The sequence below is a fragment of the Dendrobates tinctorius genome, unplaced genomic scaffold, assembly GCF_039654945.1.
Source record: "Dendrobates tinctorius isolate UK_male_01 unplaced genomic scaffold, ASM3965494v1 ptg000003l, whole genome shotgun sequence".
In the NCBI taxonomy this organism is placed as follows: Eukaryota; Metazoa; Chordata; class Amphibia; order Anura; family Dendrobatidae; genus Dendrobates; species Dendrobates tinctorius.
Window position 1 is genome coordinate 67,113,196 of NW_027361671.1, and position 72,089 is coordinate 67,185,284.

Sequence of the window (72,089 nt, forward strand, 5' to 3'; positions counted from 1 at the left end):
GCACGCGTGTGGATTAATACTGTATGCAGCTTTTTCTGCAGAGAATCCATATCTCTTGGCAGAAACTGCAGGGTAAAACACATGCATTTTTCCTGCGCATTCCTAGCATGTGTGCAGCGGATTTGATGCAGGTTCTAGTGCTGTTTGGCAGTGCAGATGAGAGAGAGATTGATTGATTTGTATGTCCCGGAACGTACACTGCAGCTGCGGTTCTGCAAAAAAGAAGTAACATGCTGCGGAAAATAAACTGCAGCACATCTGCACGGAATTTTCTGCAGCATACACGGCGGATTTGGTTTTCCATAGGTTTACATGGTATCGTAAACCGCATGGAAACTGCTGCGGATCCGCAGCAAAAACCGCAACGTGTACACGCACCCTTAGTGATCCATTAGTGATTGTTCTGTCCCCATCATTCTTTCTCAGATGGTGGAAAGAGGCCGGGAAACAAGTGTTGAACGACTTCTTCAATTTTGTCCATCTCACTCATTTAGAGTGAGTAACATAAAAAAAATCTAATTTATGTTACCCCAATTATGAGCAATGAAATATTGTCAGACACTGATGAATTGGAGATTTTCCTTGTCTTTTCTTTTCTCACTGTGAATCCCCATACAGTAAGTTAGGGTATATTCCACATTGCCTTAAAAAAATAAACAACATGTTGATCAAAATGAATGAATAATTTATAGTAATTTTGCATACCAATTTGCTGCAAAAGCGGAAAATATTCCTGATAAACGCAAATTGTGCATGTTACATCTTGACATCTCATGCCCCTACCTATGAAATGAAGCTTTGTTCTGAAAACCAGATGAACTAATAAACATCTTGGAATAAAATATATTTACCAGTAATTTAATCTGCTTAATTGCTCATTTTTGTAAACTATTACATGAATTCTCACACAAAAAAGAAACAAACATTTATAAAAGATTCTCCTAGCATCATTGAAACTGTTGAAAAACCCGGACAAATGCAGAATCTCTTTTTCAGATGTGACCCTAGAAAGCAAAAAATTTTTTACTTTTACTTTTTGAAGCATATAGTGAACTTGCGAGAATCCATTCCTTGTTTCTGTGTCCAATCTAAAAATGTACTGACAGCATAGAATATTTACCTGTGAATCTCAAATTATACAGAATATTGTTAATTTATATTATTTATAGCAACAAGCATAGATGGAATGAAGGACTTATTACAGAGTGTCAAGATGGAAAGCTTGAGCATGGGTCTCCTACTCAATACAAGGAAGACAAAGATATAGACCACTGCCAGTTACGACAGGTACACATTTGAGATGGACAGCAGCAAACTAGAAGTTGTAAAGGATTTCAACCTACTCGGATCAATGACAACTCAACATGCGAACAGTGGAAGTCAATAGGAGAATAGCTATAGGCAAATCAACAATGAAGTCATTGGACAAGGTCTTCAAATCGAGGAACATTTCACTGGCGACGAGGACATAGCTCGTACATAGTTTGGTCTTTCTGTAGTAACATATGGATGCAAAACCTGGACGATAAAGACACAAGACAGAAGAATCAACACCTTTGAAATGTGGTGTTAGAGAAGGATGTTATCAATACCATGGATGGCAAGAAAGAAAACAAATCAGTTTTGGAACTAATCAAGCCAGACTTGTCACTCGAAATAAGGATCACCAAGCTACAACTTGCCTACATTGGACACATACAAAGAGAGCAATCACTGGAGAAAGACTTCATGGTCAGAAGAAAAGAAGGAACAAGGTGTAGAGAAAGACCAGCAACCTGATGGATTGATACTATCAAGATAACGGTGGAGAAGACATTGGTGGACCTATCTAGGTTTGCACAGGATTGATCTTCCTACCAAGCGTTCATCCATAAATTTGCCAAGGCTCAAGCTGGAGCTGAAGGACGTTAATAATAATAATTGGAGGAAAATTGGTATAGATGCCACATTGCAAGCTTAAACCTACAGGTCGTCATCTTTGTTACGGTCATTCCATAGAATAAAGGCGTAGAAAAGATAATCTGTGGGGAAAAACAAAAATGTGCCTCAAAAGATTGAGAAGAGTTGGAGAGAATTTGAACTCCACATTCTGAATATGTGAGTAAAAGTGCATTAGTAAAACAGCTAACATATGGTAAGCTCAGAAGGATAAAATGTGAAGGATATATTACATCATTAGAAAGGAAAAAAAACTTAACTCATATTTCCGGGCCCAAAGCATTCTCCAGCTTAAAACAGCACAGTCTAGATAATGCCTGCTTTACCCAATCACCTACAGTTCTTTTTTCATAGATGAGCTACTTAGGTAGAAGGCCTTCCATAATAGTAAGCCGTGTTCAACAGTAAGCTTTATGGTGGGCGAGACACATTTCTCAATCAATCATATCAGTTGTCATGTACCAGCTTCTCAGTACGTGACTTGGGGTTGCGCCTGCAAGTGTTAATGTATCTCCTTTCACTCACTCCAGCATTCAACCTCTGACCTATGCTGCAATGGGAGCATTAATCACAGCCAACACAAACCAAGCACCCCGCTTCATACACACTGCCATCACTCACCGAACACATAGGCGATGAGTCCCAGAAGTACTGCTACTACTGTATGCCAATCACCAGGAGCACACACTCTAAGGCAGGGGTCCCCAACCTGTGGCTCGGGAGCCAGGTGTGGCTCACGGGCACTAGATGTGTGGCTCACATCTGTCAGCTTGGTGCATTGGCCTCTGGTTTAGCAACCAGCTATGAGGGGAAGGTCTGTAGATAGTGGCTTTTATGAGTAGCCCTGCATAGAAGATAAGATATGGATATGCATATACATGTGTGTGCATACAAAAGAATGTAGTATGCTGGGGATAAAATGATACTATTAGAGGGGAGCATGAAGCTGGACACAATAGTGTGGAGGGTATGCTTGATATGAGAACACCAAATGAGGTTAAAGTGGGAATCCTTAGATGTAATTATACTGCCTACATAGGAGGGGGACATATGGTCTTTGTGGGTGAGCTGTGGCAGTCATAATATTGGCAGGGTGGCATGGTAGCTCAGTGGTTAGCACTGCAGCCTTGCATTGCTGGGGTCCTGGGTTCAAATCCCACCAAGGAAAACATGTGCAAGGAGTTTTGTTCTCCCTGTGTTTGTGTGGATTTCATCCAAGTTCTCTGGTTTCCTCTCACATTCCAAAGACATACTGATAGGCAACTTAGATTGTGAACTTGCTTGCTGTAAATTGGTCTTCAAACCGGATATACAGGAGAATGTAGATGGACTGAGAAAGAAAAAGAAGCTATCAAGGCTCTTGAAGTATTATAATGGGCACAAGTAAAGACAGAATAAGCAGGTATGGAATTGGAGATTTTTAAACCAAAGTCACAGAAGTTTCCCTCCTTACACCTCTTTGCAAACATCGAGATTTTTGCAAAAATGGTCTTGTAACAATTTCGTAAAATTCCCATCAAATCAAAAAATAATAATTTAACACATGACGAGAGAAGATCCCTCATGAAATTGAAAAAGATTAAAGGAGTGGTTTTCAAACAAGTGGACAAAGGAGGAAATGTGGTGATTTGGCCTGATAACAATTATAATTAATTGGCATTCAGCCAATTAAGAAACTGTGAATGCTATAAGCACCTGACTTTTAATCCACTTTCCTCTTTTCAAGCACAGTTAAAAAGTAGCTTAGATGAAAACTTCCATGACGGGATCATCTCAAAGGAACAAAGAGACTTTTTGACCTTTGACTATCCTTGAACTTCATGTTTTTACATGTTGCCTAAGGTTGCCTAAATAGAAGCTCACCACTGGGGTGTCCCATAATATCAGGGAATGGGAATCTATATGAGTCCATCTGTAAATTTTGGAACTTCTTACTAAACTTTATAGTAAAGACGATAAAAGACAGGGATGTATTAAATAAGGTGAACAGTATACACATGGAGGAGGACATGTGGTTTGTCACATTGGATGTCAAATCCCTATACAAGTCAATTAAACACCAAGAGGGGTTTGAGGCAACCAGGACTTTTCTATCCATGTCCAAATTTCATCAGAATTTTGACATTTTCTTATGACAGTCCGTGAATTTGCTCTTACACATTTTTTTTTTAAGGAAACAATATACCTAAAGCTCCAGGGAACAGCTAAGGGAGAAGCTTTTGCACCCCCATATGCAAATTGTTTCCTGGAGCTATGGGAAAGGGAAATTTTCTTTCTGAACCCAGATAGGCAGATTGAGAAGGCCTTGCTTTGGTCAAGATATATCGATAATATCTTCATGATCTGGCAGGGAAACAACCAAGATCTCAGAAGATTCATTAAACAACAATTATCTGAACATAAAATTGTCATACAGATATAGCCAACAGTCTATAGAGGTTTTGGCTCTTAGGCTGTACAGGGGTGAAACGGGTCTTGTGTAAACTAAAACGTTGCACATGTTCACAGCTGTAAATTCACTCTTGTTTGCTACCTCAGTCCATTGCATACTGACAAAAGAAAATATACCTTATACTCAGAATGAGGAGGAACTGCTCCAATGATGTGTTTGTTTTCCTCAACATGCTTAAGCACTTTCGTTGAGTTTCCAAAAAGGGGATACAATAGGAAGGTCATCCAAAAAGGGCTTTGTAGAATGAAAAATATGAAAAGAGTAGACCTTTTGGTCCCAAGCAGGAAAAAAGAATGACAATCAGGTAAGTGCTTGTGTTTGCATATATCTTGGTCCTTACAGAGTACATTGATGTAGCCCCACCACCTTTTTCGTATGTTATGCAGTCATTGCAGCTTGCACCTGTTCACACTATATGGAGGTGCTGGTCAGGTTTTGTTTTTTTTTGCAGTTTACCATTGGAGGATGTGACTGCCTTCTTTCTAACTCTGCACTCCTCCAATAAGTCTAAAGGTGCTTTTAATTAGTGGTTCTTACCTGCCTATTTAAAATTGTAGGTTTATTACCTGAAAGAGGCATGTTTGCCCATTTAAATTGTAGGCTGCCCAAGAGAAGCATGTTTAGGACCATAGGACACATCATCACCTTGCCGTGATTGATGGGCATACATGAATTGGCCAATTTATGTGCTAAGAAACGTCAGTTTTGTCAGTCCTTTTTTTTGTAAGTACATTTTATTCAGCAACAATGTAGTTCATATCTCAAGTTTGCATATATCTTGGTTTTTACAGAGTGCTGCTGTGTCCCTCCCCCTTTTTTTGTTTAATCAGGTAAGAATTATTTAATTATATAATGACCATTGCCGTGAAATTAGAAACACAATAGACAAATATTGGTCCATTTTAAACAATGACCCTGTATGGGGAAATTATGTCCCTGTAATCAATCACTTACTGTAGAGCCGAAAACTTGAAGAGCATGCTATTACGTAGCTAGTTCAGGGGAACTACAATACAGAATGCGTTTAGCACAAAGGGCCCTAAATGGGGTTTATTCCCATGTGGCCAATGTCTAGCATGCTCCAATATGGAGGGATCATTTTCATTTGAATCAAGTGATGGGGAAAAATTACACAACATGTCACTTGCAATCCAGAAGAGGTAATTTATTATGCTGTTAGTCCTATATACATGAGTTTATAGGGGCAAACAAAAAGGAAATTAAGGTAAGGATAGGAGAGCATGTTCTGGGCATTTCTAAGGCTGTTGAGATTCAGGAACCTTCACAACAAAAACTCATTCCCAGATACTTTAAGGTAGCACATGGTTATAACATGAAATTTCATAATGTAAAAGAGGGATAGATAGGGTTCATCTAAATATTAGAGATGGAGACCTAAATAAAAAGCTTGTTCAACTTGAATCACGCTGGATTTGGAAATTTGACACAGCATGTCCAAAAGGCCTAAATGAAGTTTTGATTTTTGCACCTTTCTTATGATTTGGATTTATCTTTTCTTTAATTATTTTTTAATTACGTTTTTATTTTATATGTTGTGACGAAACTGCATTTATTCTTAATTATGTTAGAGGTCTCAGAAATCTCATACAGGGACATGACTAATTGTTCATATGAGTCTGAACATTGACTTTTATTGTAGGTGGAATTGATGTTTGTTGTTTTGTTGAATGGTTGCTGATTACCCATTGTATCAGTCCTTGCAGCTTATTGTTCTGCTATCCTTGAGGGAAAAAGGCACAGGTTAATTGAACAATCGATGGTTGTTAATATGTTGATTACCCATTGTATCGGTATTGTATCAGTCCATGCAGCTTGTTTTTCTGCAAATATTACAGAACAAAATATGCAGGTTGATTGAACACTAGAACAATGAGAGATGACCCCCTCCCACCTTCCCCCAATCCTGTTTAAAAATGCCTGAATGAGAGCTATGAACTATAAAAAAGGATTTGTCTCTGCTTCCAGACAGACTCTACAGAACAGGAACCAGGGAACCATGGCACGAAATAGAGGAATAAATATCTGCTCCACTGAACATTACTGAACCCTCAAAGACATTTGGAGAACTCAGGTTGGGACAATCAAGTCACCTCACTACATACATCAATGTACCCTGTAAGCTTCCTAAGCTTGCTGCTACCTCCTCTCTGCAAGCGCCTGCCAAAAGTGGGGTGCCACTGGTTGGGGTAGTTGGTCCTGGATGCCCCAAAGCCGCAGGTATTCTAATTCCCAGCGAGCAAGCATAAGTGTGAGACTTTGTTATTTTGCAACATTTTATGTGCTTGCTGGGACTGTACTATAAAGTTATTGACTGTAGTTGATCTAAAATATTATTACTGTAGTATGCTACCCTCATCCTGTGTTGTCTGAGTAGTATTCTGACCACAGAAAAGTGGTACAAACATTCAGTGGGGTGAGCGCTGGTCCATGCTGTCTTTCTATAGACAGCCCAGCCAGCAGACAAAAGTACCCACTGAACCTCATGTCTCCACACTTGGTGGCAGCAGTGGGATACTACTCAGCCTGGTGGATAGGGGGGGATCCCCAGTGGACTGGTGTTCGTAGGCACCGTCCAAGGGCTCCACAACGAGGGAGGCAGATAAACAGTCCTGGAAGACAGTAGTTGAGGCATACAATGCAGATTTTCAGACAGCACCATGTCCATCCCCACCAGCTTGGCCTTAGGAGGAGGACTGGAGGGGATAGACAGCCATAATAACAAATGGGGGCTCCTTCGTGGGTATTCTCCTGCAAGGGATGGTCTCAACTTTTCTTCCAGGAATGGGAGACTAGGGGAAGATTGAAGCATATTCGCAACACTGCACAGATATCTCCTGACTTATGTTACCTAGGTTCTGAAAATGATGTGCCAGTGGGGTCTGGGAATGTGGGAGATGAGGCGGGTCTTGCTTTCACATTTTCAGAGACCAGTGGTCCTCAAGGACTGCCAAGTTGGGATCTAGAGGTTGGGTTGAATTTGTTAAATTCTAACAGGATTCCCAAGAAGTACTGGGTCCTGATCCTAGCTCAGAGAATTGCTGAACTTTGTGGCCAGAGCTGGATCAGGGATGGTGGGATAGTTAGTGTAGGTGTGTGTTTATATAGTAAAAATATAAAAAATAAATAAATATAAAACAAAAAATAGAAAAAAAAACAAAATAAAAAATAAATAAATAAATAACAAAAAAAGTGGTAATTTTGTTTATTGTGTTGTATTTAGGTTTGTTGTAGTGTGAATATGGTGGTTTAAGGAGGTGGCTGTAAGGTAAGGCAGTGGGACCAGTAGGTATTTGTTGTGTTTTGGTGTCTTGCATAATATTCGGTTTAGTGTGTTTATATTGTATATATTGTATATAATATTGTATAAAGGATGGTGTGAATGTAGTTTGGGGTTGTATATAATAGTATGAATGAAGCTGGACCGGGGGTTTTACATGATTTTATACTATTTATTATTTATTATTTTACGGGAGTATACATGTAGTTATGGTTGTTTTGTTTCTTCCCTTTTAATTGTGTTTTCTTTACTTTAATTTTTCTTTTTTTTCCCTGAGTAGTAGGTCGAGAAAGTTCAATAATAATGCTTCCTTTTCTGGTTTATTTCTTTGTGATTTGTGTCTGATTTTAAATAATAATGAACTTGGCACTCAAAGTAGTGAAAAAGAGAGTTCCATTTATTGGCATCCAAATAAAATTTACTCTAAACGTTTTCGGTCCAACACCAGACCTTCATCAGAGAGTTCTTAAGAATATTGTTAGAACATATATAGAGAAAACAGAAATAAATATGATATGATGCACTATAAACAGAAAAAAAGAAAAAATAATAAGGAATCATAATCTGTCAAGTCAGCATATTTGAAAGTGTGGACACGGAAAACTGATCCAGGAGGATGTGCTTTTTTATCTTTACTGTGAAAAATACATATGTATAACTCGGTATTAAGGAAAACAATTATTATTATTTGGTGAAAGCAATTTGTGAAACAATGGTGCTCATGAAAAACAATATTTCAAAAGTAGAAAAGGATATAAGTGCTAGAAAATCTCAACATAAATCGAATATCAGATGTAAAAGAACGCATCTTCCTCTACCATATCATTTTCATGACAAGGGTCACAATATTTCTCAGCTGAAATTTCAAGTTCTGGAACAAATTGAACCAAACAGAAGAGGTCAAAATAGAACTAAACAGGCTGGATACCCTACTTGTGCACCAATTGCGGACTTATCTATTTTTGAGTGCCTTGTTGTTTCTATTACTTGTATCTGATTTTGTCGTCTTGTTGTCTGATCGAAGCTTTGTTCTTATGTTTTGTTCTGTTGTGTTTTATCCTGTAATGTATCGTAGTTGTGTCATGTCTCATTTATCTATATATAATAAAAAAGACACACAGGAGCTGTGCCAGCTTCAACAGACCATCACCCCAGATATTGCACCAAGGTCCGGACTTTGTTTTGCCAGGGGGTTTATTCTGTAGAACTTGGCAGTCAACTCCGATGACAGTGCAACAACTGGCTCGATGGTCGATCTGCCTACTCAGTTGATGCCACCTGAGACGGGATCATGCTCGAGCAACTTATGGAGAAAATGGCCCCAGAAATACAAGATTGACTAGCCGACCAGAAGCCCGACACTCCAGAGTATGCAGTCTGATTGGCTATAAACTCATTGGCCTATCGACCCACAGATCCCAGGAGACCCCTCGATCCAAGATTCAAGCATTTACCAGCCATTCAATCAGGAATATCCTACTACCCAGCAGAAATGCCACCAGGACAAAGGTTTACAAACAGGCCAAAGATTGTTTACAGGACCTGGTCCCCATGCCTGGAGCCTGTCTTCTGGCCCAGCCGGTTAACTTCTGCCAATAAGAGCCATCAGGGTCTGAGGGACGCTACCTCTGGGACACACCAGCAGTGGCTGAAGTGATATATCCTGTTCACACTATATGGCAGATTGACCACCCTACACCAGCCAGCCTCCATCGTCAAAGCCAGACGGTCAAGATCAGTGATATCCAGACCAAGGGACCTCGGAACACTAGGTCTTCATCATTCTGATAAGCCCAGATATTGTCCTCCATAACACCATTTACCAGGCCACCAAATGACCATCTCCCAGGCTGGGGGATCAGCACTTGATGAATTGATGTACCGTATTTTTCAGATTATAAGGTGCACTTTTATTCCCCAAAACTTTGGGGGGAAATGGGGTGCACCTTATAATGTGGATATACCTTATTGGAAGCTGTGAAGCAGGGTCCCAGAGCCGCTACTGGAGGAGGCAAGAGTGGAGCACTGCTGCAGGCTACAGGCTGGGAAGAGGGGGTGTTCCGATTTGCGCCACTGCTGGTGTTCGGTGGTGCGGGGGAGCTCTGCTGACAATTTGTGAAAGCCCAGAGCCCCCGCACTTACATGGTTTACTGGACTCTGGGAAAATGGCTGCTGGGACATGGGCAAATGGAGATCTCAGCACCAAGATCTCGGAAGAAGAGATCTCAGAGCTGAGGGGTCAACAAGGCCTATGATGAAAGGAACACCATTCCTACTGTAAAGCACGGAGGTGACTCGCTGATGTTTTGAGGATGTGTGAGCTATAAAGGCACAGGAAACTTGGTCAAAGTTGAAGGAAAGATGAATGCAGGACATTATCAACGAATACTGGAGGCAAATTTACAATCATCAGCCCAGAAGCTGCGCATGGGATGTACTTGGACGTTCCAATATGACAACGATCCAAAACACAAGGCCAAGTCGACCTGTCATTGGCTACAGCAGAACAAAGTGAAGGTTCTAGAGTGGCCATCTCAGTTTCTTGATCACAGTATCATTGAGGCACTCTGGGGAGATCTCAAGCACACAGTTCATGCTAGACACCCCAGGAATTTACAGCAACTGGAGGCTTTTTACCAAGAGTGGGTAGCTTTACCATCTGAGAAAATAAAGAACCTCATCCATAACTACCACAAAAGACTTCAAGCTGTCTTTGATGATAGAGAGGACAATACAGGGTATTAAGAAATGGGGTATGTGAACTTTTGATCAGGGTCATTTGGATGTTTTGGATTGTCATTATGATTTAAAAAGAGAAAACATGGTAGTTTGACAATAAATGGCTTAACCATGAGTGGAGAAAAAGTTTTAGTGTTATCATTCATATTCTCTGAAATAAGGCCAAGAAAGCAAAAATTCTGCTGGGGTATGAAAACTTTTGAGCACAACTGTATGCTCATTAAATTGAGAGTATTTATAAATACCCCCTTTTTTGCACTTTGCTCTAATTTTGCTGTTGTTTGTTTCTCGAGTGGATTATCAAGTGATGACATTATATATACAGATCCCATGACAATTGGATAACATTCTAAACAGAGCCCTTTATTTGGAATATATAGAACTATATATATGTTGCTATATATGTATTTTATGCACTTAGTCAATTTATTATTTGTCTATGGATTAATAATAATCCTGCCATTATTTACATATTGAGAATTCCTTGTCACTACATGTATGTGTTTGCTGCACTAGGCACTTTATGATGATGTTCTTCGAGAATTAATCCTGCTACTACTTAGGTGATGTTTACACTAGATTGACTATTGCACAATGCAAGGGAAATACACGTATAAGCATTTTGTTCCTACGTAAAGCATTATTTAATTGTCATATAGTCAATGTCAGGCTGAACAACATTGGGCCCACCAGAGGACTTGATTCTGAGTGCCGTCCTTTCATCTATATGAAACCAATTCATTATCATTAAAGGTTATTTTCAGACCAGGGCTAATTTCTGTCAGTCACCATCTTTTATGGTATAGCCATAAGACTCATAATGTTAGGATTTGGCCCTGCTTGCTGATTTAATTGGTTATCACGTAATAGCTGAGATACTGTTTAATTTCAAATAGTGGCGCTGGGTTCTCAAGGGTCCCATAGTTGCTGCAAAGTCTGCCACTATGGATGCCCCTTAAGGAGAAGCCAGGGTCCACAGTGGATTCTCCAGTTCTCTTGTAACAATTATATGAGTACTACGGAATCTGATTGCATCGGATAATATGACACTGAGACCAAAGTTGATGCAAATACGTATATTTAACAAGTGTAACAAAACTATCAGGGCACTTCCTGCAATTGAAACGAAAACACAGCACAATATGGAATAATGCAAGTAAAGCTAAATTAACAGAGCACTTCCTACAATTGTAACGAAAACACAGCTCAATATAGAAATGTCCAGACTAATTGAAGAGCGTAGGAGTCCAGCAGAAAGTATGTGAGTAAGCACACCGCATTTAATGAGGCAGTCCAGAGATATTAAGAATGAGCACGCACTAAAGTGTTGAAGTCCAGCAATCATAAAAGTGGGAATGCGCTCGGCACTTAAACATTGAAGTCCAGTTTTAAACAGGAGTGTGTTATGAACAAGCACCGAGGAGGATAGCAGGCCCAAGCTAAGCCACAGAAAACCAAAGAGGTTGGTAACTAAGTGGATGCAGACCCCTGATCCTGTCCACACAACTAGCAGTAGCCGTGGAGTGTGCCTACGATGATCCTAGACGCCTCGGCACAGCCAGATGAGAGACGGTAATTATCAAATCCCCCATTCCTCCAAACTAGGGCTATTGAATATCAAGATATTCATTGGCCCTTTGTTTCTCTTTATTCAACAGCCGCCCAATAGATGCAGCAGCAGCAGCAGCAGCAATGGCAGCAGCTGGAACACCACCCACAAGCATGGAGTGTGGCCACCAGGAAGACAGCACATCATCTTCTGGGAGCCCTCCCTCACATCGTCAGCGTTTGACGGTAAGTTTTTATTTCCAAAATCAATCATCTCTGTAATATATGTCTATTCATTGCCTTTTATTTCAAAACAGGATTCACAAGATGAAGAGGAGCTCCCAGAAGAAGAAGGAAGGGGTGGACAGACACTTGGAGTGGGCTCACAATTGGTAAGTTTTTTGCATCAAACGCAGAAACACAACATCACACTACACACAACACATAGAAAACAATGTTCTGCAGACCACACACAGCAAACAAATGCCTACATCCAAAGACATAACATTTTTTGTTTTCTTCTCTAGTCTTCCCAATCTGGTGCTCGGCCAAGAGGTCCTCGCAGTGCCTCCCAGGGTCGTCGGCGACAGCAACGCGGCGGTCACCAGCGTGTAAGTATAAATATTTTTGCTTTGTTTTTTTGCACTTTTTATTTCATTTCTTTTGTGGAGGCTAATTATGTTATTTTTGTCTTTTTCTTTAACAGCCTTCACAGCGTGCTCCCGACTCTGACGGTGAGGATGGAGGACTCGATGTGGACCACCTCATCGATCTCGTCAGAGAAAGGGAGCCGCTCTGGAATATGGCTGACCGCCGCCATGCTGACCTTATCGTTACCCGACGACTCTGGGAGGAAATCTGTTCGCTCCTTGTGGGCCGCTGGGAGGACCTCGATGCTCGGGCCCAGATTAAAGAGCGTAAGTATATACAGTACCGGTTACTTGATGTAAACCAGTGTTTCCCGAACTCCAGTCCTCGTGGTCCCCACGGATCTTGTGTTCAGGATTTCTATTTACTATGGAAATCCTGAAAACATGACCCCTGGGGACCATGAGGACTGGAGTTTGGGAAACACTGATGTTGTATACTAACCACTCCTTTCTCGTTTCAGGGAACAGAATTATGAATCGGTGGCGGTCTGTGAGGGATCGTTTCAAGAAGGAGTTCAATAAAGAGATGCGGGCCCCGAGTGGATCTGGAGGACGCAGGAGCAAGTACAAGTACGCACAAGCCCTGTCGTTCCTCCGGGAAACAATGGTCACTAGAAGGTAAATATTACACACCACATGTGAAAAAAAATGTTAGATGTAACTTTTTTTTTTCAGCCAGGGCCATACCATGTCAGTATTTTAATTGTTTTTTTTTCTCTTTATTCCACAGCACGGTGAGCAGCACTCGGGAGCCTGCACGATTGGACCCTTCTGAGGCGATCCCTGAGGAGACCGGCACCGAGGGACACTTCGACCGCCCCGGTACATCTGCACCTTCCCAGCCTTCCCACACATTCGACCCATCTGTCCCATCCACCAGCACAGGAGCATCGTGGCCGCCTACATTACATGAAGCTGCTGGTGAGGAGATCGCTTTCCCTTTACCCCACCCTTCTGCCCCTGCCATCTCTAGTACACCTGCGGGTACTGGGCGGCAGCGGCAGAGGGGTCAGGAAAAGAGTTATGCGCCAGAGTTCTTGCATCTGAATGCATCTTTCCAGAACTGTCTAAAAGTCTTGTCAGAGCAAATCTCCGCAAGCTTTCAGCAGATCAACTCCAGCATTCTGGAGGTGAAGACACTTCTGCAAACCATGCATTCAGAAGCAAGATCTTCGCCAAACCACACCTTTTTCAGGTCTGTTGTGGAGCGCATGGCAACACTATCTCCTACCCAGCAGATGCATGTAATGCATTCGTGCCACGGTGCTCTACAGCAGGTTACCTCCCAACCTCCACCTCCCACCACTGTAGTTCCTCCACCTGCACCCCCTCCAGCCACTTTCCATCCTCCCCCTCCTATTACATCTGCACCCCCTCCAGCCACTTTCCATCCTCCCCCTCCTATTACATACCAGCAACCTCCCCAGTACCAGCAACCTCCCCAGTACCAGCAACCTCCCCAGTACCAGACATCTCCCCACTTCCAGCAACCTGCCCTGTACCAAACTCCTTCCCCGTACCAAACTCCTTCCCCGTACCAAACTCCTTCCCCATACAACTTTCCATCAACATCATCTGCTCCTACAGTCCCTGCCCAACACTCCACTCCACCGCCCACCACCTCTTCTGCCTCCCACATGTCCACCCATTCTGTAGCTTTTTCCACACCATCACCTCTAACTGTTCCTTCCCCACCACGATCCCAGTCCTCTCTCCACACTCCCATTGTCGAAGTGTCCCGCAGCCCCTCCAGCAGTATTTCCACCCCACACTACACCGAGTTATAATGTTTTTTTTGTAATAAAAATGCCCATTTGGTTGGTTTCAAACCTTTATTAAAAAAGTTTTTTTAACTTTAAAAACAGTTTACACAAAAAAAAATATTTTAAATAAAAGTTAAATTATTGTTTACACTGGTTGTCTGTCATTTCTTTCTGCGGCGAAATATGTTTAAAAAAAAGGTTAAATACAGGGTATTTAAAAGGTAAAAAGGTATTCAAAACCAGGTATATAACTGTGGGTAAATTTTAGCTTTTTGCCACAGTTGTGTTCCTGGTTGTGTTTGAAGCAAAGTATTTCACCTGAAAAGTTGTGTTTATTGTTGGTGATTTCCTAACAATGTACACAACTTTTGTTAAAAGGTGAAATACTTTGCATAAAACACAACCAAGTACACACCTGTGGCCTAAAGCTAAAAATAGAGACCATGACAAGATAGCCAACTTTGGTTGGCAAAGGTATATACTGTTGGTACAGAAGGTATCAGAACATCCATCTTCGCCAGTAACTTGCTCTTCTCTCCAACCTGCACTTTCTCCTCTACAACCTGTCAAAGAAGGGCTGTAGGAACATGCTATATATAGTTTTCCAGTAGCCAATCCCATTCGGAAGGCCACAAGGGTCAATTTTAAAAACCGGATCCGGTGTAATCCGTCGAAAAACGGATAGAAAAACGGATGAACCGGATTAGACGGATCCGGTTTTGTCTGTCAAGAACAAGACGGATCCGGCAGAAAACCGGATCCGGCACATCAGGTTTTACAAAACATTTGCCGGATCCGGCATTCCGGCACGACGCCGTATCGCGCCTGACGCCGAAAACCGGATGTGTGAAAGTAGCCTAAGTTTCTGGGTGTTAATGGCCTGTATGTTTCTATAAGTATGGACAGTGGGGGTGACCTGAGCAGCCTGGCAGTTCTTGATAGAGAATGAAAGAAGACTGTGGTCAGAGAGCAGGAGAGGGGAGTTTGCGAAATCATCCACTGCACAAAGCCAAGAGAAGACCAAGTCGAGGGAGTTTCCGTCTTCATGCATTGGGGAATTAGTAAGCTGCGAAAAGCCAAACGAGGAGGTTAGAGATAAAAGGTGAGTAGCAGATGGTGAGAGGGGAAGAGCAATGGGGATGTTGAAATCTCCCATGATGAGGGTAGGGATGTCACAGGAGAGAAAATGTGGAAGCCAAGTGGCAAAATGATCCAGGAACTGATGGGAGGGGCCGGGAGGACGATACACCACTGACACTCGCATAGAGAAGGGGGTGTAGAGTCTGACGGCATGGACCTCAAAAGAAGGGAAGACTAGTGAGGGTAGTTGAGGGATAACCTGAAAGGTACATTTTGGTGATAGGAGCAGACCAACGCCTCCACCTGCTCTATTGTCTGATCTTGGGGTTTGAGAGAAGTGTAGTCCCCTGTATGAAAGAGCAGCAGCAGCGGTAGTATCTGACTGCTGGATCCAGGTTTCAGTAAGAGCCAGGAGGTTAAGAGAATTAGAAAAGTCATGAATGAAGGAGAGTTTGTTACACACTGAGTGAGAATTCCAAAGTGCACAATTAATAGAGACAGATGGCATGCAGGGAATATTAATAAGATTAGAGGGGTTTCTGAGTGGAGCAGTTGGGGGGTTTGACTTTCTATAACATGGGGACCTGGGTTGGGAGCAATGTCTCCTGCGACTAGGAGAAGGAGGATAGAAAGAGTGAGCAGATGGTTAAATGATTTGTGAGAGCGTCTCTTATGTTGAATGGTAGGACTGACTGGATCTGTGCAATTTAACAATGTGAAAAGAGCGTGAGTGTTATACATAGGAGAGGAAAGGAGTGAGGGGCCAATATGGATGGAGTGTAGAGAGTTAATGCCAGGGCGGTGGATGTGTGTGAATGCAGCGGCCAGGATATAAATTACACAAATGCATATGGTATATATTTGTTGTACTCCAAATGTACAGGGAGTAGATGTATATAAATGTCTTACCTGTCTCCTGCCCTGTCTAACTGCCATGTTATAACTGCTAGTACTTTGATAAACTGTACTTCGATAAAGTGTGCATAAATGCTCCCCCTAGCTATGTCTGAATATATAGGAGGTTAAGGCTAAGATTTTTTTTTATTTTGCTCTCTCTCTTCTCGTTAATCAATCAAACTAAATTGAGACAGCAGGACCCAATAAAATGTTGTGGTTAGATAATTAATAAGTGACTAGCTTTTCTCCCAGCTTTTTTCAGCGCGAGTCTATCACAAATATTTATAATCCTTTTGATTTCCTTGTGGTTGGTATCTAGACTCACAGCAGTTAGAAATCCTTTCACACAGGCGCCACTTTATCTCTCTCCTTCATTTTTTTGTTTTTAAAATTTTTTCCCTGAACCTGCAGTTGGATATTTCCTTCTTTTGAATTCTCTCCTACCTATATTATGATTTTGCACATTGCTTCCTACATACAGTACGAGCACCCACATAGCCTCCTATATACAGTATGAGGCCACATATAGCCTCCTATATACAGTATGAGCACCCACATAGCCTCCTATATACAGTATGAGCCTGCACATCGCTTCCTATATACAGTATGAGGCCACATATAGCCTCCTATATAAAGTATGAGGTCACATATAGCCTCCTATATACAGTATGAGCCTGCACATCGCTTCCTATATACAGTATGAGGCCACATATAGCCTCCTATATACAGTATGAGGCCACATACAGCCTTCTAAATACACTGTTTGCCACCATATTGCCTCCTATATACAGTGTGAGTCCACATATAGCCTGTCATATACAGTATGAGCCCCTATATAGCCTCCTATATCTAACTGCATTCACTTCGGTATCATTCATTTTCTATGAGACTGCTCTGTTCTCATGTTGTGCATTTATACATTTCGTAGGGCTTAATGGAATTATTGTGCTTGTTACACATCAACTCTGAAGATGCGCTCATTTATTAGACTTTGGTTGGAGCAACTTTAAAATATAATAATGATAATGGTCCTGTCTAGTGACAAGTTTATTTTACAAGCTTCTGGAGAAAGGCATAATGCCAGTCATTCAAGGGTTAATTCTTTGGAACACTAAGAGGGACTTTCCAGCCAATGAAACAACAGTATAAAACACCTGTGGTAACTATGGCAACTGTGCTGATGTCATAAACACATGCATCTATGATACAGGAGAAGATTCCAGAACCACAAGTCATTGTGCCGTAGGAGGAGCCGTACTTGATGTGTCTGGAGACCTGGAGCTTCATCACTCCACAATGGGAGGAAGGGGACACCGCCTAGCCAGCCAGATCAGCAATACCGCCTAGCCAGCCAGATCAATGGGGTGACAAATGTTGCAGCCAGATCGCCCTCATGTCCAGTACTCGCCGCCTTTACCTTTATGTGTACCGCCTGGAGAGGTCGCATTAGGCTTCTCCATAACAAATATGATACAATGTACAAATTCTGGTAAGATTTGCTGTTACATGTTGGCATTAACCTTCTAAGCCCAAGGGAACGGCAGTCCTACAGCCATGGTTCCCTAGAGGTTTCCACCACAGGGGGTTTTTCCTCTCCTGAGTGCTGAAGGATGATTCTTCGTGAGTCGGGGGTTCTGCCATTTTCAGTGTCTTTTTCATAGTAATTGGCTGATTCTAAATTTCAGACACTGAATGAAATAATAATTATGAGATTTGGAATAAAATTTGGTCCATTTAACATCCAATAAAAGTGTTTTGTGTGTTTCTTTCACAATCTTGGGTTGGTGGGATTTTGTTAGGGATCAGGACCCAGCATCTATGATCAAGCCGTGAAGCCAGATATGGAGTCGGAGCAATTTAACCCTGCGCTGGAAGACAGGACGGAGCAGAGATGACCAAGTGATACTGCACAATGAGCACAACTTCACACTCTTCCTTGCATTCAGATACACGAGGGGATTCAGGGCCAAACTGGGACTAAAAAGCAGCACTTGTACACAAAATTCACCAGCCCATACACAATAAGTGTCCTCAACGAAAAATCGTAGAACACTGATAGTTCATGTGGGATTTTGCTTTATTCGTTACCAGGGCCAGAGAAAAGTATTTTGGTGCCCAAGGCAGATGAAGCCGAAGGCGCCCATTTTGCCTTTCTACCCGGCTAATTCTTCCCTTTTCCATTAGGTCTATGACTAGAGTTGAGCGATACCGTCCGATACTTCAAAGTATCGTATCGGATGGTATCGGCCGATCTTTAAAAAAAGTATCGGTATCGCCGATTCCGATACCGGAAGTCCCATTCAAGTCTATGGGACTTCCGGTATCGGAATAAGAAAAACCCTTTCCTGCCCTTGTACAGCCTCTCTGGGGTCTGTACGGGCCTTTCGGGGGGCTGTGCCGGCCTGCCAGGGGGTCTGTGCAGGCTCCGGTGGTCTGTGCCGGCCTGCCGGTGGTCTGTGCAGGCTCCGGGGGGCTGTGCCGGCCTGCCGGGGGGCTGTGCCGGCCTGCCGGGGGGCTGTGCCGGCTCCGGGGGGCTGTGCCGGCCTGCCGGGGGGCTGTGCCGGCCTGCCGGGGGGCTGTGCAGGCTCCGGGGGTCTGTGCAGGCATCGTCCGATGGGACTACAAGTCCCATCGGGCGATGCCTGCTACCATGACAGTGATTGACACATTAGCCAATGATGGGACAGTAGTAGTCCCATCATCCGGCTAATGTGTTAAATGTAAAAAAAAAAAAAAAAAAAATTACATGCTACATACATACAACATGCATACTACATACATGCTACATTCATACTACATACTACATACATGCTACATACATACTACATATATACTACATGCATGCTACATACATACTGCATGCTACATACATACCACATACATACTACATACATACTACATGCTACATACATACCACATACATACTACATATATACTACATGCATGCTACATACATACTACATGCTACATACATACCACATATATACTACATACATACTACATATATACTGCATGCTACATACATACTACATATATACTACATGCATGCTACATACATGCTACATGCATGCTACATACATACTACATACATACTACATGCTACATACATACCACATATATACTACATACATACAATACATTCATACAATACATACATAGACATACAGTACATATAACATAGAGTAACATACTTACCAATACTTGTCACATTGTTCCCCGAAGCCATTGTCGTCTACGGAATAAATATTAACATAACAAACCACAAAAATACTCACCCACGATCCGAAGCAGTCCACGAGTGTGTCCCACGACGATCTTGGGTAGAGAACAGCAGCATCAGATGATGCTGCCGTTCTCTACGGGCTGCAGGAATCCAATGACGGAAGGTAGGTATCCTTCCGCACTGTATTCCTCCGCCACTTAAAAAAAAAAAGTCCCTAGTCTCACTTTATGCCATTGCTGTGTGGGAAATTCCCACGCAGCAATGGCATAAAGTGAGACTAGGGACTTTTTTTTTTTAAGTGGCGGAGGAATACAGTGCGGAAGGATACCTACCTTCCGTCATTGGATTCCTGCAGCCCGTAGAGAACGGCAGCATCATCTGATGCTGCTGTTCTCTACCCAAGATCGTCGTGGGACACACTCGTGGACTGCTTCGGATCGTGGGTGAGTATTTTTGTGGTTTGTTATGTTAATATTTATTCCGTAGACGACAATGGCTTCGGGGAACAATGTGACAAGTATTGGTAAGTATGTTACTCTATGTTATATGTACTGTATGTCTATGTATGTATTGTATGAATGTATTGTATGTATGTAGTATATATGTGGTATGTATGTAGCATGTAGTATGTATGTAGTATGTATGTAGCATGCATGTAGCATGTAGTATGTATGTAGCATGCATGTAGTATATATGTAGTATGTATGTAGCATGCATGTAGTATATATGTAGTATGTATGTAGCATGTAGTATGCATGTAGCATGTAGTATGTATGTAGTATGTATGTAGTATATATGTGTTATGTATGTAGCATGTAGTATGTATGTAGCATGCAGTATATATGTAGTATGTATGTAGTATATATGTGGTATGTATGTAGCATGTAGTATGTATGTAGCATGCATGTAGTATATATGTAGTATGTATGTGGTATGTATGTAGCATGTAGTATGTATGTAGCATGCAGTATGTATGTAGTATGTATGTAGTATATATGTAGTATGTATGTAGCATGCATGTAGTATGTATGTAGCATGTATGTAGTATGTATGTAGTATATATGTAGTATGTATGTAGCATGTAGTATGTATGTAGTATTTTTTTTTTTTTTTTTTTTTTTTTTTAACATTTAACACATTAGCCGGATGATGGGACTACTACTGTCCCATCATTGGCTAATGTGTCAATCACTGTCATGGTAGCAGGCATCGCCCGATGGGACTTGTAGTCCCATCGGACGATGCTTGCACAGACCCCCGGACATCAGCACAGCCCCCCGGCAGGCCGGCACAGCCCCCCGGCAGGCCGGTACAGACCCCCACAGGGTGCACAGACCACCGGCAGGCCGGCACAGCCCCCCGGCAGGCCGGTACAGACCCCGGGCAGTCCACACAGCCCCCCGGCAGGCCGGCACAGCCCCCCGGCAGGCCGGCAGAGACCCCCGGAAGGCCCGAAATGACGGCGCATCATGATGCGCACACACCGCGCATCATGATGACGTCAGGCCGTCAATCAACTGAACTTCCGATTCCGATGCCGAATTCCGATATTGAAAAAATATCGGAAGTCGGTATCGGAATTCCGATACAGCAAGTATCGGCCGATACCCGATACTTGCGGTATCGGAATGCTCAACACTATCTATGACATCATGTGATTAATAACTGACGAGCAGAATCCTGCTAAGTCGGGCACATATACAATACATTTGTATCTCATGAACCTACAACTCCCAGTATGTCCTTAACAATGGTATGGAGATGCTGGGAGTTGTTATCAGTCTTTATCAGACTGCGGACTATATAGGAACCACAGTACTGATGAGACGCAGTCAGTATCAACAAGTAAAAATGTACATCCTGGTACCTTATAAGTGACCTCTTCTCTGATTGAGTCTTTTCTTTCTCTTAGTCTCATAGAATCATAGAATCATAGAATCATAGAATCGTAGAGTTGGAAGGGACCTCCTGGGCCATCTGGTCCAACCCCCTGCTCAAAGCAGGATTCGCTAAATCATCCCAGTTAGATGTCTGTCCAGCCTCTGTTTGAAGACTTCCATTGAAGGAGATCTCACCACTTCTCGTGGCAGCCTGTTCCACTCATTGATCACTCTAACTGTCAAAAAGTTTTTTCTAATATCTAATCTGTGTCTCCTCCCATTCAGCTTCATCCCATTGCTTCTAGTCTTTCCTTGTGCAAATGAGAATAAAGTTGATCCTTCTACAATGTGACAGCCCTTTAGATATTTGTAGACAGCTATTAAGTCTCCTCTCAGTCTTCTCTTTTGCAAACTAAACATTCCCAAATCCTGCAACCTTTCCTCATAAGACAGGGTTTGCAGACCGGTCACCATTCTGGTCGCTCTTTTCTGAACTTGCTCCAGTTTGTTGATGTCTTTTTTAAAATGTGGTGCCCAAAATTGGACACAATATTCCAGATGAGGTCTGACCAAAGAGGAGTAGAGGGAAATAATTACTTCACGTGATCTAGACTGTATGCTTCTGTTAATACATCCTAGAATTGCATTTGCCTTTTTTGCTGCTGCATCACACTGTTGACTCATATTCAGTCTGTGATCTATTAGTATACCCAAGTCTTTTTCACATGTGCTGTCACTTAGCCCTATTCCTCCCATTCTATATATGCTTTTTTCATTTTTATTGCCCAGATGTAGTACTTTACATTTCTCCCTGTTAAAAACCATTCTGTTAGTTGCTGCCCACTTCTCCAGTTTATTTAAATCTTTTTGAATCCTCTCTCTCTCTTCTCTAGTATTAGCTATCCCTCCTAGCTTTGTGTCATCAGCAAATTTAATCAGTTTACCCTCAATTCCTTCATCTAAATCGTTGATAAAGATGTTGAACAATACAGGGCCCAGGACAGAGCCCTGTGGTACCCCACTTGAGACATTCTTCCAACTGGATGTGCAGCCATTTACGACCACTCTTTGGGTCCGATCACTAAGCCAGTTATGAATCCACCTAACAGTTGCCTTGTCCATTCCATACTTAGTCATTTTTTCAATAAGGATTGTATGAGAGACTTTGTCAAATGCTTTGCTGAAGTCAAGATATACTATATCTACAGCATTTCCTTGATCCACCCAATCAGTAATACCATCATAGAAAGAAATTAAATTAGTCTGACATGACTTATTAGTTACAAACCCATGCTGACTCTGTTTAATCACTTCATTCTTATGCAGGTATTGACATACATGTTGTTTAATAATTTGTTCAAAGATCTTTCCTGGTATAGAAGTCAGAGGAAAGATCTTTGAACAAATTATTAAACAACATGTATGTCAATACCTGCATAAGAATGAAGTGATTAAACAGAGTCAGCATGGCCATCTTGTCCAGACGCCATGATGACTTTTCTCATCCACATCTCCTTTCTTTAGACTTCCCTTTTCTCCAGCCTCCTGCAGCACATCCCGACACGGAGTCCTTTCAAAATAACAGTATTATTAAAATGCTCCTGAATAAAAAATATCTGTCGATATTATGACCTAAATAAGCCTCCTATAGTATATGGCCTCCACACTGTCCTGTAGTCCATCTGTTCAGAGATGGTAGCTGGGAAAACACAGAACAACAACTGAAACCATATCATCAGAACAGAAAGCAGGTTACATTCACTATATGCCAAAAACAGCCCTATGCCTTAAATAGGGGGATTGTAAAAGTGAGCACAATGGACACTACCAACATGGAATTATCTACTAAAGACATGGAGTCAACAATCCACCAAGAAAATATAACAATATTTTGTATCATTAAATTGTAGCATCAAGAAGGCATACACGTATATATACACATATCTCAGTACCCCAGATATTCACCTCATTGGGGATACAGTTGTGGCATGCCTTTATATGACTGGGGATCGTCTTTAACGTGCTCACACCATCCACATCCCCCCGTTGAGAGGAGGGTACTGTCATGATCCAGGTCCGGGTTTGCTTTTTGCTTTCACCTCTCTCTGGTGTGTGTGAGTGGCTATTTCCCTGCACTGTGGCTGGCAACTGATATCAGTGATAGTTCATGTCTTCAGCGAGAGCAGCTGACCTAGCATACCCTGAGTGTGTCCTTTGCTACCTGTCTGCCCGCATTTGTATTTGCTCCATTCCCTACCTCTGACTTAGTGCTTTCTGTGTGACTTTTCCCCACAGTGTATGACTCGGTTTGACTTCTGACCTGCCCCTCCATCTTCCACTCCTGTTTTGGATTGTTCTGTCTGGCTCTTACCTTTGGCATGTTTCTGGCTGTGCTTTCGTCTTGTCCTCTTGGTACCGCACTCCCGATCGGCTTTTTGACCTCTGGCTTGCTTTAGACTTTGCACCTGCCTTCCCCTCTGATACTGCGTTCCTGGCTGTTGCTGACTTGGCTTGACCACTCTACTGCTCCCTAACGGTGTTTGTTCAGCTCTACAGGTCTTTGCTTGAGGTGAGCTCCTGTTACCTCCCTTCCTTGCCCTTTAGTGGTTGTCCCTGTATTGCACAACACTAGGACACTCCAAGGAGCTGTTTACAACATTATTTCTTGATTGTGGCCTCTCACCTACTGTATGTTTCAAGAGGGATAGGAGTAGCTGCTGTGTAATGATGCACAAAACTTAAAGCAGCCACGGTCACAAGAATATGATGGTGGGAAACAGCAAATTTTGTCTAAGGAGGTAGAAGATTATGAGACACGGTTGCCGATAATTCAGGTTGTTGTTAAGTCACAAAGTCAGGAGGAACAGAGTGCGGGATGGAGGATTAGGTGGTGGATGACAAATTCACCGACCCAACCTAGGAAGCTGGCATGCAGAGCGTGGCCAGCAGTGCTGAGGGAGAGGGACTGGCAGCACCAAAACAGGCAGGAGGAGGCAATGGGGTGTCCAGAGGAAGAAGATGGGCAACTGTTCTGACACTCGTTAATTTCTCCATCAAAGAGTTAGCTGTTTCACAGTTTGGAACTTTTTAAAGAAAGTTCTGAGACAAAATGAATGGTCATTTACAACATGTGCCATGCTAAGATTAGCAGGGGCCTGACCAGTAAGAAACTAACCTCCACTAGCATGATCAGGCACATGACATCTAAGCACCCGACTCGGTTGGCCGAACGCCAGGGTTCACAGTTGGATGACACCAATTCCTCTTCCCCTGTGCTAGGTGCTTCCCAATCCCCAGTCCATGACACTGGTGCAGGTGCCTCCCTCCTCTCTGAGGCACCATCATCAGGCACTTCCAAAATCTTGTTCCAGCACAGCGTTCAGCTGTCCCTTCCCCAAGCCCTGGAACAAAAAAGAATGCTCCCAGAAGCTCAAATGCTAAACGGGCACATTTCCCCCCTGCATGCCATGGAATTGTTGCCGTTTGAGCTTGTAGAAATGAAGATTTCTGCCAACCCATGAGGGCAGCCATCCCTCGTTACTTGGTCCCCAGCCACCACTATTTCTCCCAGTATGGCATACCCGCCTTGTAAAAGCACGTGTCCAGGAACATCACCCATGCTCTTACCAATGCAGCTACTAGGATTGTACACTTAACGACCCACACATGGACAAGCGCTCGTGGCCACGGACGCTACATTTCTCTGTTGGCACACTATGTGAATATTGTGGAGGACAAGGCTGAATCTCACACTGGAATGACACATGTGCTACCAACACCGAGTATTGCTGACCATACTTCTATCAGGGTTTCCTCCACCTCCTACAGCAGATCCTGCACCCCCTCCTGCTCCTTCTCATCCTCCATCTCAGATTTGGTATTTCTGAAAATGTCATCCAAATAAGCCAGAAGCTGGAAGCTCTGTAGCACTACCTCAGCGAAGTGGCAACAGGCTCTGTTGAAGCTAATTTGTCAAGGAGACAAACTGCACACCAAAGACATAGCCGACCAGACAAATTAATGGTTCTCACTGCTGAACCTTCAACCAGGCATGGTCGTGTGTGATAATGACCAAAACCTGGTGGTAGCAATGAAGCTTGGCAAGCTATGCTTGTCTCAGATGTTAAACTTGGTGGTTCAGCGGTATCTGAAAACATACACAGATTTGCCAGATCTTCGAGTCAAGGTACGCTGCATCAGCGTTCATTTCCACAAGTTGACTGCATCTGTCCCAGCTTTGGCAGTACTACAGCAGTGCATTTAAATGCCAGCATACCAACTCATGTGCAACATTGCCATGCCCTGGAACTCCATACTTCACATGTTGGCATGGTTTTGTGAGCAGCAGAGGTCAGTTGTCAAATAGCAGCTTCAACACGCCCGTCAGTATTCTGGACTGCCTCTGCACATAACAACTGAAGAGTGGGCATTGATGTCTGACATTTTTGAGGTTCTCCAAGACTTTGAGTACTCCACAAAGATGGTGACTGGCAATGACGCCATCATCAGCGCAACAATACCACTCAGCAGCCAACTTAAACAGTTGCTGCTCGCAATTAAAGCTGAAGCTTTGCATGAGTACCAGGTGTAGATGGAAAAAGACATGAGACAGAGAGATACTACCCAGCCCAACTTCAGATCATCTGCTCAGTGGAAAGATTGGGTAGCAATGAGGAGGGGGAGGCTGAGGAGGAGGAACTGGTTGCTAGCGTAACAATGACTGGTACCCACACAAGCTTCATTCCGTCTCTCCTACATGGATGGGCTGATGAGGGGAATGAGGAGGAAGAGATAGAGGTTTAGGAGATGGAGAGTAGTCATCATGCTTGAGACAGGAAAGTCTTGACTATAGGGAGCTTGACTTTATGTACCACTGCCTTTACTGTTACCCTTGCGTTACATTCATCTTGGCCAAAAAAGAGTAATAGTTGTTCACCCTGCTAGACCCATGCTTCATGGGGAACTTTGCATCTCTCCTCCCAGAGGCGGAGAGGTCTACAAAAATGGTGCTCTACCAGAAGGCCATTGTGGAAAATATGTTGAAAAAATTAATATCAGAAAATGCTAGCAGCAAGAGGCAAGCTTCCTTGCTCAACCAAGGAAAAGAGGTGAGGGAGACACACACCAGGTACAGCAGAGTCAGGGTTATACTGTTCAAGACCCGGGTTAATTTCATGACACCCTCCCAGCATCCATGACCTGTTGATCGGGTATTTTTGACAAGGGGTAAAACGTTTTTAAAGTTGGCCAGGCAGGGCAGCATAACAGAGATGTTATGCTGCCCTGCTACTAGGCTAGATTAGCCCTGACTTTACCTCACCACCAGATGACAACAGCACATAGTGTTTTTAATCTTCAATATTTGAATGAGGCCCACCAGTTGTTGCCTTTAATGGACTGTAGATGACTACATTACCCTCCCTCTTATTTTTTTCATGTTTTTCCATTTTGTGCAAAGCCTTTATGAGTCTAGGAATACATCAACTACACTTTAAAAAAATGAGGCCAGCAATTCTTGCCTTCAAGGGTCTATGGATTACTACATTACCCTACTTATAATTTTTCCTGGTTTTGCACTGGGCACCAAGCCTTTATGAGTGTAGAATTTCCATAACTGCACTTTCTTAATTTTTTATGAGGTATTCCAGTTGTTGATTTCAAGGGTTTATGTATGACCCTCCTTATAATTTCCTTATGGCTTTGCACTGTCTGCAAAGCCTTTATGAGTGTAGAAGTTCCCCATCTATACTTTCTTTATTTTTTTTATAAGGCACTCCAGCTGATGCCTAGAAGGTTGTATGGATTACCCTGCTTGTGATTTTTTGCAGGCTTTTCACTGTGTGCAGACCTTTTATGTGTGTGGGAGAATCACAGCTACATTTTGTTCACAATATTTGAAGAAAATGCTACAGTTGTTGCCTTGAGAATTGTATGGATGACCCTGCTTGTAAATTCTGGCAGGCTTTGCACTTAGTGCAGACCTTTTTAGAGTATGGGATTACCACAACTACACTTTGTTCACAATATTTGAATAATGTGCTACAGTTGGTGCCATGAAGGGTGTATGCATGAACCTGTTTGTAATTTCTGGAAGGCTTTGCATAGCCTTTATGTGTCTAGGAGTACTACTGCATGACAATTTGAACAGAATGTCTGAGTCCCCCCTTTATGTCTAATACTGGGTGTATCTGAGACCCTTTTGCATCATATTTTGGCAGTTATTTCCTCATTCATAAATGGTATTGATATTTACATTTTTATAAAGATTTAAATTTTGGTTTACTTAAATTTTATATATATATATATATATATATATATACTATATATTGCTTATATACAACTCATTATACTGTACAGGAAATAATGTTTCTTAACATTTTTTTTCCTGTAAACTCTGGTATTCACTCCTTCACCCCAGCATTTGTTGGCTAGTTGATTGAGTTGACAAAAGAGATGTTATCTAGTCAAATGAGAAACTGAAGATGGGTACAATAACACAAAATTTTTTAGCAGGTAATATAGCCACAGAAATAGTCAGATTGAAGTCCAGATGCTCAGGTAGAGATGAGAGGCAGAAGGATATTCGAATCGTCCTGGGGAAGGCAGTCTAGAGGTTAATCAGCAAAGTAATCAAACTTAAGAAGCCGGTTCTGAATACAAAGGGTCGACTGGTGGTTAAAGAAACACTGAAATCAAAGTTTTCATCCCATTAATATATTGCAGTCATCATACTATATAGCACTGTGTACTCACAATTGCTCATTTTGCCTTTCTACCCAGCTAATTCTTCTCTTTTCCTTGCTCTGTGTAGAAACAGAAGAAGTCTCTTGTTCCTGCAAAAATCATTCCCTTTTTCAACTTCTGGCCCAGTTGACCCCCTTCCCCCTTGACCAGGGGCTTTTGCAATGACTCATGATTTGTATAGGGAAAACTGACCTCCTGTTTCTACCTAGAGCTTAGATTTAGCTAGTCAATTTTTAATCATGTCATGTCATTGGCCTAATGGGAAAGAAAAGAATTTGCTGGCTAGAAAGGCAAAATGAACAGTTGTATTTACACAATGCTATATAATATGATGAATGCAATATATTAAGAGGATAATCATTTTGGTGGGAGTGGTTCTTTAAGCTTACAAGAGCAACATGAAATACAATAAGTGGGTCATAGAAATTTAGATAGGTTGCAGTTCTCCTGAACCTACCCTCCTATTAGTTCTCTGACCTGCTGCAACAATTATTAGCTGATACAAGGGCTAGAAAAATACCTCCAAAAATACATTATATAACCCTTTTCAACAAAGGACACTTTTACTTAATTACGATTGTTTATTAATTCTGAATTCTAGACATACAATATTAAAATTAAAGGCAAAAAAGCAAAACAAAAAACAGATCATGCGGCAAAGATTTACATATATACAGCAAGTGCATGATTATATGCAGGGTTGGACTGGCCCACCAGAGATGTAAGGATTCTGGACTTTCCTTTGTGCCTGTTTGCCCTGATCCAAGATGGAGTCTTGTATCTCACCCTGTCATGGAACTTTCTGTCTGTCCTGATTATTTAAGTCCAGGTCGTATGCACCTCTTTGCCTGAGTATTTTGTTGCTGTTGGCTCCTGCTCTTCTGCTGGTGGACTCCCTGCTGCTGCTTGTTACTTGGGGCTCTGTCTCTCCTTGTTCTGCTGCCTAAAGTCCTCTGGGCATCTCCCTGATGCTGTCTGTGCTTAACTACTGTCTGGACTTCTAGTTGGAGCTATTCGCCCCTGGAACTGCTGTGGCCTGTAAGGAATCCTGACATCCTCTTCTCCTCTAGGTTTGTGTTTGTGTGGGCTGCTGTGTGAGACTTGTGCGGGACTTAATGTCCAAAAGGTACACATAGTGACCTTCTCTTGTTAATGCATCTCCTGTATAAAGCTGGACTTCCACGTTTAAGTGCAGAGTGCATTCCCACCTTTATGATTGCTGGACTTCTGCACTTTAGTGCTGTGTGCGTGATCATTTTTAATATCGCTGAACTGTCTCATTAAATGCGGTGTGCTTACTCACATACTTTCTGCTGGACTCCTACGTTTAGAGCCTTGCACAAACCTGCGTTATATTACTATTGGACTGGTTGTGTTAGTGGTCGCATCCCACTCTTCAGTTACTCTGGACATTTCTATATTGAGCTGTTTTCGTTACAATTGCAGGAAGTGCTCTGTTAGTTCTGCTTTACTTGCATTATTCCATATTGTGCTGTGTTTTTGTTACTATTGCAAGAAATGCCCTGTTAATTTTGTTACACTTGTTAAATATACTTATCTGCATCGACTTTGGTCTCAGTGTCATATTATTCCACGCAAAGAGATTCTGTAGTACCCATATAACTGTTACAGGATATTCAGGCCCTTTAAGGAATCTGCTGGGATAATGTTGACTGAGACAAAGTTGGATCAGTTGTTCTCTATGATCCACTCTTTACTGGGGCATATAGAGGCTCTGCAAAACAAGGTTGCTAACTGGGAGGCCCATTTTGGAAAGCCCTTCAGGATTTAAGTAATTTGTATTTTGATGTGCATGCCGACCAATTCCTTAATTATCGATCCAAGATTTTATGTATAATCATATTACTTCCCAAGCTCTTGCGTGGGCAAGTCCGCTTATGGAGACTAGTGACCATCGTTGAATAACCTTGATGATTTTCTTGCGGCAATGTCTATGATGTTTGATGACCCTAATCGTCGCACTACAGCTGAGACCGCCTTGTTATTTTTACATTAAGGTAAGCGTTCTGTCTTTGAATACGCTACTGAGTTTAGACGGCTGGTGGTGGATACGATTTGGGACTGTTACGCCCAATTACCCATTTTTAAGAGGGGATTGTCTAGTGCGATGTAAGACGAGTTAGCTCATGCAGATGCTCCACAAGAGTTAAACGCTTTTAGACAACATTGTGTAAACATTGATATACGAATTACTGAGCATAGGCAGGAGAGATTTGCAGCCTCTAATCGTGTCTCTAAAGGTACTGTCACACTTAGCGATGTACCAGCGATCCCGACCAGCGATATGACGCGGTCAGGATCGCTGGTACATCGCTAAGTGGTCGCTAGTGAGCTGCCACACAGGCAGATCTCACCAGCGACATCGCTGGGGATGGGGGTCGCTACTTACCTGTCACACTAGGCGTTCCTGCGTCCTCTCGCCCGCGTCCACGCTCGTCGCTCCACAGGAAGCGCCGCAGGAAGCTGATGACGAGAAACAGTCCTGGATGTTCTCGCGTGATCAGTGATAACCAGCGGGGGAGCTGGTCGTAGGTAAGTATCAGACACAGCGATGTCGCTAGCAATATCGCTATGATGTCACAAGTTATAGCGATATTGCTAGCGATATCGCTTAGTGTGACAGTACCTTAACTCTTCCTTTTCTCCTAAAGAACCTTCAGGCAAATCCTCTTGGGAGGCTGATTCAGTTCCTATGCAGGTGGATGCTTTACAGCAGCGTGAGAGTAACGAGAGCAGAGAGCATCGTTTTCGGGAAAGTCTGAGTTTTTACTGCGGTCAGTCAGATCACTTCCTTATCAACTGACCCAAACAGCCTTGCAAGGTACTGGCCACTGTTATTTTTCTGTGAATGCCATCTTTCATTCTCTGTTTGTGACTGCCTCTCCTAAAACACAGAGGGATAAAGAGACACATTGGTCCCTTCCCTTTAAGATCTGGTTGTCGGGACAATGGATTCCCTGTGCAGCTGTAGGGGTGGCGAGGGTCAGGCAAATTTAGGTGGTGATGCTGGTGATGATGCTGATAGGCGGGGAAGGTGTGCTGTGCTTAGGTGGTGCTGATCCAACAGGCTGGGGGGGTGACTGGAGACTGAGACAGGAAAGCATGTTCAACAGGTCCGTGTTTTATTCACACCCTCCTGACGACCTCCACAGTTCATGACAGGACTTTGACAATTTTCTTCTCACACAGACCCGGGTACCTGTACTTGTTCTGTGTCACCGTCGTGGTGTCCTCTGCGGTTCTCCTCACTGTGGCTGCCCTAGGCACTTCCACCGCAGCGTTTGCCCGATCAGAGTACACCGGTACCTATTCTGCTCAGACTGTCTCCATCTAATGCTCCTGTGTGCCTGGGTCACCCCCTGAGACCGTCTCTACTGTCTGGTGCTCCCTGAGGACTCTCTACTGCCTCTCTCCTAACAGCAGACCCTCCTTTCTTGTGAGCTTCCCTGGCTGACTGAAGCTTCTAGAAGCTTACCTCAGTCTTTATACTCACAGCCTAGGTAGCCCCGCCCACTGTCACCTGACAGTCACCTCTAACCAATGAGAGTGACCTCGACCTCTGGCAGTTACATAACCTCTCTCATGGCAGTTATATACCTACCCTTCACAAGCTCTCCACTGCCCTCTAATGGTCACTCTCAATATGGCACCCTCTTTCTGATCTGAGTGCCTCTGTCTGGTCAACCTCCCCACATTCTCCCTTTAACCATTGTCATCCTCGACAATCTCCTCCTGGGGTGAAAGTGGTGTCAGAGACCTGGCACTGTCATGGTCGGCATCTGGGTCACACAGACCCTCTGTCACACAGACTCCTGGTCACACAGACTCCTGGTCAAACAGACCCTTGGTCACACAGACTCCTGGTCACACAGACCCTTGGTCACACATACCCCTTACACATGTACCCGGTCTGTCTGTCCCCTTCTTGTCCCATAGTCCTTTCAACATGGAAAAGTCGTGGTCATCATACTCTTTGTACCTGGGACCTGCTGAACATATATTTTCTTGTTTAAAATAAATAACACCTTTCCACATTTGTTGCAATATGTTTTTATCAAAACAGAGCTCTCTCTTTTTTCTTTCTCTCTATTTTTTTTGTAACACAACAACATACCAGCCACTGCCTAGCTCGCTATTTATTTTACCAACCTAGCTATGAGTGAGACTATGTATACTGGTATTTGCACAGTAGCGCCTTGTCTCTATTTCTAGAACTGATTACTGTTAGAAATGTGCTAGTGACTAATTTTAGTCTAGCATATCTATTATCTTAGTGCCTGCGCACCAGTGATGAGGAGCTCTTATATCCTTTTATTTGTGGTCGTCGTTCCTATAACTACAGATTATAGCACTGGGATAGACAAAAAGGTCATTAGTTACCTTCTGGTCCTTCTTTTATAAGATCTGTATAAGAGTGTGTTAGATCCGCCCAGTTGGCTGGGCATAAAGTGTCCTGTTTATTTAACTGATCATCATGGCGACTGAGCCCCGAACCAGCACGGTCTTTGTATAAGTACAGGCGCTTTAGATCACAGGTATTGCGCCTTATCATTGTTTTCTTCAGCGATGTGCGTCTATTGGTGACTATGGCAGCTGCATGACTAGTAATACAGTGGTTATCTACATCTCGCTCTGGCCGGGAGCACCTATGGGGGAGTGTTTTTGGTCATCGCCTACTCAGATAATTACTACAGTGAATGTGCTGCATATCTTTAGAATGCCCCCATAATTGTGTCTCTTCACCTATTTGTGACGCGCGCTTTGCTTATTATACGCCGACGCTTGTGCAGATAATCATCACAGCAAGTGAGCTGTATATCTTTGAGGGTTAATCGGTCACATGACCGCAAGCGTCCCCTTGATTGGTCTTTCTCATTTATTCGTGATGCACGCTTTGTCTACTATATGCCGACGCCTGCGCAGTAGGCTACTGCAGGCGGCTGCGCAGTAGCAATATTGAGCTCTCTCTCACTTCCTGTATTCAGGATGTGTGCCTTGTCTCCCAGACACCGACGCTTGCGCAGTTGGCATTCTGTGACGTCACATGCCGCTGCTGTGAGCTGTCAGCCATAGCTATAGATCAGTGACTAACCGCTGACTCTCAGGTATATTGTATGTTAACCCTGTCATGGTAAGCAGCGGCGCAGCTGCTCCCTATCTACTAATTATGCAACCATATATATTGACACAGCTGACTGGCAATCTGTACCCCTGACAAAGCCACCTAGAGTGGCGACATGCGTCGGGTCTCTGGCTCTACCTGCCCCATTTCACTTCTCATGGGTTTTGTATTGTGCTGATTTGTATGTGTGGTTATCATTTTGGGTAGTTATGGAGATTTTCTCTGTTCACTTCTCTCTAGCCCCTAATGGTCTGGCTGATCTGGTCCTTGATGTTCCCTATGCCTGATCTTGGGCTGGGGTACCTCTACGCATATATGAGGTCTATTTAGTGTGCATTTCTATCTTTTTTGTACACCTCATAGTGATCAGCATCTTCTTGGGTTTACATTATCCCTTGTACTGTTTTTTGTAATTATTTGGTTGGAATTGCATCATTTTTTCATTGTATTTGTATATTATTGGTGTTTCTGACTCATATGCTCTATATTACTTATGTGTGGGCTTAATAATTCTCCTATTGAGAATTCTGTTTACATGGACCTAGGGATATAGGCATCATTCTCAGTGAGGGTGATAGTTGGTAGCAGGTGGGTTGCTCTATTATGAGCATTGTATTATTTGTGTATGTGTCACATTTGTGACCATTTTTAATGTTTTTAAGAAGTTTTGCTGTTTGCTGTGTTTAATAAAATGTGTATTATGTATGCTATGTCCTATTCAGGGTGATCCCCTGCTCATGGCCTATTTCTTTCTCTCCTTTTTGTCAAACATATGTACTATTTAGGTCTAGGTTGGATCCCCTTAATTATCCTTTTGGTGGTGCCCCCATTTCTTTGTTTCTCATGGCTGAATCAATACAGGGGCGTATATAAAACATTTTTTTAACAAAGAAAACACTGCAACAGCTGAGGCTGCCCAATACTTGATATCAGTCCCTTTCTTAGTTATATCCGTGAGGGGCAAAGAAAACACTGCAACAGCTGAGGCTGACCAACACTTGATATCAGTCCCTTTCTTAGTTAAATCCGTGAGGGACTTGACCACCTGGGAGAATCCCCTTATGAACCTCTGATAATAATTGACAAACCCCAGGAAGCGTTGCAGACATTTCAGATCTCTGGGTTGAACCCAATCAACAATGGCCTGAACCTTCCTTGGGTCCATACGGAACCCCTCAAAGGAAAGAATGAACCCAAGAAAGGATAGTTCCTGAACAAAAGATGAATACTTTTCTAGTTTAGCAAACAGGGAGTTCTCCCGGAGCCTCTGGAGAACCGCACGAAGGTGACCCATGTGAGTCTGTTTATCCGGCGAGTAGATTAAAATATCGTCCAGATAAACCACCATAAAACACCCAATAAAGTCAGCAAAAACAAGGTTAATAAAGTTCTGGCAAACTGTAGGCACATTAGTCAGACCGAAAGGCATAACCAAATTCTTAAAGAGCCCCTCAGATGTGAGAAATGCAGTTTTCCACTCATCCCCCTCCAGTATCCGGATAAGGTTATATGCCCCCCGGAGACCCAACTTGGAAAATCATTTGGCCCCAGATAATTGGTTGCATAAATCAGGAATAAGTGGGAGAGGGTACGTATTTCTCACAGTTATCTTATTTAACTCTTGAAAATCGAGGCATGGGAGCAAACCAAAAAAGAACCCCACCACCACGGGAGAAACAGAAAGGCAAATGTGTCCTTTACGAAGACTCTCTGAGATATATTCTATCATGGCAACTCGCTCTGGACCAGAGAGATTGTATAAACGGGCCTTGGGCAATTTAGCATTAAAAACAAGGTCAATACTACAATCAAAGGGGCGGTGTGGTGGTAAAACCTTAGCCTGATTTTTGGAGAAAACATCCTCGGAGTCCTTCTGGTACTCCAAAATACCCTCCAGACTGAGGGATGACACAGATACAGATGTAAAGCAATCATTGGAACAATTATGTCCCCATTTCACAATATCCCGGGACTCCCAATCAATAACCGGGTTGTGTAGTTGCAACCTGGGAAACCCCAAAACAAACCCACAAGAAGACTGTCCAAAATAAAACATGAAATGCGCTCCTGGTGTACAGCCCCAACCTTGAGAACCAATTCTTCAGTGACAAAATGGATACCGTCCTAAGTGAGAGGTGTAGAATCAATGGCCACAACATTCATGGGTGTTTCCAACCTAACTGTCCCTAACTTGCAATTGGCCACCAATTTAGAGTTAATCAGATTCACCGACAACCCACAGCCCACAAAAGCTGAAGTGGACGTAAAACAGTTCCTAACACCAAGTTCCACTTTAAGCAGTACTTTAAGAAATGAGGAAAAATGTTCCTGAGAGTCTGGTTAACCTCCTCAACAGTTATCCAGACTTAGGCATTTCCGGACACCTTGGAGGTCGGAGGACAAGAGGGACAGTTCTCCTTCCAATGCCCAGGAGCACCACAGTAAAACAGAGTTTGCCTTCTCGTCTCCTCTCTCTCTCCTTGAAGCTGGTGGCCGCCTGCCGTTGCATGACTCCTCTCTCCCATAGTCTCCGATCCATACGGACAGCCTGCGTCATTGCCTCCTCCAGGGAACTGGGTGGTGGATGAAGGGCTAGAGCATCCTTTAGATGATCACATAGTCCCCTCCGAAAATGGTACCTGAGCGCTGAGTCATTCCAGGACACATCAGGGGACCATCACCTAAATTCTGAGCAGTACCACTCAGCAGAGAGCTTCCCCTGAGAGAGACCCATGAACGTGTCCTCCACCAATCTGACCTAGTCAGGTTCATTATAAATTAGTCCTAAGGCATCAAAAAACCTATCCACAGACACTCTCTCCAGGGCGGTCGAGGGTAGGGAAAAAGCCCAAGACTGCGAACCTTCCCTGAGTAAAGATATGATAATTCCCACCCTCTGACTCTCATCCCCTGAAGATCGGGGTCTAAGGGAAAACAATAACTTACAACTTTCCCTGAACACATGGAACTTTTCCTTCTCACCAGAGAAGGTGTCAGGGAGTTTAACAGAAGGTTCAGGGGAATGCAAAGAAATGTCAGTAACATCACCATCCTTACTGACAGATGCCGAGGCAGCACCTCGGGCAGTCTTAACTGTCTCAACCAGCTCTGTGTACTTGCTGGTGGGACATAGCCATGGCCTTATGCTCTACAGACAAATTCTGCATCATTTCAGTAAGACTGACTACTTGATCCGTCAAGGTGCAGAGCGGATCCATGTCACAAAAAAAAATAGTCCTCCAATGTCAGAGGGGAAGGCATGTGCAAGGTCTAAAGCAAGCCAGAGGTCAAAAAGCCGGTCAGGAGCATGGTACCAAGAGGACGAGATGAAAGCACAGCCAGAAACATGCCATGGTCAGAAAGGTCGGAGCCAGATAGAACAATCCAAAACAGGAGCGGAAGACAGAGGGGCAGGTCAGAATGAAGCAGAGAAGGTTAACCCCCACCTGACCAGGTTAGAAGCAGAAATCAAACCCCGACCTGTATCATGACACCTAGTGTGTGATCTCTAGTCTCCTAGGACTAACATGGTGTGAGGAAGGAGAATCACGGTGCAGATTAAGTGATCCAGACTGTTGGCAAGCATGCCGGAAGCATTATCTGCTATCCAACTGACCACTTGATCGCACTGCTCTAGCTTCAGAAGTGGTGTCCTGTGCCTCCCTGCAAAGTGGAATAGCAAGCTATGTGATGTAGATGGGCACTTAAAATTGTGGAGATTGGGGACTAATCGTATTGACCTGGGAAGTGCATTCCAAAGAATTGGGGCAGCACGTGTAAAGTCTTGGAGACGGAAGTGGGAGGTTCTGATTAATGAGGATGCTAACCTCAGGTCATCAGCAGAGCAAAGGGCGCGGGTTGGGTGGTAGACTGAAACAAGGGAGGAGATGTAGGGTGGTGCTGAGCCATGGAGGGCTTTGTGGGTGAGGGTAATAAGTTTATACTGAATTCTGGAGTGGATGGGTAGCCAGTGTAATGACTGGCACAAGGTAGAGGCATCGGTGTAACAATTGCTGATGAATATGATCCTGGCTGCAGCATTCAAGACAGATTGGAGAGAGGAGAGTTTGGTAAGAGGGAGACCGATTAGAAGAGAGTTACAATAGTCGAGACGAGAATGAATAAGAGAAACAGTAAGAGTTTTTGCAGAGTCAAAAGTAAGAAAAGGTCGAATTCTAGAGATGTTTTTGAGGTGCAGATGACAAGAGCGAGCCAGTGATCGAATGTGGGGGGCGAAGGAAAGCTCGGAGTCAAGTATGACCCCAAGACAGCGGGCCTGTTGCTGGAGAGTAATAGTGGAACCACACACAGAAATGGCAATGTCGCTTATAGGTACATTTGTAGAGGGAGGAAACACAAGGAGTTCAGTCTTTGACAGGTTCAGTTTCAGATATAGTGAGGACATGATGTTGGACACAGCGGTTAGACAACTGCCAGTGTTTTCTAGAAAGTCTGGCGTGATGTCAGGAGAAGAAGCATATAATTGGGTGTCATCAGCATAGAGATGATACTGGAAACCAAATATACTGATTGCTTGACCAATAGGGGCAGTGTACAAGGAGAAGAGGAGGGGGCCTAGAACCGATCCTTGAGGAACCCCAACAGTAAAGGGAAGGTGAGAGGAGGAGGAGTCAGCAAAAGACACAGTAAAGGAGCGGTCAGAGAGATAGGAGGAGAACCATGAGAGAACGGTGTCCTTGAGGCCAATGGAACGGAGCATAGTGAAGAGGAGCTGATGATCCACAGTGTCGAATGCTGCAGAGAAATCCAAGAGAATTAGCATGGAGTAATGACCATTTGATTCAGCTGTTAGTAGATCATTAGAGACTTTAGTGAGGGCAGTTTCAGTAGAGTGTAAAGAGCAGAAACCGGATTGGAGAGGGTCGAGAAGAGAGTTATCAAAGAGATAGTGGGTAAGACGGGAGTGAACCAGGCGTTCCAGGAGTTTAGAGATGAAGGGAACATTAGAGACAGGTCTATAGTTAGCGGCCCAGTTTTGATCGAAAGATAAACTACCTGAGTTTAAGAACACTAGATGTTCGAAACGCATCCAGGTACCTTGCAGATCAGTTCCAAGTAATCCCTTCGGGGTATACTTTCTATGGACATAGCAGCCTTTTCTTGAAAAATTATTTCTATTGGATTTTTGCACTAAAGCTTCATCATTTTTATTCTTTGAGCTGGACTTTTTTTCTTGGATATTTCTGACGTTGGTGGAGACTGGTGCGTGCTCGGATTGAATACATCACATGGAAAACAGATGGGAATTAGCTGAAACAATTTTCTTTGCACATATATTGCATATACACGCACACTATACACTGTGTAAAGAGCTCCTATGTATAATGTCACTGGTGATCACTGTATTACCTGTACACTGAAACTATATACAGAGCTCCTGTGTATAATGTCACTAGTGATCACTGTATTACCTGTACACTGACACTATATACAGAGCTCCTCTGTATAATGTCACTGGTGATCACTGTATTATCTTTACACTATACACTATATACAGAGCTCCTGTGTATAATGTCACTGGTGACCACTATTAGGCTAGTTTCACACTTGCTTTTTTTTGCAGCGCGTTTTTCCTGCAAAAAAACGCATTGAAAAAACGCATACAAAAGCATACAACTGCTGCGTTTTTTTCAAGCATTTTTATGAGCATGCATGAAAAAAACGCAGCGTTTTTATGCGTTTGTATGCGTTTTAGTGCGTTTTTACCGCGTTTGCATTTTTTTCCAACATTAGGTGGCCCCTCACACTAACCCAAACCATGACTTTACTAACCCTAACCCTGACCCTAACCCTAACCCTAACCCTGACCCTAACCCTAACCCTAACCCTGACCCTAACCCTAACCCTGACCCTAACCCTGACCCTGACCCTAACCCTAACCCTAACCCTGACCCTAACCCTAACCCTAACCCTAACCCTGACCCTAACCCTAACCCTAACCCTGACCCTTACCCTAACCCTCAACCAAACCATACTAACCCTAACCCTAACCCTGACTCTAAACCCTAGCTAACCCTAGCCCTAAACCCCCTTAACTAACCCTAACTCTAACCCAAACCCCTAAATTCCATTGTCCAACTAATGGTAAAAAAAAAACGCATGCGCAAAAAAACGCATACATAAGCATGCCAATGCGCACGTATGCGCACCCATAGACTTATAATGGGTGTCTTGCTGTAAAAAAACGCATTGCGCGCGCATGCGTTTTTTTGAGGCAAGTCGGACGCACAAAAAATGCAACAGGATGCATTTTGTGCGCCCGAGCGCATACCGCAAAAAAACGCATGCGTGGAAAAACGCATACAAACGCATGTGTATGCGCACATAAGCGCATCCCATGCAAAGTATAGGAAAAAAAAACGCATGCGTTTTTTAGCGCTAAAATCCCGCGAAAAAAAACGCAAGTGTGAAACCAGCCTTATCTGTACACTGACTCTATATACAGAGCTCCTGTGTATAATGTCACTAGTGATCACTGTATTAGCTGTACACTGACACTATATACAGAGCTCCTGTGTATAATGTCACTGGTGATCGTTGTATTACTTGTTCACTGACATTATATACAGAGCTCCTGTGTATAAAGTCACTGGTGATCACTGTATTACCTGTGCATTTACACTATATATAGAGCTCCTGTGTATAATGTGACTGGTGGTAATAACAGTGTTGTTTGTATTGTGGTTGGTATTCATAATCAGTATTGTGTATTCGGTCAGCATGTGGTGGTAATTTGTGGTCAGGTCACGTTGTTGCAGTATTTCTCCTTGTATGTGGAATTATTTGGTCCCTATATGCTGGTAATATGTCATATTATTCGATCACTATGTGGTGGTAATATGTGGTCTGGTGATGGTTTGGCAGTATTTTTCCTTGTAAGTAGTATTGTTAGGTCAATATGTGGTCTGGTCAAGGTGTGATTTCTCCCCTGTATGTGGTAGTATTGGTCTTGGTATAGGGGATTATGTTGTATATGGCGGTCATTTGTTCTATTAATTAGGAAAAGATTCTTTATTTCTATTAGAGATTAAATACTTTGTACACAGCTGCAGAGATGCACTTACAGGGGTTTCCTGTGGAAAAAACTAATCACCTCTCCACAGGATAAGTGATAACGTATTGATTGGTGTGGGGTCTGACTGCTGGGAGCTATTCAGCAAAATGTGGAACTTTTTATCCCCATTAGACTGGAGTGGCATGTCTGACTTGACCACTGATCCATTCTTTCCCTCAGTGGCTACAGTTGTTTTTTTTTATAGAAGCCCCAAAGAGAATGAATGGAGCTGTGGTCAGATATCCCACCTGCCGCTCCATTTTAAAATGGGCATAAGTGTTCTATCAACGATAAAACTTCCTCATTCTTCTGATCAGTGCAGTTTCTAATGGCCGGATCTAAGCGATCACCTATCCTGTGGAGCCCATGGATTGGTGATAACTTGTTTTAACCAAAGAACCCCATTAATGTAAACTACCATAATTATACATCCCAGTTATGGCGGCGCACAGTAGATGTGCAGGAGCCGCCTGTGTTTTACAGCCGAAGCTCCACTATAAGGCTATGTGGACACGTATGCAGAACATTTAAAAACAGGACTCCTTCCCAGAAAACAAGCGTTTTTGCCGCGATTTTTGCGCGTTTTTGCCGCATCCCCAGACACCTAGAAAATAGCCAGAAATGCGGAATTTACCACAAAATTAATGAGCATGCTACGTTTTTTTTACCGCGAAGCGTTTTTTCGCTGTAAAAAAGCACATCAATATCCACAAAAGTGCAAAATTCATTAAAATGAATGGGAAGCTTCTTTTAAGCGTTTTTTGAGCGGATATTTTGATAAATCCACTGGAAAAATGCAAAAAAAACCACTGTGTGTGATCAGTCTAATGGGGATAACGGCTGACAGATATTTGCATATAGCTGTAGGGTGGGCCCCTAGAGTCCATTCCCCTGGTGAGCCCCAGATATCTCAGTCTGACCCTGATTAATACCCCATGTATTTTTATCTTTTTGCACTTTTTATCATTTTTGCAGGATGCAGCTGGGCCTCTTTTTGTTGGCTTGTTTTTTCTGCGTGATGCATGTATATAGTGCTGAACAGCCCGCCTGTTAATACTATGGGATGACATAGTATTAACAGTAGGCTGTTCAGACACTTGGCACTGCACTGTGTGACTGATGTGCTATGCAAGCCTTATCTGTAAGCACTACGCTGGACAAGGCGGAAATCCCGGAGTGTACCCTCTGGACCGTGGCACCCTGGACGAGCAACCAGGTGGACCCGACCTCTATACAGGGACCGTTAGGAGCAGGTCCAGGGGTTCGAATGCCACGGCAGCCGGAACCAAGAGGGGCGGCTCGGAATGGAGTACAGAGATGAACACAGCATGGCAGGACTAGAGTCAGTCAGCTGGTCTGCACACGGGTAGGCAGGGCTGGAGTCAGACAGCAGGTGCGGACACAGGAGGACTGGACTGGAGTCAGACAGCTGGTACGGACACAGGTTGGCAGGGCTGGAGTCAGATAGCAGGTGCGGACACAGGAGGGCTAGGCTGAAGTCAGACAGCAGGTGCGGAGACAGGCAGGCAGGACTGGAGTCAGACAGCAGGTCTGCAAGGGAACACAAAGCAATCAGTGGAAGGCAGCCTAATGCAAGGCAAGACCACAGGACCTAGAATTGCTGTACTACAACAACGATCAGGCGCCTCCATTATGGGAGGGCGGCCTGATATACACGTAGCTGTGCCCCCATTGGTCCGGCGGTGCTACCGGGTCAAGGCACCGCCGGAGATGAGATTAGAGACGGAGGGCTGGGCGCGACCTACTGCGCAGGCACAGGGCCTGCAATGACGTCACCGGCCGCGGGCCGGTCAGAGGAGGCGCCGGGGCAGAAGGAAGTGAGGCTGCAGCGCGAGGTCAGTGTGAGCGTGCGCAATGGGAGGCCTGGTGAGGAGAGCGTCTGGAGGCACGGGAACCGTGACATTATCTGTGGGCATTTTTCCCACTACGCTGCCAGCTCCTCTTTTTCTTTGGATACTGGCTGTCTTCATCAGTGGGAAGCACCTGTGCTGCCCGAAGCCTTTTTCAATGGAAGTTTGCTGCATCCTGCTAGTGCATCAGTCAGGGATTGATGAGTCTACCTTTCATGTTAGCCACAACTATATGGGGCAGTAAGAGGAGCTCTGTTTTTGGGAATCATATGGCAGCAGCGGCTCAGTATTGGGGTATCAGCAGGATGAGGAGTTTGTGCAGGTTGGAAATACATTTGCACATGGAAACACAAGAAGCAATGGGATGAAACTGAAAGGGAGAAGATACAGATTAGATATTAGAAAAAACTTTTTGAAAGTTAGGAAGATCAATGAGTGGAACAGGCTGTCACAAGAGGTGGTGAGTTCTCCTTCAATGGAGGTCTTTAAACAGAGGCTGGACAGACATCTGTCTGAGATGGTTTAGTGAATCCAGCATTGAGCAGGGGATTGGACACAAGGATTATGATTCTACATGTGAATGGTGCTGGAAATGTGAGAAGTCAGATGTGTCATTGTTGTATTCTCTGCAGATGAGTCCTGGCTGGAGAAGTAGACATGTCTGTCTGGGCCACATGGAATAAACGGGAAAAGTGAATGACTCCACCTGAAAGAACGTCAGCTGTAAGTCACCATCTATAACTGTACTGTAATCTCTTATGTGTTCTGTAGGACTGGTATCTGCCACTATGTGTCACCATATGGCGGTAATATCAGTGCTGGTCTTTGTATAGAGATTTATTTTCAATAACAGTGTGGTCATCTCCTGAGGTTCCCCTATACCGCCATAGCATGATTACCTAGTTAGAGGCCACCAAGAAGACACAGACAGAAAGGGCCCCTGTGCAAGAACAATATATGGGCCCTTTGCAGCCCAAGAGCACCTTCTTTGGAGGTAGATATGGGCCCCCATACCTCTTGCACCCATGTGCGGTGGCGCAGGTTGCACCCATGATATGTTCTCCTGTTAGGAGCCCACTCAGATGTTTTGCCCCCCTGAGCTGAACCCCTAGCTACGCCTCTGCGGAGATTACGTCACTTCTGGCGACCTAGCTGACACGGCGGGACATGCGACAATCTCCTGTGAAGTCTCTGATTGTCAGGTGTCAATGAAAAGGTGCCATCAGCAATTCTCTGATGGCCATCACATCTCAGGCGTGCTGACCAGACTCCATCTTAGGTATGGGCAAATTAGTAATGGCTGCACGCTAATACGTTTCTAGGCTAAGCATAGACAAAATACATTGGTTAGTGGTATTGTGCATGACCTAATCTAATACCGGCAAAAACTAATGTGTTAATCTTAAAGTGACAAGTAATTATAACTCATGTTGTGTATTATGCCATATGTACTTGTAAGCTGATTTATATTGGCCTCACATCCCGGGAACTACGTGTAAAAACTCACCGCACATGATGTGGATGGTGTGAGCACGTTAAAGACGATCCCCAGTCATATAAAGGCATGCCACAATTGTATCCCCAATGAGGTGAATATCTGGGGTACTGAGATATGTGTGTATATACGTGTATGCCTTCTTGATGCTACAATTTAATGATACAAAATATTGTTATATTTTCTTGGTGGATGGTTGACTCCATGTCTTTAGTAGATAATTCCATGTTGGGAGTGTCCATTGTGCTCACTTTTACAATCCCCCTATTTAAGGCATAGGGCTGTTTTTGGCATATAGTGAATGTAACCTGCTTTCTGTTCTGATGATATGGTTTCAGTTGTTGTTCTGTGTTTTCCCAGCTATCATCTCTGAACAGATGGACTACAGGACAGTGTGGAGGCCATATACTATAGGAGGCTTATTTAGGTCATAATATTGACAGATATTTTTTTATTCAGGAGCATTTTAATAACACTGTTATTTTGAAAGGACTCCGTGTCGGGATGTGCTGCAGGAGGCTGGAGAAGAGGGAAGTCTAAAGAAAGGAGATGTGGATGAGAAAAGTCATCATGACGTCTGGACAAGATGGAGACTAAGAGAAAGAAAAGTCTCAATCAGAGAAGAGGTCACTTATAAGGTAACCAGGATGTACATTTTTACTTGTTGATACTGACTGCGTCTCATCAGTACTGTGGTTCCTATATAGTCCGCAGTCTGATAAAGACTGATAACAACTCCCAGCATCTCCTTACCATTGTTAAGGACATACTGGGAGTTGTAGGTTCATGAGATACAAATGTACTGTATATGTGCCTGACTTAGCAGGATTCTGCTCGTCAGTTATTAATCACATGATGTCATAGACCTAATGGAAAAGGGAAGAATTAGCCGGGTAGAAAGGCAAAATGGGCGCCTTCGGCTTCATCTGCCTTGGGCACCAAAATACTTTACTCTGGCCCTGGTAATGAATAAAGCAAAATCCCACATGACCTATCAGTGTTCTACGATTTTTCGTTGAGGACACTTATTGTGTGTGGGCTGGTGAATTTTGTGTACAAGGGCTGCTTTTTAGTCCCAGTTTGGCTCTGAATCCCCTCGTGTATCTGAATGCAAGGAAGAGTGTGAAGTTGTGCTCATTGTGCAGTAACACTTGGTCATCTCTGCTCCGTCCTGTCTTCCAGCGCAGGGTTAAATTTCTCCCACTCCATATCTTCCTTCATGGCTTGATCATAGATCCTGGGTCCTGATCCCCAACAAAATCCCACCAACCCAAGATTGTGAAAGAAACACACAAAACACTTTTATTGGATGTTAAATAGACCAAATTTTATTCCAAATCTCATAATTATTATTTCATTCAGTATCTGAAATTTAGAATCAGCCAATTACTATGAAAAAGACACTGAAAATGGCACAACCCCCGACTCACGAAGAATCATCCTTCAGCACTCAGGAGAGGAAAAACCCCCTGTGGTGGAAACCTCTAGGGAACCATGGCTGTAGGACTGCCCTTCCCGTGGGCTTAGAAGGTCAATGCCAACATGTAACAGCAAATTGTACAAGAATTTGTACATAGTATCATATTTGCTATGGAGAAGCCTAATGCGACCTCTACAGGCCGTACACATAAAGGTGAAGGCGGCGAGTACTGGACGTGAGGGAGATCTGGCTGCAACATCTGTCACCCCATAGATCTGACTGGGTAGGTGGTGTGGCTGATCTGGCTGGCTAGGCGGTATGGCTGATCTGGTTGGCTAGACGGTATGGCTGATCTGGCAGGCTAGGCGGTGTCCCCTTCCTCCCATTGTGCAGTGATGAAGCTCCAGGTCTCCAGACACATCAAGTACGGCTCCTCCTACAGCGGAATGACTTGTGGTTCTGGAATCTTCTCCTGTATCATAGATGCATGTGTTTACGACATCAGCACAGTTGCCATAGTTACCACAGGTGTTTCATTGGCTGGAAAGTCCCTCTTAGTGTTCCAAAGAATTAACCCTTGAATGACTGGCATTATGCCTTACTCCAGAAGCTTGTAAAATAAACTTGTCACTAGACAGGACCATTATCATTATTATATTTTAAAGTTGCTCCAACCAAAGTCTAATAAATGAGCGCATCTTCAGAGTTGATGTGTAACAAGCACAATAATTCCATTAAGCCCTACGAAATGTATAAATGCACAACATGAGAACAGAGCAGTCTCATAGAAAATGAATGATACCGAAGTGAATGCAGTTAGATATAGGAGGCTATATAGGGGCTCATACTGTATATGACAGGCTATATAGGGACTCACACTGTATATAGGAGGCAATATGGTGGCAAACAGTGTATTCAGAAGGCTATATGTGGCCTCATACTGTATATAGGAGGCTATATGCGGCCTCATACTGTATATAAGGTGCGATGTGCAGGCTCATACTGTATATAGGAGGCTATGTGGGTGATTATACTGTACTAGATTATGGCCCGATGCTATCATACCTCTTGCCATGTTAACCCTCAACACACTCACTCCTCAACACACACTCCTCTCACCTTTCACCATCTCCACTCACGTCCACTCACTCCTTCACTCCACATACGACCCCTTCTCTCACTCTGTCTCTCATACTCACGCCGTCATCGCCGCTGCTCCACGATCCCCGACATCTTCTTCTGCCGGCGCCATCCTGGATCCAGACATCCTTCCACGCCGGCGACATGTTCTTGTGGCGACGCATCACAGTGCATGATTTCGCAAACTCCTCTCTCCCGCTCTCTAACCACAGTCTTCTTTCATTCTCTATCAAGAACTGCCAGGCTGCTCAGGTCACCTCCACTGTCCATACTTATAGAAACATACTGGCCATTAACACCCAGAAACTTATGAAGAACTTGCAGTCTTCATTGGCCCCTATCTCCTCCCTCTCATGTCCTGATTCTGCATTGAAGCATTACAATGAAACACTTCACAGTGCCCTGGATGAATTTGCACCCCCTATAAATAGAACACCACAACGCAGTTGGCGACAACCCTGGCACACCCTGCAAACACGTTTCCTGCAGCGGTGCTCCAGGTGCGCTGAACGTCTGTGGAGAAAATCCAATCTACACGAAGATTTCATCCATTTTAAGTTTATGCTTAGAACATACAACACTGCCCTTCACCTTTCCAAACAAACCTATTTCAACACCCTCATCACCTTACTGTCCAATAATCCGAAACATCTCTTTGTCACTTTTCATTCTCTACTCAACCCAAGAGTACAGGCCCCAACCACGGAGCTCTGAGCTGACACTCTGGCCAATTACTTCAAAGAAAAAATTGACCAGATTCGACAGGAAATTATCTCCCAATCACCTCATACCATGCACTGTCCTTCCTCCCTCAGTGCATCTAGCTCACTCTCTGATTTTGAACCAGTCACAGAAGAAGAAGTAAGCAGGCTCCTTGCATCTTCTCGCCCAAACACTTGCACCAGTGAACCATTTCCGTCACATCTCCTCCAGTCCCTTTCCCCTGCTGTCACCCCTCACCTAACTAAAATATTTAACCTCTCTCTCTCTTCTGGTATCTTTCCCTCTTCATTTAAGCATGCCATCATACATCCACTACTTAAAAAACCATCCCTCGACCAAAACTGTGCTGGTAACTATAGACCTGTCTCTAATCTTCGCTTCATTTCTAAACTTCTGGAACGCCTGGTCCACTCCCGTCTTATCCGCTATCTCTTTGATAACTCTCTTCTCGACCCTCTCCAATCCGGTTTCCGCTCTCTGGATGCGTTTCGAACATCTAGTGTTCTTAAACTCAGGTAGTTTATCCCTCGACCAAAACTGGGCCGCTAACTATAGACCTGTCTCTAATGTTCCCTTCATCTCTAAACTCCTGGAATGCATGGTCCATTCCTGTCTTACCCGCTATCTCTTTGATAACTCTCTTCTCAACCCTCTCCAATCCGGTTTCTGCTCTTTACACTCTACTGAAACTGCCCTCACTAAAGTTTCTAATGATCTACTAACAGCTAAATCAAATGGTCATTACTCCATGCTAATTCTCTTGGATCTCTCTGCAGCATTCGACACTGTGGATCATCAGCTCCTCCTCACTATGCTCCGTTCCATTGGCCTCAAGGACACCGTTCTCTCATGGTTCTCCTCCTATCTCTCTGACCGCTCCTTTACTGTATCTTTTGCCCGGTCCTCCTCCTCTCACCTTCCCCTTACTGTTGGGGTTACTCAAGGATCAGTTCTAGGCCCCCTCCTCTTCTCCTTGTATACTGCCCCTATTGGTCAAACAAACAGTAAATTTGGTTTCCAGTACCATCTCTATGCTGATGACACCCAATTATACGCTTTTTCTCCTGACATCACGCCAGCCTTTCTAGAAAACACCGGCGATGGTCTAAACGCTGTGTCTAACATCATGTCCTCACTATATCTGAAACTGAACCTGTCAAAGACTGAACTCCTGGTGTTTCCTCCCTCTACTAATACTCGACATTGCCATTTCTGTGTGTGGTTCCACTATTACTCCCCAGCAACAGGCCCGCTGTCTTGGGGTCATACTTGATTCCGAGCTTTCCTTTGCCCCCCACATTCGATCACTGGCTCGCTCTTGTCATCTGCACCTCAAAAACATTTCAAGAATTCGACCTTTTCTTACTTTTGACTCTGCAAAAACTCTTACTGTTTCTCTTATTCATTCTCGTCTCCACTATTGTAACTCTCTTCTAATCGGTCTCCCTCTTTCCAAACTCTCCCCTCTCCAATCTGTCTTGAATGCTGCAGCCAGGATCATATTCCTCACCAATCGTTACACCGATGCCTCTACCTTGTGCCAGTCATTACACTAGCTACCCATCCACTCCAGAATTCAGTATAAACTTATTACCCTCACCCACAAAGCCCTCTATGGCTCAGCACCACCCTACATCTCCTCCCTTTTTTCAGTATACCACCCTACCCACGCCCTCTGTTCTGCTGATGACCTGAGGTTAGTATCCTCAATAGTCATAGAATCATAGAATCGTAGAGTTGGAAGAGACCTCCTGGGCCATCTGGTCCAACCCCCTGCTCAAAGCAGGATTCGCTAAATCATCCCAGTCAGTTGTCTGTCAAGCCTCTGTTTGAAGACTTCCATTGAAGGAGAACTCACCACTTCACAGCTTGTTCCACCATTGATCACTCTAACTGTCAAAAAGTTTTTTCTAATATCTAATCTATGTCTCCTCCCATTCAGTTTCATCCCATTGCTTCTAGTCTTTCCTTGTGCAAATGAGAATAAAGTTGATCCTTCTACAATGTGACAGCCCTTTAGATATTTGTAGACAGCTATTAAGTCTCCTCTCAGTCTTCTCTTTTGTAAACTAAACATTCCCAAATCCTGCAACCTTTCCTCATAAGACGTTTGCAGACCGGTCACCATTCCGGTCACTCTTTTCTGAACTTGCTCCAGTTTGTTGATGTCTTTTTTAAAATGTGGTGCCCAAAACTGGACACAATATTCCAGATGAGGTCTGACCAAAGAGGAGTAGAGGGAAATAATGATTTCACGTGATCTAGGCTGTATGCTTCTGTTAATACATCCTAGAATTGCATTTGCTTTTTTTGCTGCTGCATCACACTGTTGACTCATATTCAGTCTGTGATCTATTAGTATACCCAAGTCTTTTTCACATGTGCTGCTGCTTAGCCCTATTCCTCCCATTCTGTATATGCTTTTTCATTTTTATTGCCCAGATGTAGTACTTTGCATTTTTCCCTGTTAAAAACCATTCTGTTAGTTGCTGCCCACTGCTCCAGTTTATTTATATCTTTTGAATCCTCTCTCTCTCTTCTCTAGTATTAGCTATCCCTTCTAGCTTTGTGTCATCAGCAAATGTAATCAGTTTACCCTCAATTCCTTCATCTAAACCGTTGTTAAGATGTTGAACAATACAGGGCCCAGGACAGAGCCCTGTGGTACCCCACTTGAGACATTCTTCCAACTGGATGTGCAGCCATTTACGACCACTCTTTGGGTCCGATCACAAAGCCAGTTATGAATCCACCTAACAGTTGCCTTGTCCATTCCATACTTAGTCATTTTTTCAATAAGGATTGTATGAGATACTTTGTCAAATGCTTTGCTGAAGTCAAGATATACTATATCTACAGCATTTCCTTGATCCACCCAATCAGTGATTCCGTCATAGAAGGAAATTAAGTTAGTCTGACATGACTTATTAGTTACAAACCCATGCTGACTCTGTTTAATCACTTCATTCTTATCCAGGTACTGACATACATGTTGTTTAATAATTTGTTCAAAGATCTTTCCTGGTATAGAAGTCAGACTCACTGGCCTATAGTTGCCTGGGTCCACCTTCTTCCCCTTTTTGAAGATAGGAACAACATTTGCTCTTCTCCAGTCTTTTGGGACTTCTCCTGTTCTCCAAGAATTTTCAAAGATTATGGAGAGGGGTTCAAAAATTTCTTCTGCTATCTCCTTCAGTACTCTGGGGTGTAATTCATCTGGACATCTATTCCCTTAATAGGACAGTGAAGAACAGTTGATGTTACATTTCCTTTCTGAGAGAAAACAGATGCAAAATAGAAATTTAAAAGTTCGGCCTTCTCAACATCCTGTCTTACCATTTCATCATTTTCATCCTGTAAAAATCCTATAGCATCTTTGACTTTTCTTTTACTTTTGACATGTCCCCAAAATCCTTTATTATTGCTTTTGACATCTCTTGCAAGCCTCAATTCATTGTCAGCTTTAGATAATCTGATTTGTGCCCTGCAGGCTCTGCAGACAGCATTATATTCTTCTTTAGATATGCCTCCCTCTTTCCATTTTAGAAACATTTTTTTCTTCCTTTTTAGCATGTGCTTAAGTTCTGTGTTCATCCATCCTGGTTTCCTTAAATGCTTCCTATTCTTCCCTCTTTTCGGAATTGTAAACAATTTTGCTTTGAGAATTTCATTTTTCAAGATTTCCCATCCTTCCTGGACATTTTTGTCCTTAAGGATATCCATCCATTGGATCCTTCCAATTCTCTTTCTGAATCCCTTAAAATCTGCCTTTCTGAAATCTAACCTTGACGTCTGAGTCTTCACAGGTCTTCCTCCTCTAGTTATCCAAATTTCTAAAATAGCATGGTCGCTACCTCCTAGAGTCCCAGCCACTTTTACCTCCTCAACCATTTCCTCCCTGTTTATAAGGATTAGATCCAAGATAGCAGATCCCCTTGTTTTCTCCCCTACCTTTTGGAAGATAAAGTTGTCAGCAAGAGAGGATAAGAATTTCCTTGACCTGTTAGTTTTGCCTGAGAGAGATTCCCAAAAAATGTCTGGATAGTTGAAATCTCCCATGACAACTATGTCATATTTTTTGGGGAACTTGGCCATTTGATGCATAAAGAGTTCATCCATATCTTCAGCTTGCACAAGCGGCCTGTAGTAAATGCCTGCAATGGTGTCCTTTCCATTCTTCTGTCCTTGTATTCTTACCCAAACAGTTTCCACAGAACTCCCAGTCTCTGAAGCTTCAATCTCTGTGCAAATATACACGTTTCTAACATACAATGCGACACCCCCTCCTCGTTTATCAAGTCTGTTTCTTGCAAATAAGTTGTATCCTTCTAGTCTTGTATTCCAATCATGTGTATTGTCCCACCAAGTTTCAGTGATTCCAAAGACATCATATTTCTTTTCCTGTGTTAGTAGTTCCAATTCTCCTTGTTTGCTGCCCATGCTTTGTGCATTAGTATAGAAACATTTTAGTTTGTGATTGGTTTCTCTTTCTCCAATATTTTTATTAATTAGATTCTTTTGTCTTTGTTCTTCCTTTCCACTTCTAATAGCAGAGTTCTCAATAGCATTTTTCAGGTGTATGGCTTTTTCTGGTCTTTTGCTTCCCTTCCCATGTTGTTCTAGTTTAAAGCTCTCCTTACAAGTGTAGCAAGGCGACTTCCAAATACATGTTTTCCAGTCTTCGTAAGGTGCACCCCATCTCTAGCAAGTAGTCCATTGTATAGGTAATTCACTCTGTGATCCAGAAATCCAAATCGTTGCTGACGGCACCATCGACGTAGCCAGTTGTTCACCTGCAGAATCTTATTCCACCTCCTTGTTCCATGGCCATCCACTGGGAGGATGGAAGAGAAGACCACCTGCGCTCTCAGTTCTTTCACTTTCTTGCCTAAGTCTTCAAAGTCTCTGCAGATGGTTTCCAGGTCGTTTCTTGTGGTGTCATTTGTCCCCACATGTATTAGCAGGAATGGGTAGTCATCTGTAGGTCTGAAGAGTCCTGATATCCTGTCAGGCACATCTTTAATTTTATCACCTGGAAGACAGCACATTTCTCTTGAAGTTATATCCGGTTTGCAGATAGCAGCCTCTGTTCCTCTCAACAGGGAATCCCCCATGACCACCACTCTCTGTTTCTTCTTCACAACATTTTTCTTTCTCCATCCAGGAGGACTCTGAAGGCGTACAAGGTTGCTGCTTGTGGGCAAAGTCTTATCCTGATGTATTTCTTCATCATTCTCCTGCGTGAGAGCCTGGTACTGGTTCCTGAGAAGTATGGGTGCTGACTGCATCCTGATCCTCCTGCTTCTCTGGGTCACATGTCTCCATTCCTCTGTTTCTTCAGGTGCACTTCAAATTTCTTCTCTTTCTGTAACATGAAGAGATAATTCTGCTTTGTCTAAGAACTCTTCACCTTCCTTAATGATCTTCAACGTAGCTAACCTCTCTTCGAGATTTTGCAACTTTTCCTTCAACAGGGACACAAGCTTGCATTTGTGGCATGTGAAGTTTGGCTTTTCCACTGGTAAGTCTGTGAACATGTAGCAAGAAATGCAGCTCACCAAATGGCTCCTGGCCTCTTCCATATTGAGATTTCCTAAAAATGATGAAAGATGAGCCAAAATTCCTCAAGACTCTTCCCCTGGTTTTCCGATTTCCTCTTTTCAGCTGCAACGGCCAAAACCCAGTGATCGTTGAGCTCACGGAGACTCATCACTTATCCCAGAAGGCACTGGGAATATGCAAATGATCTCAAGACTCTTACCCTGGTTCAGAACCTCCCACTCCCGTCTCCAAGACTTTACACGTGCTGCGCCAATTCTTTGGAATGCACTTCCCAGGTCAATCCGATTAATCCCCAATCCCCACAATTTTAAGCGTGCCCTGAAAACGCATTTATTCAGACTGGCCTATCACCTCAACACATTAACCTAATCTATCCCTGTGTGGCACAGCCAAAAGTTTTACCATAACCAGATTCCCCGCATCATGTTCCCACATGTTTTATGCATCCATTAGCCCTCTGTGTTTGTACTGTTACACACTTAACATTATGGCTGGTCCATACAATCAGGGCAACTGTTACCACCCACCTTTCGTGTCTACCTCTTTCCTCATAGACTGTAAGCTTGCGAACAGGGCCCTCTTTCCTCTTGGTATTTGTTATAATCTATGTGATTATTGTTATGCTGTAATGTCTATTGTCTGTACAATTCCCCTCTGAAATGTAAAGTGCTGCGGAATATGTCGGCGCTATAGAAATAAAATTTATTATTATTATTATTATTTATTATTATTATTTAAGCAAAGGTCATAAAAGGGGGAAGGGGTTATACAGACCACTTAGATGTGTGGCAGAGATAACAAGAATGGAGTACAATTATGGATACAAGAAGATGGGTAAGCAATGCATACCATATAAAAATACAATGCAGTTCACATGGGGCATTCAGGAGCATGGGAGAGAGGGGTGGAATTCAGCAATGCATACCATATAAAAATACAATGCAGTTCACATATATATAAACGGGGAAAGGGGCCAGGATATATATATATTTATATATACAGGGGGAAGGGGCCCAGGACGGATATATATACAGTGGGAAGGGGCCAGGATGGATATGTATATACCGGGGGAAGGGGCCAGGATGGATATGTATAGATATATATATATGGGGGAAGGGGCCAGGATGGATATATATACGGAGGAAGGGGCCCAGGATGGATATATATATATATATATATATATACAGGGGGAAAGGGCCCAGAATGGATATATATACAGGAGGAAGGGGCCAGGATGGGTATATTGGGAGCCAGGATGCATATATATGGGGGGCCAAGATGGATTTATGGTGGAAGGGGGCAGTAAAAGGGATCAGGACATGGGACATATGTGGGCCAGTATGTATAGCTGAGGAAGCAGGATGGATATCTGGGGCCAGGCAGGACAAGGGACATAGGGGGCCAGGATGGGGCATATTATAAAATAAAGGGGTCAAGGCTGGTTCATATTATAAAATAAAGGGGGCCAGGCTGGGGCATATTATAAAATAAAGGGGGCCAGGCTGGGACATATTATAAAATAAAGGGGGCCAGGCTGGGGCATATTATAAAATAAAGGGGGCCAGGCTGGGGCAAATTATAAAATAAAGGGGGTCAGGCTGGGGCATATTATAAAATAAAGGGGGCCAGGCTGGGGCATATTATAAAATAAAGGGGGCCAGGCTGGGGCATATTATAAAATAAAGGGGGCCAGGCTGGGGCAAATTATAAAATAAAGGGGGCCAGGCTGGGGCATATTATAAAATAAAGGGGGCCAGGCTGGGGCAAATTATAAAATAAAGAAGGGGGCCAGGCTGGAGCATATTATAAAATAAAGGGGGCCAGGATGAGGGACTTAATTACTGTTCGAGAGCCAGAATGAGGAACATGATATATTAGTTTATGGTGACAAGTGGGGAACATAATTTCTTTAGGGTCCAATTAGGGACATTTTTACTACTGTAATATAATTTACTTTTTAGTAAACTGTTTTCCAGGTAGGGAACAAAAGGGAGTTCCTGTTACTGTGCAGGGCGGTACTGTATCGCTTTTCTTCTTCATCTGACGTAGTGTAGAAGTCAGGGGAAAAGTGGGGAACGTGCTCTGGAAGCGATCAGCTATTGATGACTGTGTTATTTTTTGCAGAGAGGAGTCCTGGCTGGAAGAAGTGGCGGTCTGTGCTGGTTAAAGAAGAAAAGCGTGGATGAAGGACTTTTACTAATTGTAAAGTGCTGCGGAATATGTTGGCGCTATATAAATAAAAATTATTATTATTATTATTATTTACTACAGATTTCATTGGTGAGTCAGTTTATTACATGTACACGAAAAAGTAGAAGTCCATCTCAAGGAATAAAAATGATGAAGCTTGATTGCAAAAATCCAATAAAAACAATTTTTCAAGAAAAGACTGCTATGTCCATAGAAAGTATACCCCTAAGGGATTACTTGGAACTGATCTGCAAAGCATCTGGACGCGTTTCGAACATCTAGTTTTCTTAACTAGATGTTCAAAACGCATCCAGGTACCTTGCAGATCAGTTCCAAGTAATCCCTTCGGGGTATACTTTCTGTGGACATAGCAGCCTTTTCTTGAAAAATTGTTTTTATTGGATTATTGCATTAAAGCTTCATCATTTTTATTCCTTGAGCTGGACTTTTACTTTTTCTTAGATATTTCTGACGTTGGTGGAGACTGGTCCGTGCTCGGATTGAATACATCGCATGGAAAATAGATGGGGATGAGCTGAAACAATTTTCTTTGCACATATATTGCATGTACACGAACACTGTACACTGTGTACAGAGCTCCTATGTATAATGTCACTGGTGATCACTGTATTACCTGTACACTGAAACTATATACAGAGCTCCTGTGTATAATGTCACTAGTGATCACTGTATTAGCTATAAACTGACACTATTTACTGAAATCCTGTGTATAATGTCACTGGTGATCACTGTATTATCTTTACACTATATACAGAGCTCCTGTGTATAAGGTCACTGGTTACCACTATTATCTTTACACTGACTCTATATACAGAGCTCCTGTGTATAATGTCACTAGTGATCACTGTGTTAGCTGTACACTGACACTATATACAGAGCTCCTGTGTATAATGTCACTGGTGATCGTTGTATTACCTTTTCACTGACACTATATGCAGAGCTCCTGTGTATAATGTCAATGGTGATCACTGTATTACCTGTGCATTTACACTATATACAGAGCTCCTGTGTATAATGTGACTGGTGGTAATAACAGTGTTGTTAGTATTATGGTTGGTATTCATAATCAGTATTGTGTATTCGATCAGTATGTGGTGGTAATTTGTGGTCAGGTCACGTTGTTGCAGTATTTCTCCTTGTATGTGGAATTATTTGGTCCCTATATGCTGGTAATATGTCATATTATGCGATCACTATGTGGTGGTAATATGTGGTCTGGTGATGGTGTGGCAGTATTTTTCCCTGTAAGTAGTATTGTTAGGTCAAAATGTGGTCTGGTCAAGGTGTGATTTCTCCCCTGTATGTGGTAGTATTGGTCTTGGTATAGGGGATTATGTTGTATATGGCGGTCATTTGTTCTATTAATTAGGAGAAGATTCTTTATTTCTATTAGAGATTAAATACTTTGTACACAGCTGCAGAGATGCACTTACAGGGGTTTCCTGTGGAAAAAACTAATCACCTCTCCACAGGATAAGTGATAACGTATTGATTGGTGGGGGGTCTGACTGCTGGGACCTACTCAGCAAAATGTGGAACTTTTTATCCCCATTAGACTGGAGTGGCATGTCTGACTTGACCACTGATCCATTCTTTCCCTCATTGGCTACACTTGTTTTTTTTTATACAAGCCCCAAAGAGAATGAATGGAGCTGTGGTCAGATATCCCACCTGCCGCTCCATTTTAAAATGGGGATAAGTGTTCTATCAACGATAAAACTTCCTCATTCTTCCAATCAGTGAAGTTTCTAATGGTCGGACCTAAGCGATCACCTATCCTGTGGAGCCCATGGATTGGTGATAACTTGTTTTAACCAAAGAACCCCATTAATGTAAACTACCATAATTATACATCCCAGATATGGGGGCGCACAGTAGATGTGCAGGAGCCGCCTGTGTTTTACAGCCGAAGCTCCACTATAAGACTATGTGCACACGTATGCAGAAAATTTCTGCACAAAAACAGGACTCCTTCCCAGAAAACGAACGTTTTTGCCGCGATTTTTGCGCATTTTTGCCGCGTCCCCAAACACATAGAAAATAGACAGAAATGCGGAATTTACCCCAAAATTAATGAACATGCTACATTTTTTTACCATAATGCGTTTTTTTCGCGGTAAAAAAAAGGATCAATATGCACAAAAGTGCAAAATGCATTAAAATGAATGGGAAGCTTCTTTTAAGCGTTTTTTTGAGTGGATATTTTGGTAAATCCGTGGGAAAAACGTGAAAAAAAACGCTGTGTGTGATCACAGTCTAATGGGGATAACAACTGACAGATATTTGCATATAGCTGTATGGTGGGCCCCTAGAGGCCATTCCCCTGGTGGACCCCAGACATCTCAGTCCGACCTTGATTAATACCCCATGTATTTTTATCTTTTTACACTTTTTATCATTTTTGCAGGATGCAGCTGGGCCTCTTTTTGTTGGCTTGGTTTTTTTGTGTGATGCATGTATATAGTGCTGAACAGCCCGCCTGCTAATACTATGGGCATGATCAATAGGCTGTTCAGACACTTTGCACCGCACTGTGTGACTGATGTCCTATGCAAGCCTTATCTGTGGGCATTTTTCCCACTACGCAGCCAGCTCCTCTTTTTTCTTTGGATACTGGCTGTCTTCATCAGTGGATTGCACCTGTGCTGCCCGAAGCCTTTTTCAATGGAGGTTTGCTGCATCCTGCTAGTGCATCAGTCAGGGATTGATGAGTCTACCTTTCATGTTAGCCATTACTATATGGGGCAGTAAGAGGAGCTCTGTTTTTGGGAATCATATGGCAGCAGCGGCTCAGTCTTGGGGTATCAGCAGGATGAGGAGTTTGTGCAGGTTGGAAATACATTTGCACATGGAAACACAAGAAGCAATGGGATGAAACTGAAAGGGAGAAGATACAGATTAGATATTAGAAAAACTTTTTGACAGTTAGGAAGCTCAATGAGTGGAACAGGCTGCCACGAGAGAAGGTGAGTTTTCCTTCAATGGAGGTCTTTAAACAGAGGCTGGACAGACATCTGTCTGAGATGGTTTAGTGAATCCAGCATTGAGCAGGGGATTGGACACAAGGATTATGATTCTACATGTGAATGGTGCTGGAAATGTGAGAAGTCAGATGTGCCATTGTTGTATTCTCTGCAGATGAGTCCTGGCTGGAGAAGTAGACATGTCTGTCTGGGCCACATGGAATAAACGGGAAAAGTGAATGACTCCACCTGAAAGAACGTCAGCTGTAAGTCACCATCTATAACTGTACTGTTATCTCTTATGTGTTCTGTAGGACTGGTATCTACCACTGTGTGTCACCATATGGCGGTAATATCAGTGCTGATCTTTGTATAGAGATTTATTTTCAATAACAGTGTGGTCATCTCCTGAGGTTCCCCTATACCGCCATAGCATAATTACCTAGTTAGAGGCCACCAAGAAGACACAGACAGAAAGGGCCCCTGTGCAAGAACAATATATGGGCCCTTTGCAGCCCAATAGCACCTTCTTTGGAGGTAGATATGGGCCCCCATACCTCTTGCACCCATGTGCGGTGGCGCAGGTTGCACCCATGATATGTTCTCCTGTTAGGAGCCCACTCAGATGTTTTGCCCCCCTGAGCTGAACCCCTAGCTACGCCTCTGCGGAGATTACGTCACTTCTGGCGACCTAGGTGACACGGCGGGACTTGCGACAATCTCCTGTGAAGTCTCTGATTGTCAGGTGTCAATGAAAAGGTGCCATCAGCAATTCTCTGATGCGCATCACATCTCAGGCGTGCTGACCAGACTCCATCTTAGGTATGGGCAAATTAGTAATGGCTACACGCTAATACGTTTCTAGGCTAAGCATAGACAAAATACATTGGTTAGTGGTATTGTGCATGACCTAATCTAATACCGGCAAAAACTAATGTGTTAATCTTAAAGTGACAAGTAATTATAACTCATGTTGTGTATTATGCCATATGTACTTGTAAGCTGATTTATATTGGCCTCACATCCCGGGAACTACGTGTAAAAACTCACCGCACATGATGTGGATGGTGTGAGCACGTTAAAGACGATCCCCAGTCATATAAAGGCATGCCACAATTGTATCCCCAATGAGGTGAATATCTGGGGTACTGAGATATGTGTGTATATACGTGTATGCCTTCTTGATGCTACAATTTAATGATACAAAATATTGTTATATTTTCTTGGTGGATGGTTGACTCCATGTCTTTAGTAGATAATTCCATGTTGGGAGTGTCCATTGTGCTCACTTTTACAATCCCCCTATTTAAGGCATAGGGCTGTTTTTGGCATATAGTGAATGTAACCTGCTTTCTGTTCTGATGATATGGTTTCAGTTGTTGTTCTGTGTTTTCCCAGCTATCATCTCTGAACAGATGGACTACAGGACAGTGTGGAGGCCATATACTACAGGAGGCTTATTTAGGTCATAATATGGACAGATATTTTTTATTCAGGAGCATTTTAATAACACTGTTATTTTGAAAGGACTCCGTGTCGGGATGTGCTGCAGGAGGCTGGAGAAGAGGGAAGTCTAAAGAAACGAGATGTGGATGAGAAAAGTCATCATGGCGTCTGGACAAGATGGAGACTAAGAGAAAGAAAAGTCTCAATCAGAGAAGAGGTCACTTATAAGGTACCAGGATGTACATTTTTACTTGTTGATACTGACTGCGTCTCATCAGTACTGTGGTTCCTATATAGTCCGCAGTCTGATAAAGACTGATAACAACTCCCAGCATCTCCTTACCATCGTTAAGGACATACTGGGAGTTGTAGGTTCATGAGATACAAATGTACTGTATATGTGCCTGACTTAGCAGGATTCTGCTCGTCAGTTATTAATCACATGATGTCATAGACCTAATGGAAAAGGGAAGAATTAGCCGGATAGAAAGGCAAAATGGGCGCCTTCAGCTTCATCTGCCTTGGGCACCAAAATACTTTACTTTGGCCCTGGTAACAAATAAAGCAAAATCCCACATGAACTATCAGTGTTCTACGATTTTTCGTTGAGGACACTTATTGTGTGTGGGCTGGTGAATTTTGTGTTCAAGGGCTGCTTTTTAGTCCCAGTTTGGCCCTGAATCCCCTCGTGTATCTGAATGCAAGGAAGAGTGTGAAGTTGTGCTCATTGTGCAGTAACACTTGGTCATCTCTGCTCAGTCCTGTCTTCCAGCGCAGGGTTAAATTGCTCCGACTCCATATCTGGCTTCACAGCTTGATCATAGATGCTGGGTCCTGATCCCTAACAAAATCTCACCAACCCAAGATTGTGAAAGAAACACACAAAACACTTTTATTGGATGTTAAATGGACCAAATTTTATTCCAAATCTTATAATTATTATTTCATTCAGTGTCTGAAATTTAGAATCAGCCAATTACTATGAAAAAGACACTGAAAATGGCACAACCCCCGACTCACGAAGAATCATCCTTCAGCACTCAGGAGAGGAAAAAACCCCTGTGGTGGAAGCCTCTAGGGAACCATGGCTGTAGGACTGCCCTTCCCTTGGGCTTAGAAGGTTAATGCCAACATGTAACAGCAAATTGTACCAGAATTTGTACATTGTATCATATTTGTTATGGAGAAGCCTAACGTGACCTCTCCAGGCCGTTCACATAAAGGTGAAGGCGGCGAGTACTGGACGTGAGGGAGATCTGGCTGCAACATCTGTCACCCCTTTGATCTGGCTGGCTAGGCGGTATGGCTGATCTGGCTGGCTAGGCGCTATGGCTGATCTGACTGGCTAGGCGGTATGGCTGATTTGGCTGGCTAGGCGGTGTCCCCTTCCTCCCATTGTGGAGTGATGAAGCTCCAGGTCTCCAGACACATCAAGTACGGCTGCTCCTACGGCGGAATGACTTGTGGTTCTGGAATCTTCTCCTGTATCATTGATGCATGTGTTTATGACATCAGCGCAGTTGCCATAGTTACCACAGGTGCTTTATACTGTTGCTTCATTGGCTGGAAAGTCCCTCTTAGTGTTCCAAAGAATTAACCCTTGAATGACTGGCATTATGCCTTTCTCCAGAAGCTTGTAAAATAAACTTGTCACTAGACAGGGCCATTATCATTATTATATTTTAAAGTTGCTCCAACCAAAGTCTAATAAATGAGTGCATCTTCAGACTTGATGTTTAACAAGCAGAATAATTCCATTAAGCCCTACGAAATGTATAAATGCACAACATGAGAACAGAGCAGTCTCATAGAAAATGAATGATACCGAAGTGGATGCAGTTAGATATCGGAGGCTATATAGGGGCTCATACTGTATATGATGGGCTATATGGGGACTCACACTGTATATAGGAGGCAATATGGTGGCAAACAGTGTATTCAGAAGGCTATATGTGGCCTCATACTGTATATAGGAGGCTATGTGGGTGCTCATACTGTATATAGGAAGCGATGTGCAGGCTCATACTGTATATAGCAGGCTATGTGGGTGCTTATACTGTTTATAGGAGGCTATATGTGGCCTCATACTGTATATAGGAGGCTATGTGGGTGCTCGTACTTTATATAGGAAGCAATGTGCAAAATCATACTATAGGTAGGAGGGAATTCAAAAGAAGGAAATATCCAGCTACAGGTTCAGGAAAAAAATTTTAAAAACAAAAAAATGAAGGAGAGAGATAAAGTGGCGCCTGTGTAAAAGGATTTCTAACTGCTGTGAGTCTAGATACCAACCACAAGGAAATCAAAAGGATTATAAATATTTGTGATAGACTCGTGCTGAAAAAAGCTGGGAGATAAGGTAGTCACTTATTAATTATCTGACCACAACATTTTATTGGGTCCTGCTGTTTCAATTTACCGTATTTTTTGGACTATAAGATGCACCGGACCATAAGACGCACCCCAATTTTCAGTAGGAAAATAGGGGAAAAAAAAATAATGTGTCAAATGGGGGTCCGTCTTACAGTCCGAATTCAGCTTACCTGGGAAGTGATCCGGCACAGGTGGAGAAGTAGTCACAGGGGTCATTCAGTGGTCCAGGCTCGTGCGGTGGCGGCTCTGTGCTGGGGCAGGTTGGTTGTGCTGGGGCAGCTGTGCTGAGGCTGGAGTAGCTGTGCTGGTGCTGGGGCTGGGGCAGCAGTGCTGGGGCAGCAGTGCTGGGGCTGGGGCAGCTGTGCTGAGGCAGGGGCAGCTGTGCTGAGGCAGGGGCAACAGTGCTGGGGCAGGGGCAGCAATGCTGGGGCAGCTGTGCTGGGGCAGGGTCAGCAGTGCTGGGGCTGGGGCAGCAGTGCTGGGGCTGGGGCAGCTGTGCTGGGGCAGGGTCAGCAGTGCTGGGGCAGCTGTGCTGGGGCAGGGGCATCAGTGTTGGGGCAGCAGTGCTGAGGCAGGGGCAGCAGTGCTGGGGCAGGGGCAGCAGTGCTGGGGCAGCTGTGCTGAGGCAGGGGCAGCTGTGCTGGGGCTGGGGCAGGTGGGCTCTGCGGTGGTGGCAGCGGGCGGCGCTCTGCGGTGCGGTGGTGGCAGCGGGCTGTGCTCCGGTGCAGAGGCGGCAGCTCCGCCGGCATTTCTTCGCAGCCCGGAGCATGGACCCCGGAAAAATGGCCGCCGGTCCGGGGACAGCGCATGCGCGGGATCAGATCTCGTCCCGAGATCTCGGGGGACGAGATTCAAATCTCGGCAATGAGATCTCGTCCCCTGAGATCTCAGGACGAGATCTGAAGCTGCGCATGCACCGTCCCCGGACCGGCGGCCATCTTCCCAGCGTCCATGCTCCCGGAGGCCACCGCAACATGGCGGCGGCCAGCAAGGGAAGTGCGGGGGCCTCTGGGCTGTGAAGAAATGCCGGCGGAGCCGCTGCCACCACCACACCGCAGAGCCCCGCCCACTGCCACCAGCCACCAGGTTAGTGCCGTGTATTGCAACCATAAGACGCACCCCCCACTTTCCCCCAAAATTTTGGGGGGAAAAAGTGCGTCTTATGGTCTGAAAAATACGGTAGTTTGATTGATTAACGAGAAGAGAGAGAGCAAAAAAAAAAAATCTTAGCCTTAACCTCCTATATATTCAGACATAGCTAGGGGGAGCACTTATGCACACTTTATCGAAGTACAGTTTATCAAAGTACTGGCAGTTATAACATGGCAGTTAGACAGGGCAGGAGACAGGTAAGACATTTATATATATCTACTCCCTGTACATTTGGAGTACAACAGATATATACTATAAGCATTTGTGTAATTTATATCCTAGCCGCTGCATTCACACACATCCACCGCCCTGACATTAACTCTCTACACTCCATCCATATTGGCCCCTCACTCCTTTCCTCTCCTATGTATAACACTCACGCTCTTTTCACATTGTTAAATTGCACAGATCCAGTCAGTCCTACCATTCAACATAAGAGACGCTCTCACAAATCACTTAACCATCTGCTCACTCTTTCTATCCTCCTTCTCCTAGTCGCAGGAGACATTGCTCCCAACCCAGGTCCCCTATGTTATAGAAAGTCAAACCCCCAACTGCTACACTCAGAAACCCCTCTAATCTTATTAATATTCCCTGCATGCTATCTGTCTCTCTTAATTGTGCACTCTGGAATTCTCGCTCAGTGTGTAACAAACTCTCCTTCATTCATGACTTTTTCCTTTCTAATTCTCTTAACCTCCTGGCTCTTACTGAAGCCTGGATCCAGCAGTAAGACACTACTGCTGCTGCTGCTGCTGCTCTTTCATACGGGGGACTACACTTCTCTCATACCCCAAGATCAGACAATAGAGCATGTGGAGGCGTTGGTCTGCTCCTATCACCAAAATGTACCTTTCAAGTTATCCCTCAACTACCCTCACTAGTCTTCCCTTCTTTTGAGGTCCATGCCGTCAGACTCTACACCCCCTTCTCCATGCGAGTGGTGGTGGTGTATCATCCTCCCGGCCCCTCCCATCAGTTCCTGGATCATTTTGCCACTTGGCTTCCACATTTTCTCTCCTGTGACATCCCTACCCTCATCATGGGAGATTTCAACATCCACATTGCTCTTCCCCTCTCACCATTTGCTACTCACCTTTTATCTCTAACCTCCTCGTTTGGCCTTTCGCAGCTTACTAATTCTCCAACGCATGAAGACGGAAACTCCCTCGACTTGGTCTTCTCTCGGCTTTGTGCAGTGGATGATTTCGCAAACTCCCCTCTCCCGCTCTCTGACCACAGTCTTCTTTCATTCTCTATCAAGAACTGCCAGGCTGCTCAGGTCACCCCCACTGTCCATACTTATAGAAACATACAGGCCATTAACACCCAGAAACTTATGAAGAACTTGCAGTCTTCATTGGCCCCTATCTCCTCCCTCTCATGTCCTTATTCTGCATTGAAGCATTACAATGAAACACTTCAAAGTGCCCTGGATGAATTTGCACCCCCTATAAATAGAACACCACAACGCAGACGGCGACAACCCTGGCACACCCTGCAAACACGTTTCCTGCAGCGGTGCTCCAGGTGCGCCGAACGTCTGTGGAGAAAATCCAATCTACACGAAGATTTCATCCATTTTAAGTTTATGCTTAGAACCTACAACACTGCCCTTCACCTCTCCAAACAAGCCTATTTCAACACCCTCATCACCTCACTGTCGAATAACCCGAAACGTCTCTTTGTCACTTTTCATTCTCTACTCAACCCAAGAGTACGGAGCCCAACCACGGAGCTCCGAGATGACGATCTGGCCAATTACTTCAAAGAAAAAATTGACCAGATTCGATAGGAAATTAAATCCCAATCACCTCACACCATGCACTGTCCTCTCTTCCTCACTGCATCTAGCTCACTCTCTGATTTTGAACCAGTCACAGAAGATGAAGTAAGCAGGCTCCTTGCATCTTCTCGCCCAACCACTTGCACCAGTGACCCATTTCCGTCACATCTCCTCCAGTCCCTTTCCCCTGCTGTCACCCCTCACCTAACTAAAATATTTAACCTCTCTCTCTCTTTTGGTATCTTTCCCTCCTCATTTAAGCATGCCATCATACATCCACTACTTAAAAAACCATCCCTCGACCAAAACTGTGCCGCTAACTATAGACCTGTCTCTAATCTTCCCTTCATCTCTAAACTCCTGGAATGCCTGGTCCACTCCCGTCTTATCCGCTATCTCTTTGATAACTCTTCTCGGCCCTCTCCAGTCCGGTTTCCGCTCTCTACACTCTACTGAAACTGCCCTCACTAAAGTCTCTAATGATCTACTAACAGCTAAATCAAATGGTCATTACTCCATGCTAATTCTCTTGGATCTCTTTGCAGCATTCGACACTGTGGATCATCAGCTCCTCCTCACTTTGCTCCGTTCCATTGGCCTCAAGGACACCGTTCTCTCATGGTTCTCCTCCTATCTCTCTGACCGCTCCTTTACTGTATCTTTTGCCCGTTCCTCCTCCTCTCACCTTCCACTTACTGTTGGGTTTCCTCAAGGATCGGTTCTAGGCCCCCTCCTCTTCTCCTTGTACACTGCCCCTATTGGTCAAACAATCAGTAGATTTGGTTTCCAGTACCATCTCTATGCTGATGACAGCCAATTATATGCTTCTTCTCCTGACATCACGCCAGCCTTTCTAGAAAACACCGGCGATTGTCTAAACGCTGTGTCTAACATCATGTCCTCACTATATCTGAAAATGAACATGTCAAAGACTTAACTCCTGGTGTTTCCTCCCTCTACTAGTGTACCCATACCCGACATTGCCATTTCTGTGTGTGGTTCCACTATTACTCCCCAGCAACATGCCCGCTGTCTTGGGGTCATACTTGATTCCGAGCTTTCCTTTGCCCCCCACATTCGATCACTGGCTCGCTCTTGTCATCTGCACCTCAAAAAAATTTCTAGAATTCGACCTTTTCTTACTTTTGACTCTGCAAAAACTCTTACTGTTTCTCTTATTCATTCTCGTCTCGACTATTGTAACTCTCTTCTAATCGGTCTCCCTCTTACCAAACTCTCCCCTCTCCAATCTGTCTTGAATGCTGCAGTCAGGATCATATTCCTCACCAATCGTTACACCGATGCCTCTACCTTGTACCAGTCATTACACTGGCTACCCATCCACTCCAGAATTCAGTATAAACTTATTACCCTCACCCACAAAGCCCTCCATGGCTCAGCTCCACCCTACATCTCCTCCCTTGTTTCAGTGTACCACCCTACCCGCGCCCTCCTCTCTGCTGATGACCTGAGGTTAACATCCTCAATAGTAAGAACCTCCCACTCCCGTCTCCAAGACTTTACACGTGCTGCGCCAATTCTTTTGAATGCACTTCCCATGTCAATACGATTAGTCCCCAGTCTCCACAATTTTAAGCGTACCCTGAAAACGCATTTATTCAAACTGGCCTACCACCTCAACACATTAACCTAATCTATCCCTGTGTGGCACAGCCAAAAGTTTTACCATAACCAGATTCCCCGCATCATGTTCCCACATGCTTTATGCATCCATTAGCCCTCTGTGTTTGTACTGTTACACACTTAACATTATGGCTGGTCCATACAATCAGGGCCACTGTTAACACCCACCTTTCGTGTCTACCTCTTTCCTCATAGACTGTAAGCTTGCGAACAGGGCCCTCTTTCCTCTTCGTATTTGTTATAATCTATGTGATTATTGTTATGCTGTAATGTCTATTGTCTGTACAAATCCCCTCTGAAATGTAAAGTGCTGCGGAATATGTCGGCGCTATAGAATTAAAATTTATTATTATTATTATTTATTATTATTATTTAAGCAAAGGTCATAAAAGGGGGAAGGGGTTAAACAGACCACTTAGATGTGTGGCAGAGATAACAAGAATGGTGTACAATTATGGATACAAGAAGATGGGTAAGCAATAAATACCATATAAAAGAACAATGCAGTTCACACGGGGCATTCAGGAGCATGGGAGAGAGGGGTGAAATTCAGCAATGCATACCATATAAAAATACAATGCAGTTCACATGGGGCATTCAGGAGCATGGGAGAGAGGGGTGGAATTCAGCAGTGCATACCATATAAAATACAATGCAGTTCACATATATATATATATATATATATATATATATATATATATATGGGGAAGGGGCCCAGGATGGATATATATATACAGAGGGAAGGGGCCAGGATGGGGATATATATATATATATATATATATATATATATATATATATATACAGGGGGAAGGGGCCAGGATGGATATATATATATATAGATATATATATGGGGGAATGGGCCACGATGGATATATATATGGGGGAAGGGGCCCAGGGTTGGATATATATATATACAGTGCCTACAAGTAGTATTCAACCCCCTGCAGATTTAGCAGGTTTACACATTCGGAATTAACTTGGCATTGTGACATTTGGACTGTAGATCAGCCTGGAGGTGTGAAATGCACTGCAGCAAAAAAGAATGTTATTTCTTTGTTTAATTCTTTTTTAAATTGTGAAAAGTTTATTCAGAGGGTCATTTATTATTCAACCCCTCAAACCACCAGAATTCTGTTTGGTTCCCCTAAAGTATTAAGAAGTATTTCAGGCACAAAGAACAATGAGCTTCACATGTTTGGATTAATTATCTCTTTTTCCAGCCTTTTCTGACTATTTAAGACCCTCCCCAAACTTGTGAACAGCACTCATACATGGTCAACATGGGAAAGACAAAGGAGCATTCCAAGGCCATCAGAGACAAGATCGTGGAGGGTCACAAGGCTGGCAAGGGGTACAAAACCCTTTCCAAGGAGTTGGGCCTACCTGTCTCCACTGTTGGGAGCATCATCCGGAAGTGGAAGGCTTATGGAACTACTGTTAGCCTTCCACGGCCTGGACAGCCTTTGAAAGTTTCCTCCTGTGCCGAGGCCAGGCTTGTCCGAAGAGTCAAGGCTAACCCAAAGACAACAAGGAAGGAGCTCCGGGAAGATCTCATGGCAGTGGGGACATTGGTTTCAGTCAATACCATAAGTAACGTACTCCACCGCAATGGTCTCCGTTCCAGACGAGCCCGTAAGGTACCTTTACTTTCAAAGCGTCATGTCAAGGCTCATCTACAGTTTGCTCATGATCACTTGGAGGACTCTGAGACAGACTGGTTCAAGGTTCTCTGGTCTGATGAGACCAAGATCGAGATCTTTGGTGCCAACCACACACGTGACGTTTGGAGACTGGATGGCACTGCATACGACCCCAAGAATACCATCCCTACAGTCAAGCATGGTGGTGGCAGCATCATGCTGTGGGGCTGTTTCTCAGCCAAGGGGCCTGGCCATCTGGTCCGCATCCATGGGAAGATGGATAGCACGGCCGACCTGGAGATTTTGGCCAAGAACCTCCGCTCCTCCATCAAGGATCTTAAGATGGGTCGTCATTTCATCTTCCAACAAGACAACGACCCAAAGCACACAGCCAAGAAAACCAAGGCCTGGTTCAAGAGGCAAAAAATCAAGGTGTTGGAGTGGCCTAGTCAGTCTCCTGACCTTAACCCAATTGAAAACTTGTGGAAGGAGCTCAAGATTAAAGTCCACATGAGACACCCAAAGAACCTAGATAACTTGGAGAAGATCTGCATGGAGGAGTGGGCCAAGATAACTCCAGAGACCTGTGCCGGCCTGATCAGGTCTTATAAAAGACGATTATTAGCTGTAATTGCAAACAAGGGTTATTCCACAAAATATTAAACCTAGGGGTTGAATAATAATTGACCCACACTTGTATGTTTAAAATTTATTAAAATTTAACTGAGCAACATAACTTTTTGGTTTGTAAGATTTATGCATCTGTTAATAAATCCTGCTCTTGTGTGAAGTTTGAAGGCTCTAACTTATTTGCATCTTATCAAACCTACTAAATCTGCAGGGGGTTGAATACTACTTGTAGGCACTGTATATATATATATATATATACACAGGGGGAAAGGGCCCAGAATGGATATATATACAGGAGGAAGGGGCCAGGATGGGTATGTGGGGAGCCAGGTTGCATATATATGGGGGGCCAAGATGGATTTATGGGGGAAGGGGGCAGTAAAAGGGACCAGGACATGGGACATATGTGGGCCAGTCCTGCCCCCTGTCCTCATCGTGTGCATTCATCTTCATCAGCCCTTCCATTTCCCCATCCCCTTCCATCACGCCTTAAGCATTTTCTAATAGCTAGGTCTCTGAAAACCAAGTTATATTTAATAATTGAAATAACATTTGTTTAATGAACTAAAAAAATTGGTCAACTGTAGCAGGGAAAGGGTTTTTAAAAATTTGAGACCATCGTAATTTTACACAAATCAGGTTAAACTTTATGGATGACAATAGTCAAATTTTGGAACCAAACAATTTGGTCAAATGTAGGAGGCCAAGTGAATTTTACAAATTTTAAATCACCATAATTTTACATAGAACACGTTATACTATATGGATGACTAATTAAATCCAGAAGAAAAAAATGAACTTTTTTGCGTTTAATATCCCACTGTAATGTAACATTAAGTACGATAAACTGTATCAATAATTAATTCTATTTAGAAAAAAAATGTTGAACAGTTGTTTGTAGCTTTATATACCAATGTAATGTAACACTAAGCATGTTACACTCTATGGATGATGAATTCAATCCAGAATAATGTTTGAGAACTTTTTTTGCAGTTTTATATACCACCAAAATGTAGCATTAACCTCGTTAAACTCTGTGGATGACTAATTCAATCCCCCAAAAAATTTTGACTAGTTTTATATACTGTGCCACTGTAACGTAACACTAAGCATGTTAAACTGTATGGATGACAATAATAGTACATTTTTTCAAGAAAAAACTAGTGTGGTTATGTACTGAAGCTATATATTTAGCAATGGACTTCAAAGCCCTTAGCCCTGCCTAGAAGCTGTATTCTGCCACTCTCCCTGCTCCTGCAGCTGTCTCTAGGCTAAAAGCATAAGGTATCTGATACAAAAAGCAAACCACAGGATTAGCCCTTAAAAGGGATGTTAGTAAGATGACTCAGCATCGGCACCAGTGTCTACTGTTGTGAACTCATTTTCTGGTCTACCAGTTGTGAGTTCTCCTTCCGGGCTCCCTCTGGTGGTAACAGGAGGTAGTGAGGTTGATTTAATTAGTGGAGAGCTGCCACCTGATGATGAGGATAACGATTGGATCTCTTGAATCTCAGACTGGATTTAAGACAGCCGACGCCCTATTCTGGTGCTGGTGATTCCTTCTGGCTTTTCAGGTCTTGGTTTTCAGCTCTGTTCCAGTCATCTCAAGCTAAGTGTTTCTGCTAATGTTCACACTTGATTTTGTTGGTCTATTCAGTTTTTTGTGTGGTCAGCCAGCCCCGGCTGAAGCTGTGCTGAATTTCCACTCTTATTTATCTGTATTTGCCAATTTGCTTTTTGCCCCTTATTAGATTGGCCTCTTTTTTGCTCTGTCTCAGAATGTTTCTGAGTGCTGATTATACTGGGAAAAGTCTAGTGACTTCAGGGTTAATTTTGTTATCAGAAGTGCTGGACATTATTTTTGTAGGGTTTTTTGGGCAGATTGCAGACAGTGTCTTTCCTTTCCTGTCCTTTCTAGTTAGTTTGGGCCCCATCATTTGCTCAGCCTATTTTCCTGCCTGTGTTTGTGTTTTCATCTTGTTTCACCTTTAATACATGTGTGGGGGCTGTCTATTCCTTTGGGGTCTTCTCTGGGGCAGTTAGTTTTCCCCTTTTCTTGCTTTAGGCTTATTTAGTCCTCCGGCTGTGACTAGGCATCTAGATTCATCATAGGAATGCTCCATGGCTGCTGCTAGTTGTGTGGTTAGGATCAGGGGTCTGCAATCTGCATAGTTAGCAACCTTTCTGGTCTTCTGTGACTTAGCTGGTTTAGTTTTCCTCCTCGGTGACCCATTCATAACAGTCAACACTAGATGACTCTGATTAGTTAAACTTTGGAATCATAGAATCATAGAATCGTAGAGTTGGAAGGAACCTTCTGGGCCATCTGGTCCAACCCCCTGCTCAAAGCAGGATTCATTAAATCATCCCAGACAGATGTCTGTCCAGCCTCTGTTTGAAGACTTCTATTGAAGGAGAACTCACCACCTTTCGTGGCAGCCTGTTCCACTCATTGATCACTCTGTCAAAAAGTTTTTTCTAATATCTAATCTGTGTCTCCTCCCATTCAGTTTCATCCCATTGCTTCTAGTCTTTCCTTGTGCAAATGAGAATAAAGATGATCCTTCTACAATATGACAGCCCTTGAGATTTTTGTAGACAGCTATTAAGTCTCCTCTCAGTCATCTCCTCTGCAAGCTAAACATTCCCAAATCCTGCAACCTTTCCTCATAAGACAGGGTTTGCAGACCAGTCACCATTCTGGTTGCTCTTTTCTGAACTTGCTCCAGTTTGTTGATGTCTTTTTTAAAATGTGGCACCCAAAACTGGACACAGTATTCCAGAGTAGAGGGCCATAATGACTTCATGTGATCTAGACTGTATGCTTCTGTTAATACATCTTAGAATTGTATTTGCCTTTTTTGCTGCTGCATCACACTGTTGACTCATATTCAGTCTGTGATCTATTAGTATACTGTTGTGAATTCGCTTTCTGGCCTCCCTCTGGTAATTACTGAAGGTAGTGGAGCTGGTCAGATTGACGGAGGGGTTGTGAGTTCTCTTTCTGGGCTCCCTCTGGTGGTTACTGGAGGTAATGGAGCTGATCTGATTAACAGAGGCTTGCCACCTGATAATGAGGATGACGATTGGAGATCTGGGATTTTTCTTTTTGCCTCCTGAGGTCTGATGTTTCCAGCTCAGTCCCTGCATGTTCAGCTAAGTGTCCATTTGCTATTCTGTTTGCATTTGATCTGGTTTTGTCTATCTCAGTTTTGTCTGGGTCAGCCAGCTCCGGCTGGGGCTGTGCTGAATCACCGTCCATATGTTACTGCTTGTGCCAGCTTGTTTTTGTCCCTTATTAGATTAGCCTCTTTTTGCTCTGCTTTCAGAATACACCAGAGTGCTGATATAGCGGGCGAAGTCGTGCGACTTCAGTGTTTTTTGGACTTTTTGCAGGTTTTTTTGCGTGATTGCAGACAGCGTCTTTCCTTTCCTGTCCTGTCTAGTCAGTGTGGGCCCCATCATTTGCTCAGTTTTTTTTCCTGCCTGCGTTTGTGTTTTCATCTTGTCTCACTGACAATATATGTTTGGGGGCTATCTATTCCTTTGGGGTCTGCTCTGGGGCAGTTTAGATTTCCCCTTTCTTGCTTTAGGCTTAGTTAG

General features: G+C 43.5%; 1 long non-coding RNA gene across 1 annotated transcript; it reads left to right on the forward strand.

Moving 5' to 3' along the window:
* The first annotated feature begins 42,931 nt into the window (after nucleotides 1–42,931).
* LOC141090619 (uncharacterized) lies at nucleotides 42,932–54,869 on the forward strand. The gene is made up of 3 exons (XR_012232417.1): nucleotides 42,932–43,024; nucleotides 44,287–44,434; nucleotides 54,766–54,869. It is a non-coding gene; the product is annotated as an uncharacterized lncRNA (long non-coding RNA).
* Nucleotides 54,870–72,089: the final 17,220 nt, after the last annotated feature.